Here is a 72,089-nt window from a genome sequence, read left to right as displayed (position 1 = left end):
GGCTACATTTCCAGAGGAATAAAGTTATATTCCTAGTACCTGTGTGGCAGTACATGACCAATACCACAGAACTGAACAGTCTCTTCTTATTTCTTGAAAGCACCAGGCATGCCCATGGTACATAAACAGATATTCGGGTAAAACATCTATAGGCATAAATTAAAAAAAGAAAGAGAGAGAAAGAGAGAGAGAAAAACAGAAAGAAAGAATGAAAGAGAGAGAGAAAGAGAGAAAAAGAAAAGAGAGAAACAGAAAGAAAGGAAGGAAGGAAGAAAAGAAGGAAGGAAAGAAAGAAAGAAAAAAGGAAGAAAAACAGAAAGGAAGGAAGAAAAAGGAAGGAAGGAAGAAAGGAAGAAAAGAAGGAAGGAAGGAAAGAAGGAAGGAAGAAAGAAACGGTGAAAGGAAAATAAAGAGAAAGAAAGAAACAGAAAGAAAAAGAGAGAGAAAGAAAGAGAGAAAGAAAAAAGAAAGACTTGGCAGCAAGTATCTTTACTCTTTGAACCATCCTGCTGGCTTCTTTTTTTTTTTTTTTTTTCATCTTAAAACTGATAATTGTCTATTTTAGTGCTTTTCTTTTTAAAAAAATTTCACTGATGTATGTGCATTGTACAGTGGGCCTGTGTTTCCTAAGGACATCTTCCTACAAGTATACGCTGTACTTCCACCAGATGCTAGAAGGTTTCACCTGAGCTGGGGACCCTGCCACAGGAGTGCACATGCACCCCACAGGAAGGAGGGGTAATTACCGGCCTCTGTTGGATCAATCTTCTTAAAGCAAATGTCAAAGAAACGTCCTAGGATGTCAAAACTTCCACCAATCCCGACTCATCTCCCCTCTTCAGAGCCTGAGTCATTCACCAGCCAGAGCAAGACCCTCAAAGATGAACTACATTTACATAAAATAGAGCAGAAAACAACCATTTTTCTTCAGGAGAAAGATGACAGTTCCATCAAAGGATGCTCCCCCTTTCTGCTGGGTGTCACTCACAAACTGCTTTTAAGATTGCATGTCTGAGAGAAACTGCTCAGGAAGGCGATGGTACAGCGTTATAAAGAACCACTCACAAATACCTTCATCCTCCCCACCACACACACACACTTAACCCCCCCTATCTCCTCTCACCCCCCTCCTTTCACCACATGTATTATCCACCCCCACAAAGGGATCGCGTGGAACACTTTCTACTTCAGATTTCACAGAACATTTCCATCTGAGACTCACAAGTGAGCTATTTTGCAGTGGGTGGCTTTTATGAAAAGACCCCAAGTGATGGTGATCTTCTGCCTGTAACACTTACCGGCACAGAATCTCAGGGACTACTTGGGGAACTACTTATCAAAAGCAGTGATTGGTCAGTATCGTTGTCCAGAGGCAGAAACAGAGCTGGACCAGCCATCTGGAAATCCATTATCACTGGGCTAATGCCTGCACCTTTCACCTCTGCAGATCTGGTTTCAGCTTCATGGGGTAAAAGTGAGTTGGGAGGCCTTGCTTTACCCATATCCCGGACCCATTATGCAGTGTAGCCTAACAAAACACCTCTGCTTAGAGACCTCCACTTATCAGAAGCCTGCCTGCACAAAAAGGTCTGTCTGCTCAATCTTTGTCTTCTCTGATTGTTTCCCACTCCACTTCCCACCCTAAGCCTGGGCAAAGAAATCATAAAGTAGGCAGGTAATTCAGGACCCCTCTGTTTGTTATTCATGAGTGTAGAACAGAAGATGCAGTGGAGACGGCCAGCCAGAACCATAGTCCCACACAGAAGGCAACCCCTTAGAGTCTCACTTGTAATTTGGCGTTAACAGCCACCTGGACATCCTGAGGAGTTTTGAATGGAAAAAATACAGTCAATTACTTGCCAATAACAGGATTAATAGTATCCTGCTGTTGAGCTTATCTTTCCTTCTGGAATTTTCCATCTGCTTTTGTCGATCTACCAAAGCCCAGAACCCTCCTAGGACTCTTTCCCCATCCTAACCAGGTCTTTTACAGAGGCCTGGCTGGCTGATCCTCTGTCAGGAATATTTCTTCTTTCCCTCACTATTCCACACTGGTATAATGTCTGCTAAGTGTGCCCTGGTCCAGCCGAGAGCTGCCACTAGGGAGGTGAAGGGCTGTTGAGCATCCCTGAGACACAGTGTTCTCCAGAACAGTTTCAGTACCAGCACTACATGATGAGGAACTCAAAGGATAAAGGTCTGACGTTTTCAAAGTTCACAGCTCAGCAAGGAGGCCTCAGTGCCACTCCAGACCAGGACTAATCCAGGGCCAGCCCTGTCCTCAAGAAACATAAAGATGACTGCCACCTCTTGTCTGGATTTCAAACTCTCATGACTTCTCTACATCCTCAACCAATGGATCTTAGCAATATTCATTTCCTAGGAGTCTGACCTCACCTGAACTCCCTGACAGTAGTAAATATAGTATGTGTCCTTTTAATTCCTGACATTACCTCCAGCACGTCAGTTTCCTAAGTGGGAACCAGACTATTTTAGGCCAACTCAAAATGATTCCCTTGAGGATTGTTGCTAGTTTTTTGGGTTTTTTTTTTTTTTTTTTAAGAATTCCATGCATGCTCCTCCAAATATCCACCAAAGTTTCTGGATTATTGTATCAGCAACTTTTCTACTGCTTCAACAAAGCACAGTTTCAAAAGCATCCTGTAATAAAGTATTTAATTGGTTTCCAATTTTAGAGGGTTTGAGTCTGTGATGGTGGAGAGATGGTGCAGTGGCGGGAACAGACGAGATCTCACATCTCAAACTTAGAACAGGAAGCAGAGATTACACTGGGAACAGCGTAAGTCTTTTGAAACCTCAAAGCCCTCCCCCCAGATGATGAACCACTTCAAACATGGCTACTACCTAATCCTTCCCAAAGAGTTCCACAAACTAAGAACCTAGTGCACAAACATATAAGCCCATGAGAGGCGCTCTCATTAAAGCCACAACAGCCACTTTAAGCACAATTTAGTTTATTCCCAAGAAAAAACATCCAAGATTTGTATGGGTCAAACTAAACTATCAGAGATAACCATGCAGCCCTGAGGTTGTGCCACAGTGAACATTCAGCTCACTAAATGGAAATGTTTATACACAAAGGCTTGGCTACTGTACTCTTGCTTCCCTTCCTACTCTAGGAGGACCCAAGGTCATGTAGCCAAGGCTATCCCATCCAACATAGCTCTTGAGCACAAAGCACAAAACACTACATATTCTTGGCACACACAAACCCATTCTGAAACAATGTTGCACAAATAGTCTCATATGTTTCTGCAAGACTTTGGTATGGTGGGATGGAGTGGGTGGTGGGGGTGGGTGGGTGAGGGTTAAAAGAAATAATTTACCATGTCTATTGAGGTCTGACTAGGAGGACCATGAATAGCTGGGTACTACAGAGGGATTCCATTAAGAAAAAAACAAAAACAAATAAAAGAAGGAACAGGTATTACTCCCTGTGTGAAGTGGGGACCTGAAGGCTTCCCCAGCACCAGGGACAGCAACCCTCTCAACTTTACTTCAAGGCCAGGCTTCTTCTAAGTGTGTGTGTGTGTGTGTGTGTGTGTGTGTGTGTGTGTGTGTGTGTGTGTGTGTGTGTTTATGTGTGTGTGTGTGTATGTGTGTGTTTATTTATATGTGCATGTGTATGGATGCCTGAAAGTGAAAAAACATCTGCAGGAGTCAGTTTTCTCTCTCTACCATGAGTTCTTGAGGTAGAACTCAGGTCATCAGCCTTAATGGCAAGCACTCATATCCACCAAGCATTCCATTGACCCCTAGGGTAGGCTTCCCAAAAGGCAGTGAGCATGGGCTGGTGGTGGAGCACGCATTTAATGCCCAGCATTTGGAAATCAGAGGCAGAAAGGTGAATCTCTGTGAGGTCAGCTTTTCCTGGCTGCCTTCTAATCAAGATGTAGAACTCTCAGCTCCTTCTCCAGCACCATGTCTGCCTATGTGCTGCTGTGCTTCCTGTTAGGGTGATAATGAACCTCTGAAGCTGTCTACATAGTAAATTTCAGGCCAGCAAGGACTACGTAGTAAGACAGGGTCTTAAATAAATAAATAGATCTAAAAGGCAGGGATCATCAGGAATAACAGTATTAACAAAAGACTCTATTGAAAACTCAAGTTGTCATATTTTGCCCCCAGAAATGAATCTGGGGGCTTTGCACTTTTACCTGGGCTGCTCTTACAGAGGAGTCCGGAGAACTCTTTGAGATCCGTGGGTCATTGAGCTTTATTAAACACAGCAGAAACAGGAGTGCCACTGGAGTGATAGTCTGGACTTTATGAATAGAATTTCCATGTCAGGGTGTAACACCTGAGGAGGACAACCTGAAGATCCTCATGGAAGGGTGTTACTAACATAGCTTAGGGGAGGGGTGCATGGCAAAACGTAGAGTTTCCTGCTCCCCCCTCCCTAAATTCTGGCCTCACAGGAATTAGCTACTCTGTATCCATGTGGTGTTTAACTGTCTCTCTGTGGTCTACTTCACGGGGTCTCACACCTACCTGGGACTGTTTTCCAGAGAACCTGACATTCTGGCTACTGCAGGCACCAGGCACACGCATGGTACACAGATGCATATGTAGGCAAAATGTCCGTACACATAACAAAATCATAACAATTTTTAAAGAACTTGCTTTTGAAAATACATAAAGGTAGGAACTATATATTTAAAAAACTTTTTTTCTAGTGTCTCAGAAAGGATAGCATATTTCTCAGTTAAGACCATCTATTAAACGTACCAAGTATCTAAGTATGTTATAATATTTTAACAATACATAAGTCAAAACAGTAACAGAAGCCCTCAAAAATATATATTTGCATGTGTATATAAAATATATATGTATACACATGCACACACAAACATATATATACACACATGTATATGTATACACACACATATATATACATATATGCATACATACACATATATATACTTTTCATTCCAAAGAGACATCTCATTTCTCAGTCACATCCTGACAACTATCACTTACTAGATCTAGCATCAAATTTGTTTTTCAGTTCAGCCTATGCAAGCATTCGGCACCTATCTCCGGCAGCACAAGCTCCTACATCTGTCACTGAGTCACATGCAACATCAGGCAGGACTTTTCTTTTTTTTTTTAATGATTTTATTTTGGTCTTGGGGGAAGAATGCAGGCAAGAAAGACAGCACATGATAAAAAAAAAAAAAAAAAAAAATCTGTCAGGAAAATAGTCACACTCCAAAAGCAAAATAAGCTGCTTCCTCCAAACGGCGTCACATTCGTCGTTGTTTATCTCATGCTGAAGTAATCTATCTGCACAGTGTGAGGGAAGGTGGGACTTTCTAAGAACCAATGGCTACCCCTCTCTCCTCCCACTGCTGCCTTGTTGTTATGGAAACAAAGATGTACAGCACATCAGGGAATGACGTCATAAGATTTAAATACAGACACCAACAAAGGGGTCTTCTGCCATGTACACAGAAACTGCTTTCCTTTGGCAAAATATTTTGAAATATATATATTTATAATATGGATAAAGGTAAAAATATATGTATTTATTTACATTTGTAATTTACCCTATAAGAATAACACCCAGTATTATAGATACTTTAGCCACCTTTGTTCAATTTTTTTCTATCTTGCATCTTGAAATTTACTAGCTTGGCAAAATGCACTGATATACATGTGTGAAACTAATATAAAGATATCCATTATTTTACTAAAGCTAGGTTTAAAAGTTCAAATAACAATTTAGAAAAAGAAATGTATTGATATTTGTAGTAGAAGCTGTGGCCTATTTAAGCGAATAATGTAATTGTCTTTAAAATAAATTTTAAAATTATTTTTTAAAGGGTGTGAAATTGAGAGGCAGGGGCAACGGGAGAGTTGTAAAAGCTTTGTTAGGGCAGCCAGATTTTTTTGGATGGGAATAAAATGAATAACAATTATAAATTACATGTCAAACTGAATTAGAACTATTTCTTGTCCTTTCAAATATCACATGGTAGTCAGCTTTTCTAATACTGGTTCAACACTTGCCAATCCAACCTGGAAAAAAAAAATCACTTCAGCTTCGTCTCAGCCTAGGAAAGCTTCTAAGACCCAAATGCTATGGTCAGCCTGGACGACATCTCACTGCGGACTGACGTGTGATCTTGGCTCTCTAATCTGGATGACAGAGGACGTCACTTCCAGCATCATTTTTGCATGAGGACTTGACTTAATAAAAAGTCATCCACGTGTTAGGGCATTCCCGAAACGCTAGCTTGCTGGCACTGTCGCTAGTGTGGAGGTGTGGCTGCACAAAGGGAAAATCCAGCTTGGTGTTAAGTTTGCTATGGATGAGCTGTGAAGTGGGCTATCCACACAGCGGATAAGCAAGCCTTGGCTGCTCTTGGAAAAGGACACCCCGCCCCCAACCATCCACAGTAAGGTATGAGGGGCGTGGCAATTCCAGACAGGGATCGACCGCGAGCATTTGTCCATGTTGGAACACCCCACAAGCTCAATTACTGTGAGCACAAAAATATCACATTCTAGTATCTGCCCTGTGGCAGAGGCACTCTGGGAGCAGTTCAGACACCTCCCTCTGCCGTCTGCCTGGGTCCAGACTGCTAAATATTTGGTGCCAGTGGTTACGCTTGATTCCATATCCAGAAATGCAAGGCAGCTGGAAAACATTTTTTTCTCATAGTGGAAAAAGTCTGCACTGTTACATATCTTTTCAGCAAACACAGGAAAACGTTATGATACATATAGAAATTAACTCTAATGCAAGGTAAAGCATACAATTTACCAAACCCCAAACGGGAAATCAAGGCCATGTTAGCACGGTCATGATTTTACCCGTATTTCATGTTACCGTTTATGACTACTGGCTACGGGAAACCGATCATTTTGTTGGTGCTGTTCTGCAAATTTAGCTGAGTGAAGTCCGAAATGATTTGAAGTCAGGACCAGTGAAATGGTCCAGAGAGTTCAAAAGGACTTGCTGCTTAAGCCTGGTGATCTGAGTTCAATGCCAAGATCCCACGGTGGAATGTGAGAACTGAGCCCCCAAACTTATGCCCTGACCTCTGCATACAATATGTTGAGAACACCTGGACCTGCTGGGAGAGAGCTGGTCCCCCAAAAGAAACACCGGGAGAGCACAGGGTAGACCACTGCCCCTGCTAAAATTCCTGGTCCAAGAGGAACCTGCGGGGAGAACTCAGGACACAAGAATCAAAAACTAGTTTGGATCAGGATCTTTCGGGTTTCTGTCTGTGCCCTGTGCTGACCCTGTGCCACAGCTCTCTCTACCCAGACTCTACTGGGAGAGAGGAATCTGAGAAAGGGGAAAACATTTGAAATGTAAATAAAATAAATCCAATAAAATCAGAAAAAAAAGAACACCCGAACTCAGACACACCAGCACACATCTGAATTTATAAAATTAAATATTACTGTTTATTCAATATTTTAAATTATGTTGTGTGTGCGGGGGTAGAAAATAAGTGGAAACTTGATTCTTACCCTTTTGTTACTTCTACCTACATGGGTCCTAAGTACCCAGGGCCGCAAACAGCAGTTAATTCATGCAAAAACATCACAACAAGCCAGTCTTGGCCCAATTGTTTTTCTTCCTGGCTCAGAGTAAATAATATTTGGAGCAAAATCTCTGCTACAGTGTTTTATGAAATTAGGTTGTATCCCATTCCACCCTCCTAGAGCAGCCTCCTGAAGCAAGTCTGAACGATTTTACATTAGAAGACACCAAGACCAAGAGAGGATGAAAAATGCTGAAACCCAGAGAACCAAGCATTGTAAAAACCCATAAATTCTCTGAGGCCAACCCAAGCCGTTTTTCTTCAATCACTGGGACACAGAGACTGTTCCTAAAAAGTCGGAAGTCAAATCTCCCTAAAACTGTAGCTGGCGTCATACTTGTTTGCCTTTGGTTTCTATACATTACTTTTGTTGCAGTAAATATTAAAAATTGAATGGCTTATGTCTTTATCAGCCCCGCAGTCTCACTCCGCGGACGCCGCTTCTAGAATGGAGCCCGGCACATGGACTCTGTCACTCGGTCCCCAAGCCGTACTCTCTGCACGGTTCCCTTCTCTGGCGGTTCATTCCACCTGCCCTACTGCCTCCGTCCCGGGTGGAATTACCACCGCCGCGTGTTTCTTTACCTCACCTCCCAACACAAACATGACTCTAAGGACCTGTATGATAGCTTTTCATACAGGTTTAGATATTCAATTCTCAATCCACAAACCCTCTATACAATAAAATTACATCGAATAGACAAAGATACAAACTGCCCTTCCATATGAGATAAAAGACCTATAAAATCCTTAAAATATTCATAGCTACCTAATGCCAATTAAGTCCACTTGGATCCAGCTCATCCTTCCTGAGCTCCATCTTGATCCTTTCTCTGTCCCCTTCTCTCTCCCTTCTCCTCCAACCCTCTCTCTCCATTTTCCCTTCCCCTGCCCAATCACTCGCTCTTGATTTTATTTTACTAATTAAAATGGGAAGAATGCTCTAACGAAGTCACCTGAGTATGTGACTAGGCAGCCCTTCTTGGGGAAGTAGAATTAACATCAAAATACAAACAGCTGCAGGACAATCTACAACAATTTTCCCTTTCATTAAAGGGTACAGAGACAGTGACATTTTCTAGGTTTATTTGTTTTTGTTTGTTTGTTTTTCAATGTAAATATGTTATCTTCCACCCAACAAGTTAGTAGAGCCTTTAGTGTAGGGCTAGGGCTCTGATTTCTCAAGTGTCATGGGTAATCTTAGTGTCCATCAGGATGGATAATCACTAAATTAAAACTATCAGAAGCCACTGACTGTGACATTATACATCCATGTAATCTCCACACTCCCTAAATTACAGCATGCACCAAAACCGCATAGAAGTCCTAGTTCAATATTTTCATTGAGTAGAGTCATATTCCAATAAGACATTACTGTGAGTGGAAGCATTTGTATTTGTGTTTCGTATCATTCATTTTCATGCACAAAATATCATGTGTACGGGTGCATTTCCTCCATGTGTGTATGTGCACTGTGGGTATACGGTATCCACAAAGTCAGAAGAAGGCATCAGAGCCCCCAGAACTGAGAGTTACACGTATTTGTGAGCTGCCAAGTAGTTCCTGGAAATTAAACCCTGGAGCTCTGGAAGAGCACCCAGTATTCTTACCCACCAAGCCACCTCTCCAGCTCCTGCATGTAATTTTTACAAGATAGAAAACATTACTTATTTGTCTTTGACATTTTCGAACATGATTAAAGGCACAAAGTAGGGATGGGGGCATATCTTCAGGCCCACAGAAGTAAAAGCTGTAAAATTAAAACTGCAAAAATCGGGAGCTGGAGGGATGCTGGAGGACCAAGTGCAGTTCTCAGCACCCACATAAGCAAACAACTACTTATTACCCCAGAGCTCTGGGGAGTGAGTTCTGACAGCCTCTTCTGGTCCTTAACCACTGAACTCGCATGCATGGACCCACACACCAAACCCACATATACACGTAATTAAAAACAAAAGGTAAAATGAGTTTTCTAAACCCTGTAAGAGTCTATCAATGGAGATGTAACAGCTCTTATCAACCAGTGTTGGGCATTTCTACCGCTCTGTCTTTACAGAGGGTAAAGAGAATCTTTTGTCTGCAAACAAGGATGGTCTAGAGGTGAGGTAAGTAGGTAGAAAGGAGCAGCACCATCACTTTGACACAGCCCCTCATGCTGCAGTGACCATCAACCGCAACGTTATCTACTTGTGACTCAGAACCGCAATTTTGCTACCGTTGTGAATCGTCATGTAAATATTTGGTATACAGAGTATCTGATATTTGACTCCCGCGGAAGGGTTGTTTGACCCTCAAAGGAGTCACAGTCCACAGGTTGAGAATCGCTGGTCTAGGGTTTCTATTTCCTGGATGATGGGGAGCACTTGGCATCTGCAGGCTTCTGATAGTCATATGTATAAACATTTCCCTTTGTTCTACATTTCTTATGTGACTTCCTTAAGGAATCTCTTCCTGTCTCAAGGTCTTAAAATTTTGTTCTCTAAGCTTTGGTCAATGAAGTAACATTTTTGCAGTGAGCAAAAGGTACTAAAATGGAGACAATAAAATAAAATAATAAAATACATATAAAAACATCTCTTACTTTTTTGCCCTAAAAGTTTCTTAGTTATGATTTATATATTGAGATTTTAGTCCATTTACATACCATGTTCTGTCTCACACAACTCTCTCCCTCTCCTCTGACTCTGTACGAACATGGTTAGACAGTGGTTTACACTGAGTTGTAATTTTACTTCTGTTACATAAAAAATCTGACGCAAATATGGAACTTCTAAAATAGCGAAAATGGGGGGGGGAGGCGTACCTTAAGTTTATCCCAAAAGCACAGATGTGGCAGCCAGATTGACAGGCGACAGGATAAAGTAACAAATAATATGAGCTGATGTGGTGAGATGTACGAGAAACATGTCTGCAGCCTGGAAAACATCTGTTGGAAAGCAAAACACTCAGTCTTGCTACTTTCTTTTTAGGTGTAACTTTTTAATGATCCTGAGATAAAAACATAAACAAACACTTTGAATAACACACACACACACACACACACACACACACACACACACACACATACACACACACAGAGAGAGCAGGGTCATCTCTTCAAATACAGGAGTCTAGTGAGTGCAAAATTCTCCATGTAAATGAGAGTAGACATGTTGTGAAGACCCACTGGGAACCAAGGCTGGCTGCCCCAACAGAGGACTGAGTGAGGCAGACCACGGGCATGGCAGCCATCACACGCTGGCCAAGCTAAGACAGCAGCGATTAGAGCCTGAAGTCCACGTGACGCCAGGAGTGAGCATTGAGTGTTATCACCACCCCTCCCACTTACAATCCATCACTGCAGCTGATAGAACTGTAGGGATACAATCACTAGTCATTCCTCTAGTTCAAGAGAAAAGACGGACTGTCTTCACTTTCAAACAACCAACACAGTATTAAAAAAAAAAAGCCAGGCCCCATTAATCCTCCAGGAACCTCCTCTTCAGATGATAGAATGAAACAGGCTGATATAATGGAATTTATTATTCAGTTCCAAAGAAAGGGTGAGCTGTTCCGGTAAGTTCTAAACAAGTCCCTGCTGAAGGAACAATGGCTTTCTTCTTCCGTTGATCAGGATTATGGTCTCAAGAACCTGGGCCACCAGCTGAGTATAGTGGCACCCACTGTATGCATGGCACGTGGGAGGCTAAGGCTAGACTAACACACAGTTCAAGGCCAACCTGGGCTGCACAGGGAGTCTCAGGTCTTCCAGCGCTGCTTAGTAAGACCTTATGTTAGAATAAAGTGGCAATGGTTACCTTGGCAACAGTGGAGAGCTTAGCTGCAGGAACTAAGTTGCTGAAAGGAAAGCTGGTAGAGAGTTTGGGTTATAACTCTTTATCTCCAAAGTATCAAACCAGAGGGTGGGGAGACAGCTCAGTGGGTAAAGATGCTTGCCACCAAGCTGACCATTGGGAGTCAATCCTCAGAACCCACATAGCAGAAGGAGAGACCCAACTCACACAAGCTATCCTCTGTCCCCCACATTCGTGCTAAGGCACACACATGTACACATACACGAGCAAGACAAATAAGCCCACCAAATGCACACATATGTATGTACATCCATACACAGATGCTTGTGTACTTCAAGAGCAGCCAAGAGATAAAAACAGAACAAAGTAAAGCAAAACCATGGTTCTAAGCTCTAAGCTTCTCCTTCTAGAAATCTTATCTCTCCAACGACATGAATAATGCTTTACTCATGAGTGACATCCTGTTCTGCTTGCTCATATTCAGCTGTTGGATCACTCAGGAAATGAGATAAGACAACCAAAATCAATTAAAAGCATCTGTTATATTAAACAAATAAAGCATCACGGGTCTTTCCGAGAGAATCAATTAGAGCAGTTTTTCCTTTCATGACTTCCAGTGAGGTCATCATAAGAAACTGTCTGTCTGCCTGGCTCTTCCAACTATACCACTCGGATGTCACTGCCCAGGTTCCCTCTATTCATCTTCGCAGCCGTGGTGGGGAGCATACCTCCATCTCTGCAGATCTGCGTGTGTTTATGAACCTATGTGCATTCTCTACTGTGAATCCAGGAAGTCCGGTTATATTTGGGTACAAGAAAATAACCCAGGGCGAAGAGGAACGTTTCTGTCACCCATTCGCTTCATCTGCACCGGCCCACTTCATGGGTCTCTCTGCCCACTCTTGAAGCATCCTCAGTATGAAGTGGCGGACACAGCCATGGTGCACCACAGTAGCTGACCCCGAGCTCCAGTAGAAAAGTGTCTTGAAGATCAGTCCTGACGGTCACGAGCTCCAACTTACCCCAAAGTTTATGGGTATGATATAAATATGACAGGACAATGCAGTCATTTTTCCATTCCCATCTTCTTTTTCTCTTTCTTTTTTGGTCCCCTTTACTTTTGACAGTATCTCCTGCTGAGCCCTTGGAGGTCCTGGCTAATTAAATAAGAATATCCTAAATGAAGGAAATTAAATTGAGGGGCTTTTAAAATTCTCTTCTCATCATCTAATTATGGGAACAGTATTTATGGGCAGGGCAGCCTAACTCCAAGCTAATTCCTTCTCTGAATCCTCACTATCATGCAGCTTGGAAGACCAAGCCCGGAAGCCACAGTGTGGGTATTTTTCACTGCTTCGACACCCTTTTCTAGTTACTCTTAGGCACATTTTTGCCAGAAAACTGCTTTAGGGCCACCCGTGGTGGCCAGAAAAGTCTTTAGAAACCACATTCAAGCAATTACTGCTGTCCCAGCTACTTACTAAAATGTTCCTCAAATCAAAGAGACCGAGAAGGGAAAGCTGAGAAGGCACTTACAGACCTTTTCTTTTTTTCAATCTTCCAAAATTCTAGATAATTAGCATCCTCCTCTGCTCTCCCCAACACAACAGACCCCAAGTCCCCTTCCCAGCTACGGCACAGCTGAGAAACAGGGATGTGAACCCCATCCTTCAGTCAGCTCACCCGGGCAGCCTCCAGACTCTCCTACCTTTCCATCTGCAGTATCTTGTAGTCGCCCTTCCCCCATCTGTGGACTCTCACCAGGAGTCTGGTTAGCTCTCCAGACTATGCTTTCAGCATGCAGAAGGCTCAGAAGAACCACTACCAAAGTAGCCATTGCAGATCACTGGTACCGCTTAGCATCTCTGGTAGCACACGGCCTGATGCTTCGTGTCTGTAATCCCAGATCTCAAGTGGCAGAGAAATGAACATCATTCCAAGTTCAAGATCACCCTGGTCTGGACTGGAGAGATGGCTCAGCGGTTAAGAGCACTGACTGCTCTTTCAGAGGTTCTGAGTTCAATTCCCAGCAACCACATGGTGGCTCACAACCATCTGTAATGGGATCTGATGCCCTCTTCTGGTGTGTCTGAAGGCAGCGACAGTGCACTCATATAAATAAACTGAATAAATAAGTCTTTAAAAAAAAAAAAAAGATCACCCTGGTCTAACAATCGATTTCACACAAGCTAGAGCTACAAAATAAAATCCCTGCTAACATATTACAACTCAAACTGTTAAGTCAGTCATTAGTAGACTTGGAAGACACTCTAGACCCCTTCCTCAATATCAGACGTTTGCAAAACCAGGAGCCAAAACGTAGGACTTTCGGTTACTTAGAAACTAAACTGCCATAAGATCCCAGACTAGTATCTAGCCACAGTATCTGGTAAAGAACAAAGTTATACCATTATCCCATCTCTTAAGAGTTAATCCACATGGGTTTTTCAATCATCTGAACAGAAAACAGTCCCTCAGGAAAGTCATCTTTTCTAGAGACTTAAAGAGATACTATCAAGCCTACTCTAAGCTGTAGGTTGGTCCAGTGGTCTCTTTGGTTATTGCCCACTCTGAGGTTTTGAGTGTGTTTCCTTTGCAATGTTTGTTTGCAATGGTTGTTCCTCTGCAGTGGGCTCTTTGGTCACTGACCACACTTAACCTTGTGAGTACCATCCTTGGTAAATCAACTCCAACTATCTTCTGCACCATGAACTTTGCATATTGCCTAAAGTTTCTTATTTGTTTCTTTATCATGTTTTTTTTGGGACAGGGTTTCTCTGTGTAGCCCTGGCTGTCTCAGAAGTTACCCAGTATACCAAGCTGGCCTCGAACTCAGAACTCTGCCTACCTCTGCTCCCCGAGTGCTGGGATTAAAGGCAAGTACCACCACTGCCCAGCTCATCTGAATTATTTCCAAAGAACCTACCAGACTAGAGAGCCTAGGGGAGGTCAGAGAGAGATCCTGCTAACAAGACTCAGTGATGCAGATTTCAGGGTAGACCTAGCTTCAGGTACAGCTATATCCAGAAGCTAGACAATGTCTCAACTCTCTACTGAGGTGAGTGGGCTTATTTCTACCTTTATTCTTAGTCACCCTATAGAGTCAGGTCTATATTGCAGTCATAGAACATCGACCAGGAGCAACTTGAAGAGAAGAGGGTTGATTTCACCTCACAACTTATAGTTAGTGCATCATGGAGGGAAGTCACAAGAACTCAGGACCAGAACCTAGAGACAGGAACTAAGCCAGAGACCACTGAAAAACACTGGTTCCTGGTTTGTTCCTCATGGCTTCCTCAGCCTGCTTTCTTACACAACCCAAGATTACCTGCCCAGGGAGGCTGGGCACTCCCACACTATCCATTGATCAAGAAAATTACAGATATACCTTCAGGTCTTTTGGAGACATTTTCTCACTTGGATTTCCTCTTCCCAGAAGACTGTAGCTTGTGTCCTTTTGACAATAGAACTAACCAAGACAGCTGCTGCAAGCCTGTTCTAGGCAGCTTAGTTTATCTGAAAGTGTCTTTCCACTTATATATAGGCTTGAAGGGGGGGGACCTAGAGAATCTGACCAATTTCAGATGCTTCCTGAAGCCACTGAGTTTATGGAGTTTTGGTGCAGGAAGGAGTACTCCTCTGCCCTAGAGCATTGTGGTGTCTCCCGACTTTGGAGCATCCTGTGTCTTGTTGTTATACCTTTTCCTCAACATTGTATAGTGATGGCTTCCCTCTCCCCTATCTTGATGCCCTGTTATTTTACTTTCTCTTTGTCATCCCGTGTCTTCCTCCCAAATGGGCGATTTTATCTTGCTGGAAATCAATGCACTCCAGGGCCTTAGTTTCCTGACTCCTAGAGTGTCATTGCTACTGTGAGGTTTTTCCCAGGTGCAGACCTTTCCTGCATAGAACTCTTCGACAATGCACTTGCAAACCAGACACCAGATTGACAGCTCCTGGAAAACAGGCTCTGGCTTACTCCTCCTTATAATCCTGAGCCAAGACAAACGAAAGCTGAATATTCCATCTACCAGTAGAGCCAAGAGATTCCTGTGGCTCCTTCAGTGTTGAAAATCAGATGGTTTATCTGAACCCCACCAGCCAGGATTTATTTTTGACTGAAGCTACCCACTCTGAGCCCTTCCCTTCTCTGAAACGGCTCCCAAATCCAGTCATTACCTCTGAGACTTTCCAGTGCCATCTTCATACCCCCTTGACTTCATCACAACCTAAACTTGCCAGCACATCAGTCAACCTCACTGACAACTCCCAGACCATTGTTTTTTAAGCTTGGATGGTAGCAAATAGCAAAAACCATGATCCATACAGACCAAGGGCTTTCAACTTTCCTAATGCTGCGACTCCTTAGTAATGCTCCTCATGTTGTGGTGACCCCGACCATTAAATTATTTTAGTTGCTGTTTAAGAACTGTAATTTTGCTACTGTTAGGAATTGTGTTTTCTAATAGCCTTAGGTGAGCACTGTGAGTTGTTAACCCCCTACCCCAAAAGGAGGTGCAGACCCCCAAATTGAGAACTGCTGATCTGGGTAAAGCCCCATGTGTGAAACAGGCTCATAAGTAAATGGTGACTTAGGTGAGCACTGTGAGTTGTTAACCCCCTACCCCAAAAGGAGGTGCAGACCCCCAAATTGAGAACTGCTGATCTGGGTAAAGCCCCATGTGTGAAACAGGCTCATAAGTAAATGGTGACTTAGGTGAGCACTGTGAGTTGTTAACCCCCTACCCCAAAAGGAGGTGCAGACCCCCAAATTGAGAACTGCTGATCTGGGTAAAGCCCCGTGTGTAGAACAGGCTCATAAGTAAATGGTGACAGTATTGGTACAGTATTGGACTGCAATGAGATATTCTCACTCCAACTCCAAATGAAGGGATCGCCCACAAACACATGACAAGGAGCAGGGATGATGACATACTTAAAAGAACACAGAAGCATTTGTTTCCAACTATTACTATTTTTAATTAATTAATTTATTATATAGAAGTACACTGTAGCTGTCTTCAGACACACCAAGAGAGGGCATCAGAACCCATTACAGATAGTTGTGAGCCACCATGTGGTTGCTGGGATTTGAGCTCAGGACCTCTGGAAGAGTAGTCAGTGCTCTTAACCACTGAGCCATCTCTCCAGCCCTCTGCTATTACTATTTTTAACTATAATATTTCTTAACTACTAAACTACGAAACTACTTTTAACTGTTGAATTTTAACTGTTACGTAACTACAATTACTTAAAGCACATACACAGAGGCAAGGTAAGATTTGAATTCAAACCACGAATACTTTATTTCTCAGTTAGAAAGCTACCAAAGGCAATAGGCCTGGGCCTCAGCTGGTTTTGTGCCTCTGAGTTTGCTCTAATAAGGGAAGGGCTCGTTTCCAATCTTTGAGATGAGAAGAAACCTTAGCACCAGCTGGTGAGTTGAACGAAGTTTCCTCTTCAATAGCAAAATAAGTGGAAGAAATTTGTTAGTCACCCTAGATCTCTGGGCTCATCTCCTTCTTTGCTGATGAACTTCCCAGGTTCTTCTCTGAGGGACAGAATGATGGTGTGGCCCCCTATCTGACCACGTCTCAGTAGCTCTGAACATCTCCCAGGCCCATGAGAAGCCACTAGAAAGTGAAGAAATACCTCCTGTGTGCCAGGCCAGCGAGATCCAGGCTAGAGTTGTTTGCTATTCAGTTTTCTCTGTAGTAGAATTATTCCACGGCGGAAAACAGCATCCAGGGGCTTGAAATGTGACCCCATAACAGGTTATTTGACCCCAGCAGCAATCTAGTAATCGTTGTTTTGTCTGAGTCAACAAAATTTCATCTTCCCGACCCTGGCACTGTGTCTCCGATTTACAGCTCTCAGTTCCTGTCTCGCATCACCTTACATTTTGTATAATGACTTTTGAAAAGTGTCTTACATCATCCGCTCCTCGAAGTTGGGAATTACTTTCAAGAAAAGCGATTTGGGGTGAGATCTCACACTTGGCAAATCTAAGCACTACCGTGGAGACATAGAAAGCAGATTCGAAAATAGTTTTGAGGGCAAATTAGGTCATACGTTTTGGTCGGAGTCAGAACAATTTCTAAAAAAAGAGAAGAGCTGGCTAAGAAGGACTAGGCACCTACTTGGGGTGACTTTGAAACCTGCTGTGTCCTAGATAAGGTATTTTTTTCAGGTTACTTGGTTCTGAGGTCGGCAGATGGGCTTTCTGAGACATCTGCTGACTGGCTTTTGTTCTCAGTGAATTCCTGTTCCTGGTGCCATGTTTATCTTCCGTCTTTGTCATTCTTCACTGGGCCTTTTTGCTTTAAACTCTGAGGCTTACGGCTGAGGCGAGGGCAAAACTCCGTGAGAGCTTATAAAATAACCATGTTTCCAAGTGACACTGTTTGAAGCTCATGGTACAGGTCAAGATCTTAAACCTAGACTCTGGGGCTGCAAAAACCAGGGCTTTCATCTCATTCAGGTTCCTGTAGACCAGAAGCCTGGCTGGAAATGTCAACAGCCAAGACATGAAGGAGTCTATACATAAAACTGTCTAAACTTACCATGGCAAAGTATGTCCATGAGAATTTGATCTCAGGACTTGAAGTCCAGAGAATCCAAGGACACGTGCACTTTGGCAGCACAGAAAGACTCAGGATCAAAAGATAAAGTGTTGGTTACTTTTCTGTTGCTGTAATAAATACCTCAATGAAGGCGACTTATAGAAAGAGAAGTTTATTTGGACTTAACAGTGCACGGTGGATGAGAGACTGTCGTGGTCGGGAAGACAGCATAGGAACCAGCAAAAATGGCACCTCACTGCCATTACAAAGCAGAGAGCGGAGGGCCTGAACTAGAAACAGGATAAGGCAACATGCGCTTAGAGCCCCCGCTTCTGGTGACGAGAAAGACGGTGACTCTTAAACCTCCCAAAAGAGTGCCACCAACTCGAGGCCAAAGTGTTCCAATCCCTGAGGTTATGGGCCACACAACTCGTTCCAGCCACTTCAAAAAAACTATCTGAAAACAATAAAGAGGGGTGTTATTTCGTTTTGTTTGATTTTTTTATGTTTCTGTCGGAAAATATATATTGTCTTCTTAAAGGGGAAATTATTAGACTGACTTAAAGGATGTGGTCTGCACAGTGCGACGCTGCTTGCGTCACACTGTGAGGTCGAGAATCTGATAGTTGTTTAGTCTATAAGAATGGCTGCGTCAGCAGTCCCAATCTGGTACCAGAGTCCTAGAGGATTCCCGGAGAGCTGCTAGTCTTCAGTCTCCATTAGAATCCTAAAGACGCTGGTTCTGATACCAGTGAAGAACCAAAACAACAGGATGGAGGAACTTGCCAGCAAGACTGAAGGTGGGAGGCAAAAGCAAATTTTCATCGTCTGTATCTTGATCTGGGCTGTAACCAGAAGGTGCTGATGCTTAAGGTGAGTCTTCTCTGCTCAAGATAATATGATCAAGAACATTCCTCACTGGAGCTGCAGAGATGGCCCAGTGGTTGAAAGCGCTGACTGTTCCTACTCAGGTTCTGAGTTCAATTCCTAGTAACCATATGGTGACTCACAACCATCCGTCTGTAATAGGATCTGATGCCCCTCTTCTGGTGTGTCTGAAGACAGCTACAGTGTACTCACATACATAAAATAAATAATTCTTTTTTTTAAGAAAAAATTTTTTTTTCTCAGAAGTACCTAGTAACTTGTGTTTCTGTTGGTTCCAAATGCAATCAGGATCTTCAATCAAGTTGATATTCAAGTTAACCATCATAAGTGGTGGGTAATGGAGGTAGGGGTAGGGTAGAGATGGGAGGGCTTAAAAAACTTTTTTGAGAGGAAATGGTGTTAAGAAATTAGGCGAGTGTAAAGAGCAATATGTCTCTACTGATATCTCTTTTTTCCACCTAAGCACGTTAGCTCAGACCCAGAGCAGAGTATGACGTCCCAATGGTAATGTCCAAGAGGCTACTCTGTCACAGGATAAGACAGAAGGAGCCAGTCTGAGAAGAGTACTGCCCACACAAGGTTGTGAAAGGCCCACAGATCCTCAGGTTCTCCTGACTGGACCAAGGAGTTTTCAGAGTGGGTGGGACTGTTTAGGGAAGGCCTTACTAGAGTCTGAAAGTGCTTCCCTCCCTACAAGATAGTGGCGATAGGAGAAGCTGTCTTTGGGGGTTACGTCACAAGGATGGAAGAGTTCTTATCACAGGAGCCCAGGAGAGAAACCCTCACAGCCTCCCTACCATGCAAGGACACTGCAGACAAAATCAAGAAGAAAACTTTCAATAGACACCACATCCCCATGGTGCCTTTCATCCTGGGCAACCCAGGCTCCAGAACCTTCTTTATTTAGCACAAGCCACTTAGTTGGTTGCATTTTGTTATAGCTGTCCCAGCTAGAAAGGGATGCAGCACCAGAATTCAGTGGGACCAAGGCCAAGCAGCCTTAAAGACATCTCTGAAAGCATCAACCCTGGCCAGCAGGCTGAAGATCGCCAAACTCGAATGACTAACATTGCCACCATCTTCCCACGTGTGAGTTTAGATGTCACCTCCAGAAGAGATGGGTAGGACTCTGTAATGACTCCATCATTAACCAGATCATAGTCCTTAAGGCAATGGGACTGAACTTTGAGCCACCAAAGAGACTGAGGTCTCAGAGCAGGGAAGATGGCTGACTGGTTGAGGGTCTGTTTCTATTTCATAATTATGAAGCCAGCAAAAACACAATAATAGTAACAGTAATTATTTATACGTTGCAGTTTATGCCCCCTAGAATCTCATGGAGCTGAAATAGAGAACCTTTGCAGGAATTTAATGTCTCTGTCCCATTAGCAGCCAGTTAACATGGCTGGCACATTAGCATATTCCTGTTAATTGAGCTCATCTACTGTTCTTGACCCCTGAACCTAATTTTACTCAGACAAAAGTTATTTTAAAATCTAAACATTCTCATCTCTGGAGGAGGATCAAGTACAAATTCTTTCATGTTGTAGTTAACATTTAAATTAATATAAAGAGAGCTGGTCATTGGGTATTCCTTTAGAAAAAATACATGCAAATACAGCTGTATTAAACCAGAGTAATGCTGTTTTTTTTCTTCCAGAAAAAAAATCTATAGAATTAATCTATATCCATGATAAAACATTTTTCTGGGGGAAAAAATAGCAATAGCATAGGCTTTGAATTTTTATCAACTTGGCAGTTTGTTGAACTCCACACGTTTTGTCGTCCACATAAATGCTGCTCTAGACTGAAGACTATCTGTAAAGACTTATATCCCAGAAGTGCTTTGCTTTCAACAATTGTGTGAACTGAAAACTCTCTTCCCAGATTTCCATAAAACATGAAACCCCCTCCACGCACACAAATGCTCGTTCCCCATCCACCAAAACTTCTCACATGGTAATTAAAGTCTTTATCAGTGTCCCCACGTGCTCCAAAGCAATCTAGTCTTCCTAAAAATAAATGCACACGGGAAATTCCTCGCTGCCATCAGCAAACAGCAATTATTATTCCCTGTTATTAAAATGCTCCTGGCTAATTGCACAGAGAGCAGCAGAGAGACTACCTTAAAAGGCTTAGTACCAAAGGGGAGGCTGTCGGAGTGTCGAGCAGACAGTTTAGAAACGTTTGGTAAATATTTATAAAGAACCATTAACAATAGGTAAACAGTGTGGTGCCTAAGAAGGAAAACGCACTCGAAGAATTGAGGAAGAGTGTTCCTCAACAGACACTGAAAACGGATCCTAAGTAGATACTGAAAACAGCCCTTAAGGAAGCCACCAGGCTCACTGGCTAAGCACTCTTTGTTCTAGACACCTTATTGGGCTGTAATTAAGAGATGTATTTTTCTTTAACGTGTATTGTTTCACTCCAGGGATTATTTTGTGTGGCACTCAGAGACCTCAGAGTCTCAACACAAATGGAGTTTTATCCTTTGCCACAAGTACTCATCACACACACACACACACACACACACACACACACACACACACACATAGAGGCACGTACTCGAGCACCATGCTGACACACATGCTGGTCACACAGGTACCCGTGCATACATGAGATGTCCCCAAGTGTGCCAATGATTGCTACTTACTTTATGGATGGTAGGGGATGAGCAAACAGGTGAGAGAGTTCTGAGATGCCTAACGTCCGGAAGACAAAGAAAAGGCTAGTCAGAGAAGATGAAGTATCCAGGAAGGAACCCTGGCTCAATTAAAATCCAACTTTGATGAGATATTTTCTTTAAAGAGAAAAACGGTATCTCGCCAGTGAGAACTTTTCCTGACAGCTGCTCTGGGGGAAGCAGGTGGTGGAGTCTACCCTGGGGGTTTCAGAAATATTAATATTTAAACCTCTCACGTTTCACTCAAGTTCATGGCAGTTTCCTAAATGCCTGAAGGAAGACAGAGCAGGAAAATCACAAGCCACAAAGTAGGGAAGACCTTCTAATTTAGCCAGAGTGGTTATGTTTAGCTGAATCCGGGTCTCAGACTTTCTTATTTGCCGCTAGCTCACAAAGGCAGCATATTAGAATATCAAAGCTGGTTCCTTTCTTTCTGCTCTGCAAAGACATAACATATCATCATCAGAAGGCAGCCTTTGCCAGGACCCTGATTTGTTTGTCTAGACTCTGGTCATTGAACTCTGTTTATTACTAAACATCGAGCTGAATGGCAGCAAATCAAAGGGGGTTCTGAGCGCCTGTGAGACCCTTCTTCCCTGAGGGCTGTCGGGGTCACTATAGACATTCAAACTTCTCAGTTCCTGCAGCTTTTAGAGTTCCACTTTTCCCAGGGCCCAGGGGCTGACCACTAGACTAACCTTTCAGCTTTTCCTGACCCAGGACTCGACCCTGAGCCATTTGTAGCCTTAAGAGCCCCTCCCCCACTATTGTTCCAGGGGGCTGCACTTAATAGCTATGCTCCAGACGATGCATGGAGAGGCCATGGGGATGACCAGTGTTAGCATATGAAAATGGAGCATCATAGGAAAGTGCTGTCAATCACAGCATGAGAGTCAGACAGACACACCCACTCACACTCACAGAGGCACACAGACATAGACTCGTACACATGCACAGACACAGACATGCATTCACACATGTACACACACAAAGCCACACAGGCATACACAGGCACACAGAAACATACTTTCATACTTGCGTCTACACACATACACACACACACACACATTCAAGCAGTACCTTCTCTTCAAGATTGCTATCTTTTAAAAAGGAACTGGTCAGGCTTGTTCTAAGAGAGATATAATTAACAGATCGACAGCTGTCATCCTTATGCATAATTGTTAGCCTAATTTTCAATATTTAAATTCCTGACTTCTGAAAAGACTGGATCTAGAAGATAAAATGAACTCATGCAATTTTCCTTAGAAAACGGAGCACAGCTTGAGAACTGCCTTCAAGGAAAACCAGCTCTCCTGAGGAATACTTCAGAGAAAAATATCGATTGTGTGAGAGATCGATGAGTTCCACCCCCAGCACTGTACTAAAAAAAAAAAAAAAAAAAAAAAAAAAAAAAAAAAAAAAAAAAAAAAAAACGTAGAGGAGACCTACATTTTCTGCACCGGGTGGAAGGTAGGGATGGGAAAGCTTTATTCACCAAACCCGAAGAGCCTTGCACATTGTCTACATGGAATAGTATAAAATCTGCATTTCACATCTCCTGAACTGTAAGCCATTAGCCCAAAGGACTCCTACACACCACAGAACCAAATACTTCTGCAGGAAGTTCAGCTTCTGTCTGGTGGCAATTTAGCGATCATCCATCACGTAAGAAGCCAGTGGGCTCAAAACCACTCAGATCCCGAAGTGATAGCCTGGATCTCCTGGATCTTCCTTTGTGGAAGTCTTAAGATGATCAACAGAAGTTACAGCCCGAGGCAGCCGGCTGCAATCTTTCTGTCTGCGTGCATAGGCTTAGACTGCTGACCCATGGAATCTCAGAAGGATCAGCCAATACTCAGACTAGTTCCAGAAGGTTCCAGGGAAACAGAGTAGAGCAGGAAAGCAGTCTAGATGAGACCTTTCTATCTGCCCATCATGGGAGCACTGGAGACCTTCATGACAAAAGTATTTGGGATACCATCCAAACCCCAGGATGATAAGGTGGTCTGTATTAAATTATAATGAATACATTTCAAAATACCAACGCAAAAAAAAGCCAATGGTCATTTTGCATTCACATTCGCAAAGCTGTTTTATTTAAAGACTAGTGAATAAACGTAAGTTAAAGCAGGTAGAAAAAAAAAAAAAAAAAAGCAGCCAGGCATTGCGGCTCCCATCTGGAATCTCAACTTTCAAGAGGCCGAGGCAGGAGGATTGCCTCCAGGTCAACCTAGGTTGTAAAGTGAACTCTAGCTAGCTTGGGCTACCGCAAGAGACTCTGAAAAATGCAGGCAGAACAGAAAGGTCTCCACACTCTGACCTCAGGAACTGACTTGTTTTCCTCCCTCTTTTAACTGTTAAAGGAGTCTTTGTTCAAAAGCTGCAAGTTATAATTTAACTCAAGTTAACTACAGGCCCCCTTGTCTTTCAAGTCATACTAACAATAAAGTCTTCAATTATTTTTTTAACTAAACAAAGGGGGAAATCTTGGTATATAAAAGATCAAAACGAATTGTATGCATGTATAAAATACCAAAGAATTAAAAAAAAAACAAAAATTCCTCTTTTCCCTAACACCAATATACTGGGCACGGAAATAAATCCGTGAGATCTTTATCCACAGGGTCCATTAGCTTGGGCATTGCCGGAAAATACAAAAGAGGGATGGAGGCTTGACGAACACAGGAAGGCCACAAGCCTAAAAGGTTCTAGTGATTCAGTTAAAACCTCATTTGAGTACTTGGGTTATCATTTCCCTCCTGGAAAAGGATCCTGGGGCTTAAATCAAACTTAATGCACAAGCATTATCTTCCACCTCAGTGAAGAGAAGGGAGGAGTGTGGTTGCCACAAACCCTGTAACAATCCAATGTGGAGAGAGCTTTAAGCCAGGAACCGCAGAGGACATTCCTCTCTTAAGCACAGTTTGGGTACATAGGAGGACCACTTACCTTAGAGTAAAAAGACTCCTTTTGGTCAGGAGAAAAGACACCCTAGCCTGGGTGGAGACCCAACATTCCAGTTGGGTGTGTCAATCACTGGACCTCAGGGCCAGCCCTAAGAAGGCAAAGTCACCTTAAGCTAAGTAAAAGAGAGGACTGGAATTAGACTCCATGAGGCCCTGTGCTATATATCGTTCCCATTAAACTAAACACCATGTCAATTTCAATAGTATGGCTTTAATTCCTTCTCTCTTCCTCTGCAGATGCTGAGATTTACAGCTTGCCCTCCTTAGACTGTGGGGGAAAATAGAGGTATGGGGGGCAGGGGGGACAGGTGTTGGCTTTTTGGGGTTTTTTGATTGTTTGTTGGTTTATTTTGTGTTTTTTTTTAATTAATAAAATTGTTTTTGATCTTCTATTTGAGTACATTCTTAAATAATTTTACCAATAAGACTAAGAAGCAGAAGCGGGGACCCATACTTCCCCTGGATCACTTCTACACCCTCATGTGCACGTTAGCTGTCCTCAACCCTCAGCAACGCAGAAGCTACCGATCCTCTTGGCTGTGTATACACGATGATGTCCAATGTTAAAGGCACACAGGAGACCCTCTGCCGAGATATTATCATGTGTTTCCTGAGCCTGTTGTACTAGACCATTCTTTCTGGTTAAATCCACGAAAGAAAACTCTTTCTTAAAAAAGGAATTAATAAGACATCAATTAACTCCACTGGATGGGGCAGTGGACCATGCCAGGAAGCTTGGTAAGGTTGGAAATCCTTGAACCCAAAGGAGATGGTAGGAGATTCACCTGCTTCTTACCAGGCCCCTGTCACGTGACCTATGGTCACATAGATTAGAACAGAGTTCTCCATGCTAATGAGTTACCCAGAGGCTCTGTATGCTGCCCTACCCAGACATTCCTTCCCACAAAAGATGTCTAATCTCTGGTCCACTCTGAGAAGATGGTATGCACCCATTTCCCACGACGAACAATCAATAAACAGTTTGGAACCAAGGACTGTCTCTCTCATTAAGAGCCATCATGGGAATCATAAAAAGATTTTCATCTACAGAGCCGCACTATCTAAGTCTCCTGCAGAAGGCTCCTCTCCACTCCCCTAAGCTAAGGATAATGGCTGAGGAGATAAGCCGGAGTTACCCTCCCCCTGGTACAGCAGGCCTATTCTGTTCTCAGCTCCCTTGTGACTTCCAAGGGTGTCTGGGTGTCTAGGAGTCAGGGAATCCCCGCTTTGACCTCTCACATCTTAGCCTGTATCTTCCTGCCGACTGAGTGGTATACTGACTCTTCCCTCAAGCCCAGCATCCAACAACAGGTAAATACAGTCCAGTGTCTTCATGTTTTGCCTGCCCTGCAGCATTCCCACATCCCATGAGCTGGGAGGAGCAACATGAAACCACAATGGATAATGTTTTTATTCTTTTTCATTTTTCCCAAATTTTTAGGGGTCAAATTTTGCCTTTAAAATCGGAATACATTATTCTTTTGGTTTCGTTTGTCAGATAAAGGCTTATCTAGTTCAGGCTGCTTTACTTCCCAATTCCCAAGAATTACAGTCATCTGCCACTATATTGCTTATATGAACTTTTTAAAAAGATTATGTGTGTATGTATATGAGAGAATCATGAACACATGAGTGCAGTTGCCCACGGGAGTTCAGAAGGGGGTGCCCGATCCCCTGGAACAGGACTCACAAGCAGTTGTGAGTTGCTCAAGGTGAGCACTAGGAACCAAACTGAGGTTCTTTGCGAGAGCAGTACCTGTTCTTAACAACTGAATTATCTCTCTAGTGCATTAGAGATAGTGGTAGTGGTGGTGGTGGTGATGGTGGTGGTGGTGGTGGTGGTGGTGGTGGTGGTGGTGGTGATGGTGGTGGTGGTGGTGGTGGTGGTGGTGATGGTGGTGGTGGTGGTGGTGGTGATGGTGGTAGTAGTGGTGATGATGGTGGGGATGGTGGTGGTGGTGCTGGTAGTGGTGGCGGTAGTGGTGGTGATGGTGGTGCAGGTGGTGGTGTTGATGGTGGGGGTGGTAGTGATGATGGTGGTGGTGGTGGTGATGATGATGATGATGGTGGTGGTGCTGGTGGTGGTGTTGATGGTGGTGGTGGTGGTGATGATGGTGGTGGTGGTGGTGGTGGTGATGATGGTGGGGATGGTGGTGGTGGTGCTGGTAGTGGTGTTGATGGTGGTGCTGGTGGTGGTGTTGATGGTGGTGGTGGTGGTGGTGATGATGGTGGGGATGGTGGTGGTGGTGCTGGTAGTGGTGATGATGATGGTGATGGTGGTGGTGGTGTTGGTGGTGGTGATGATGATGGTGGTGATGGTGGTGGTGGTGTTGGTGGTGGTGATGATGATGGTGGTGATGGTGGTGGTGGTGGTGGGGGTGGTTGGTGGTGGTGGTGATTATCAACCTAGAATGAAAATTCAAGTTGAAGAATTACTCAGCTCCAGTCCACAGCTTTATATTTTTGGTTGTGAGCCTAGCCTTTAATGACTGAGCTATCTCTGTAACCTTTGTGTAAATTTTACAAGAAACACCTCTGGTCTAACAGTCTCCAAGCAGGCAAGCTGTATTTTGTCCATTTACCTCCTCTGACCAACGCCACAAACTCCAGACTCCAGAAACTGGGTCCCAAATATTCTTTTGTGATGCAGATCCTTGCTACTGTCAAAGTGGTCGGTTGCTCATTTGTGCCTTGTGTTAGCTGTAGGACCGGCCTGTTTCCTCTTCATTCATATGTTGATCAGGAGTGAATCTCTAGTCACTGTGAGATCTAATTTAGAACTAAGGTTTTACTCAAAGGTCCAGCACTGGGAAGGCAGAGAGAGACAGCTGGGTCTCTGAGTTCAAGGCCATTCTGGTCGACTCAGTGAGTTGCAGGCTAGCCAAAGCTTCAAGGTGAGACTTTATCCCCCAAAATTCATGGATGGATAGATGGATGGAAGGATGAACGAACAATAGTTATTTTGGAGCAACAATTTTATCTGTGTGTCAGTTGAAAGCACTCATGAGAAGAAATTTACTAAAGAAATCCAGGGAATGTCAGAAGAAACAAAGATGGTTAGTTTCATGTCTGTGTCCACACTTCGTGAAGACCGACCATTAATCCTTGTAGCTTGCTCCTCATCAACCCTCAAATCCAGTACTATCTCATTTTACATTCAAGATATTGTTCTCTGATCTCTCATATCCACCCTCCCCTGCTCCCCCACAATACACACACACACACACACACACACACACACACACAAACACACACAAACACCCACGCACCACATACACACACATATACATACCACACACACGTATACACACACACACACCACACCACATACGGTACACATATACATACCATACACACATACCACACTGATCTAGGTGTCCATGCAAACCCTCCTGCTAAGGAAGACAGTCACTTCTGGCATTTTCTCTCTGTTCCAGTGTTTAGTGTTTTCTCCCGACATATCGAATGCTCTTGGAGTCCGCATTCTAGAATATTTTACCTCTTGCTCAAATCTGAAAAGTGTGTGTGTGTGTGTGTGTGTGTGTGTGTGTCTGTGTGTGTTCACACACCTTTCCCAAGTTGGTCAGTTTTCAAGACGTCAGTCAGAGGGTACGAGACGTAAAATATCTACGCACATCACTGGATGGAAACAGGAACATACGGAGCCCAGAGGCAGGGAGAGAGGGAGGCAGGGAGGCAGAGGGACAGGGGGGCAGGGGGACAAGGAGGCAGAGGGGCAGGGGGCAGGGGGGCAGGGGGGCAGGGAGGAAGAAAGGCAGGGAGGCAGAGGGGCAGGGGGCAGGGGGAGGGAGGCAGGGGGCAGGGAGGCAGGGAGGCAGGGGGCAGGGGGATGGGGGGAGGCAGTGAGGCAGGGGGCAGGGAGGCAGGGAGGCAGGGAGGCAGGGGGGCAGGGAGGGAGGGAGGCAGGGAATCTGGGGGGCAGGGAGGGAGGCAGGGGGACAGGGGGCAGGGAGGGAGGGAGGGAGGCAGGGAGGGAGGCAGGGGGGCAGGGAGGCAGGGAGGCAGGGAGGCAGGGGGCAGGGGGGAGGGAGGCAGGGGGGCAGGGAGGCAGGGAGGCAGGGGGGTAGGGAGGCAGGGGGGTAGGGAGGCAGGGGGCAGGGGGACAGGGGGGTAGGGAGGCAGGGGGGCAGGGAGGCAGGGGGGTAGGGGGGCAGGGAGGGAGGGAGGAAGGGAGGGAGGCAAGGGGGCAGGGGGGCAGGGAGGGAGGGAGGGAGGCAGAGAGGGAGGGGGGCAGGGAGGCAGAGGGGCAGGGGGCAGGGGGGCAGGGAGGGAGGGAGGGAGAAAGGCATGGGGGCAGGGGGGCAGGGGGGCAGAGGGACAGGGGGACAGGGAGGGAGGCAGGGGGGCAGAGAGGCAGGGAGGCAGGGAGGCAGGGGGCAGGGAGGCAGGGAGGCAGGGAGGCAGGGAGGGAGGGAGGGAGAGAGGCAGGGAGGCAGAGGAGCAGGGGGGCAGTGGGGCAGAGGGACAGGGGGACAGGGAGGGAGGGAGGCAGGGAGGGAGGGGGGCAGGGAGGCAGGGGGGCAGGGAGGGAGGGAGGGAGGCAGGGAGTTAGCATGGATAGGTAGCCGACAAATGAACAAAGTGAAGTCTGCTGACCAAAACTAAGTATACCATTTTTAAATGAAAACATGGGTCCTTTCTCCTCCAGATGTTGGGAATTCCCGGACTACCACCTGGAATGCTGGTTGCTTACAACAACGAAATCCTGTGTGTCTGAACTCCCAGTAGCTGGCCTTACTGGCCAGTGTTTGGTCACTGCTTTGATGTCTAGATAAACTGCAGGCAGGAGGGCTGGGGAGGGAAGAGAGTGAAGAAATAAATAAAAGAAAAGCTCGAGTGGTCAACGGAGCTAAACCCCATGTCCGCCTCTTCTATGTGACAACCACAGGCAATTTCCAAATAGTCTCTATTTTTATATAGAAACTGAGACATTAATGTCACATTACTGTAATGCTAGTCACTATTGTTTACAAAATATTGTGATGGCTATTCTTAGTTGTCAACTTGACAACATCTGGAATTAAGGAAAACTCCAAATCAGCTGGACACACCTGCCCCTGAGGATATTTTGCTTAACTGAATCATTTGAAATGGGAAAAGGCACTTCTAATCCAGATCCATGTGGGGAGAAGACACACCTCTCGTCCACATCCTTTGGGGTAGGAAGACATACCTCTAATCTGGCCCACACCTTCTGCTGGATGCTACATAAAGAACAGGAAAGAGGAACGCTCCCTTTCTTTGCCAGCATTCCCCAACCCTTGATAGCAAGTCCACTTCTTCATGGCATTAGAGCCGACCTCTTCAAGATTCTGTCATATACCCAAGACCTGTGAGACATTCAGCCTCGTGCACTGAACAATTGCTCTATTCTTGGACTTTCTGTTGGCAGAGAGTCATTGTTGGACTAGCTGGACCCAGGCAGGCAAGCAGGCAGGTGGGCAGACAGACTGATGACTGACAGACAGACAGACAGACTGGCAGGCAGGCAGGTAAGTAGGTAGAAAGGTAGATAGAGGTCATAGAGATTTATTCTTCATGGTCTGTTACTCTAGAAAACCTCAACTAATACAAAAATAATTTGTCAGCTCCTGCTTCTCAGATGATGCAAATGTTGAAAATATCCTTAGTCCAATCCAGGAGGGCAGTTTCTTTGTAACAGAGCTGAAGAGAACACACATTCTTTTGGGGAAACAAAAGCTATAACGCCATTATTTTCTCCCCACTGTCTTCAGGTTCAGATAGAAGTTAGTTGTGAATGAATTTTCAGTGTACTGAACTGTCAAACACAGCAGAGAGGGTTCTCTTCCTGGAAACGCATGCACCATGCCAGGCCCACACTCCCAACAGGACCAGCTCTCCCACCAGAGCCCAGGCACCCCTCAAGACAGCCTCATGGGATTCTCCAGTTTCTTCCCTTCCCACAATTCCTTTTTCCCAGATTTTAGCAGAAATCCCCACAGGTAAATTTATGTACACATTTTTAAACCAATTATTTTCCTTTTATGTTCAAAAAGTGGTTGAAGCTGAGTTCTTCCTCTTTTTTTTTTAACAGAATTCATAGGCTCCAAAAATCTCTCCAAGCTAGATTCCCCATCCTTCATAAACAGTTAAAGAAACAAAAATGTCCAGGCACCAACTCTTTTGCTTGCCAAGGCCAGAAATTGCTCTGCAATGTAAATCGCTCTTTAAGGAGAAAAGAGAAAACATCAAAATTCTAAAACTGGCCCTCAAAAAGTCATGCTGTGGTGGATGAATGGTTTGTGGAGCTATAAAAACATACCCTGGCCTTGTATGAACATATCCTTGGATTTCAAACATATGAGCCACATCATTATTAATGGCTCGATGTATACAGTGCTCCGTTCTCCATACTCACTAATCAAGCCCACATATACCACAGTACCTCCTCTGGGGGGCCTAAGCAAACATGAAATTCCAGAGCCCTGCAGCTGAAATAGGCAACTTCTTCATTCTGAGTAGCTATATTTTATACAGGAGAGGCCTGGAGAGAGCTAAGATTGATTGGCAGCCTGCTGTAGGCTTAGTCCCGTGTTAAGTGCATCTGTAAGTGATAGCTCATTGTTTCTTCGGGGGGAAGTTGTAGATTTATGTTAAATTGATACACGATTGGACAGTGGAGTGGTAGGCGGGGGAAAAGTGGGAAAATGGAAGAGGAACAGAGATTGGGAAGAAATCAAGATGGAGCCAGAGAAAGCAGACCTGGATCCTGGTGGCCATAATTTGCAATAGGTGGATAGAAATATTTTAAGGGATTCTATAGGTCTTTTTTCTCATATGGAAGGGCAGTTTGTATCTTTGTCTGTTGGATGTAATCTTATTGTGTAGAGCATTTATTGGGAATCTATTATATAAACCCATTTGAAAAGTTACCAGGCTTTGAAGTGATGTTTGTAACAGACGGTGAAGGAAAGAAGATGTCGGGGCAGTAATTCCACTCAGGACAGAGGCAGCAGGGCAGGCGGAGTGAACTACATGGGAAGAGAATCAGGTGGAGAGGGCGGCTTGCGGACCAAGTGACAGAGTCTGTGTGTCCAGCTCCAAACTACAGTGGCACCCTCAGAGTGAGACCGTGGGGGCCGATAAAGAGATAAACCATTATTTTTTAAATATTTACTGCAACGGGAAGCTCCGATTTAAATTCAAGTGACATTTTCAGGCTCACATGGCTGATGTGCAGGACAGATGAGATTCAAACTCATATCACCAGGCCCCCAGACCTTCTTTCTACTTCCCCACCACTGTAGCTGGTGCAGTAGCTGAGCGGACGACACAGAGGAACAGCAAACTCCGAACTTCAGGAGAGGACCCAGAGCTTCTAACTTGACCTCCATAAACAGGGTAGCTTTGAGCAAGTTACTGAACTGTGAGAATCCAATGCGTCTGTGAGTTAAAGACTGACTGAATTAACACACGAAGCCCTTAGAACAGCATGTAGTACACAGAAAATGGGTAAGTGTTCAATTCCGGGAGATGCCCAGAAGCATGTATGAAGCAAGCCTGGAACTCTGTGTAATGTTCTTTTAATTTTGAAGAGGTGGGATCCAACTTGGGAAGTGTCAAAAATTAACAGCCCCATATCCAGTACCCTGACCCTCAGGCAGCAGGGTAGAACCAGCCCATTACAACCCACGTGGCCTGCAGCAGGACTTCCAGTCCCTTCCCCAGAGTATCACAGAAAGAGTCAACTCTACTGCTACTGGGTCCCTTTTCCTCATCTGGTTCTTTAGAGAGAAGCCATCAAATTGGTGAAGCTGAAACCATTTGCAAATTCTAGGGGAGTGTTTCAAAGAGCGCCCCATTCATTCCCCTTTCTAATTATAATAAAATGGTTGGGTGCCGCCAGAGGTCCTAGCATCTCCCAAACCAATCCTTAGAGCTCCCCTAGGGAAGGCCACCCGGGAACCAGAAGAACTTTCCCAGCATGGAGTCTGTGACATTTTCATCAGCCACAGAACTGGTTTGCTGTTAAGCTGCAACACAGAGATTAATGGTTCAATTTGCAGCTGCTTAATGGTGATCTGGGGAACCCTCCCTCCTGCCATTTGGCCCGGCTTGGCCAGGGAATTTGTGGTTAATGGGGCAAGTAGAGACGCTGCTTCTTTCCCCTCGGCTGGGTGTGTTCCCTCTGCTCTGTTCCTCTATCAGTTGCTGTGTCTTAATCTCAGCCTGGCTCAGGTGGAAATGTCCCTCCACACGTCTCTATCAATACCAGCCATTGAATGTCTAGAAACTGATAACTTCAGCAAATGCCCAGCTGGCTGCCTCTGAGGAACACCTCCCCAAGGAGGTTGATAGCAACAAAAGGCTTAAAGCAAGAACAAAAAAAAAAAAAAAAAAAACAATTCTCAGGCTTCCTGGTGTAGCCCCTATCTTGTACAGCATCTATGGCCCCATTTGTGGCTTTGCTGGGGACACAAGAATCCCTGAGATCCGACAAGAAAGGGCTCCGTTTTTCTGGTTAGTGCCTCTGAAGGCTCCTTTTTCTGTTCACTCTCTACACAGTGTATTTCCCCTTTCAGGGCCGTGTGTCCCTCGGACAAGCCCTTCTTCAGCGACAATGACGTGACCCTACCTGCGTATTTTACCAGATTCCGGAATATTTGGCACAGAAAGCCCGGGAGTGTATTCCTTAGGACACAGCTTGGTCAGCGATGCAGCCCACGGGCGTTGCTTAAAGTTAGCCCTGGAGCCATTGGCTGCCTTGTAAGGGGCTTCCCACACTGGGTAGCAGGGAACCAGGGATCGCTGGCTATTTCTAGGACTTGTCAGCTGACTTTACTTGGGGACCAAGCAGGACTGGATCTTCCTACAGTTCTCTGTTATGAGGGTTGCTGGTTCTGGAGAGATTTGGGAACCCTCTCCCATACTCCGATTCCTGGGGATTCTGTCAGGAAATAGTTATCCGCAACAGACCTGGAACGGTTTTGTAGCTCATTCTTGCAGTGAAGTGAAATCCTGCTTCTCTTATGCCGACAAACACCTTTCGTGACCGGTCCAACCGAGTCATTTGCAGGAAGTTTCAGCTAGTGCTCTGTTTGGACTGGGTGACAAACTTTCATATCAAATGGGGCCGTAGACTGGGTTGGACCTTCGACAAGGAGGTCACCTCTCCAAAGGTACCAGCGTTGGGAGCTCAACCTGAGCCTTATGCTTTCTTTGTGCAAGAATATATTCATATCCAAGGGGCGTCAGTGAACTATCAGCCATTTTACCCAATGAAAGATATTGGAGAATTTCTAACATACATAATTAAGTAATCAGCCAGGACAAGTTGTCGCTAGTTGAATTAGGACTATAGTAATGCCTCGGTACATAAACCCAGTTAGGATGTTTAAAAGTCTCTTACGTCTGGAGTCTCAATCCCCGTATTAACACCAACAAACTAGAATAGGGTAGCCGCCCAGAGGTAAAGCACATTACTTGCACGTGCAAAGTCCTGGGCTTGGCTCCACGGCTTAATGTGGGGTGAAGTAGGCAGGAATTCTTTAATAGAGTCATTTAGTGTTTTTTAAGACATAACTCTAAGGACACACAACTTTCCTGGCTCTTCCTCCTTCTCTTGGGCATTCCTCACTTGCAAAAGAGCAAACTCTTGGGCAGCTCTTTCTGGTTTGCAGAGCCAGGGGTCTTTGGCCAATGACTTACAGATGAGTTCCAGGAACAGTCTCATGTTACTTTCTTAGCTTACACACTGTAAATACAGTTTTAAATCCCAATAACTTCCTTTTTCTCCACCCTTCGAGTGGCCTAGCTCCTTTGCTAGCCCCAACTCTTGGCCCACATTCATTTATTCAGCAAATATTTACTTAAGCACCTGTAGACAATGTGCTGACTCAAGACCCAATCTTGTAGCTCAATCTGCTTCTGTCTTTGGCTCACATAAATCCCTCCTACACAGAAGTGGAGACACAGTGGTCTTTTGTTGTGGTGGTGGTTGTTTTGTTTAGTTTTTCTTTAACTGATAAGTTAAAAAAAAAAAACAACAAAAAAAAAACCTTCAAGATCTTGTCCTATGGTAACCTCCAAGACCAGAGACAGACAAGTTATCCTAGGATCCTGGGCAGAAATATTCCCAAACCAGATTAAGATGCTCACATTGCATAGTGAATTAAATTCTCTCAAATTCCCAAAGGGGTCAAAGGGGAACTATCTTAAGCTAGGCTAACACATTTGGGACAGTCTGAAAGCAGAGAGAAAGGTCCGTTCTTGTGCCCTGTTGTGCCTTCTCTGACCCATGAGCTTTCTCTGCCAGTTACTGAGGATCTGAGCTGAGATTACAGGCAGAAGGACCAACAGGGTATCTCTGGAGCCAAAGATGCATGCTTCCTCTACCACAGAACAAGAAACCTAGTAGCTATAGCTTGCCAAGTGGGTTTTATGGACGAAACACATGTAGATTCACAGAGCAACCATAACACATCATATAAGTAGGCACTTTCAACCCAACAGGATAAGTACGTGTGTTCATTTTTCCATTCCATCTTTATCTAAAGCAGCTGTTCCCAACCTTACTAAGGATATGACCCTTTAATACAGTTCCTCGTGTTGTGCTAACCCCAACCATAAACCTATTTTGTTGCTACTTAATAACTGTAATTTTGCTACTGTTATGAATTATAATGTAAATTATATGATATTCAAGATATCTAATATGTGACCCCTGTGAAAGGGTCAGTCAGCCCCCAAATGTGTTACAACCCACAGGTTAAAAACCACTAATCTAGAAGTAAGAACCCTGTTTGTTTCCATTATCTATTAGGTTCGAATGTTAATAGGCATGTCAGGTTCTTCACTTAGCACCTACGCTTAGCATTTCTTATCTGTGCCTCTCAGAAGTGGCTGCCTTCTTCCTCGTTATCCAAATGCCTAGCATATCCAGTGGGTTTTACTAGGATTGAATACATTGTGCACAATAATGTATGTGTCTGATGTTCTAAGTTCAAATCCTGGATGGAAGGAAACAACTGTTTCCAACAAACTGCCCTCGCCTTTCCAAACGCACAATCCAGAATGTGCATGCACACATTCACATGAGCAGAGTTTTCTTAAATGTATACTAAATTCTTTAATATACCTTATGAAACTGATATGTCCTGTCTTTCTTTGAAAAGTATAAACAAAGCAGAAAACTAGTAGAGATGTAGATGTAGGTAATAAAACCATATATAGAATGATTATAAGTACATGAGAATATGGAGGTGCATGGGTAATAATTGAACAGTAGTGTGAAAAATGGAAAAATGTCCTTAGATACAACAGTTATTACTGGTAACTTGTGCTTCTAAACTTTCCTTGATAGTATATGTAAAAAACTTCCAAGAACTAGTTCTAAGAATTCCAGGACAGAGTAATCAATGGCAAATCCTATCCTAACATATGGGTTGCAGAAACATATGAGTCCTAAACCATTAATACCTCTAAGAAAGAATCTGACAGGCCTGGAGAGGTAACTGGGTGGATAAGATTACAGAATGCAGACTGTTCTCAGGATTCCATCTCAGCTCCCAGCACCTAAGTCCTGAGGCTCAAAACTGCCTGTAACTCCAACTCCAGGGGATCAGGCACCCTCTTCTAGTCTCCTGTGGCACAACACCCACATGCACAAAGCCATACGCAAATACACACATATCCATATTATTTAAAAAATCATTTACAGAATAAAGAGCATTAGCAACTTAATAGCACACAGTCTGTATAAAATTCATAGCCAACATTTTAGGCAATACATTTGGCTATGTTCTTCTGCTCTATTTACAATGACCAAATGTTTATTATAAACCCACTCAGTGTTCTAACAGAATCCAGAGAAAACTGAAAGAATTTCTTTGTATTCTGCTGGACTTCTCTCACCTTCCCTCTCTCACTGAAACACAAACTGCTACCTTGCTATTACTTATTCTCTCCGGAGTAATTGTCCCAGAATTCCAATAGGCCCTCACTTCACTGTGCCATAGTTTACTATCTTAGGGTCATCTTTATTCTATGTATCAGACTCTCAAAAGAGACAGAGATGGAAAGCTGCTTAAGAACTTGCAAATGCTGAGAATTTTTGAAATTGCAACTAGATTGCAAATTGAAGAAAGGAATGTCTAGGCATGTTTCAAGAAATCAGAGCCCCTCCATGGCTTTCCCACTCAAGATCTGCCAAACCCACTCTCCCTCTAGTGAGAGCCAAGCTTAGCTTTCATCAAATGGCCCCACAGTTCAGCTTCTGAACCTGATGACACGAATAGATAGATGTTGTTACATTTTATCTCTTGGACTTAACTGAACTGCCCAAGCAGAAGAGGCTGTGACTTGAGCAAGGACAGACTGCACGAAATTTTCAAATGCCAAGGAAAATATTTAAATGGTTCCCGAAGTAGATAAGGGTTATCTTTTTAAGCCACTTAAATGCTTAAGCAACTAAAAAGTCCGCCAAATGCAGAATATTGTTTGAATGAAACCTAAACCAATTCAAACAGTGCCCTTCTCACGTTCATTACTAATAACGCCGTTGTCCCAGCCAATGTCGCACACACTTGTCTTTAAACCTTCCTACTGAATTTGCTACTGGGAAGAGTTATCATCTCATCAGACTTGTGCAAACAAAAGGGTTGATCCTGATAAAATCATAATGCATTTTTGTTTGTTCAAAGCCAATCTTTTTGATCACCCTGTGTGTATGTGTGTGTGATGAATATTATTATAGGCTCCAACAAGATGGCTAAGCAGATTAAGGCACTTGCCCCAAGCTTGATGACCTAAATTGGATCCTCAGGTCCCACGTGGTAGAAAGAGAAAAGCCATTCTCACGAAGTTCTCCTCTGACTGTATCGCATGGGCATCACAGCAAGCAGGAATCCTCACGCATGCAAAATAAATAAACAGAAAAAGAGCTTTGTTTCAGATATGGTTCTCACCGAGAATTATGAAATCCATATTGAATTCAATATGAGTTAATAAACACTGGAAAGTATAGGAATAGTATTTATAAAAAAAAAAAAAAAAAAAAAAAAAAAAAAAGGTAGCAATGGAACATCAGTTTAAATTGGCTGGAGCTTGTATATGGCCACAGGATCTTTCACGATGAAAGAGGTGACTATTTCTTAAACCTATTTTAACTCTTTGTTTCAGTTGATTTTAAGGCCATATTTTAAATATTTAGATTACATATATAAGATCAGAGGTATCAATGTCCCTGGACTTGTAGTTACAGGAGATCATAAGCAACTCAAAATGGGTGCTAGGAATTGAACCCAGGTCCTCTGGAAGAGCAGTACATGCTCTTAACCACTGAGCATCTCCGGGCCTCTAGGCCAGTACTTAATGAAGAAAAAACTATTTGGATGTTGATGGTTTGTGAGAATTAATCCATCTCCCAAGTACAAAGATTTAATTAAAAAGAAATATACTGAATACATTCAGAGAAAATACCAGAGGGCAAAAGGATTTTTTTCTTAAATCTCAGCACTATTGATTGAAAACAGTCTGGTGTATGTTAGGGAAATGTTCTACTGAGCAATACCCCCAGCTACCTCTTAGACGCTTTTTAACCTTCTTTGAGGCTGCTTTGAAGTGTCTCCCTTTCTTGGGTTAGTATGTGCTAACATGGTTTCCCCTCTCTATGCTGAGAATAAAGGATGTGGTACGTTGGTACCTGCCACGGGATACCATTCCACAGCACCACAAACAGGACTGTTGCCAGGTTTAAGAGTTTGGCATAGGAATGTTACCGCTGTGGAGCTCTTGGGGCCCCACTCTGCGTCAGAACACCTTTGTTGGGTGCTGCCTGCAAATGGGTCTTGCTGACAGTCCTCAGCTTCTTTACTCTCACACCAGTTGGACCCCTCTTCACCCAACAGACTCAGCATCACTTGCTGGGAACCCAGGACCACTAAGAAGATAAAGTTATTCCCTGTCTAGTGGGTAGATCAAGAGTTACTATGCATTTTGAAGAATATGCCTTTCTAACTTTAATTAGCACCAACAGTAATAACAACAACAACAAAACCTGTATAAAACCTCCCCGTGTGCCCTATGCTAACATGTCAAGGTAAGGGTCAGGAAACTAGCAGGACAGATTTTTTTTTTTTTAAATCTTAGGAGCACAGCATTTACCATTATCCCTAGAAAGTAGGTTCACTCACAGCAGCACAAGCCACACCTCCAGGAAATCTGCCCCCTCGTCCAGGATAAAGCAATTTCCAATCCATGAACCTATCAGGTTCTCACCATTGTCTTCTTGACCCTCCCTCTTATGGAAATTTAGGAAATAAGGATGGAATGGATACAGAAAGTGTATCCATTTACACAATGGAGTACTACTCAGCTATTAAAAACAATGACTTCATGAAATTCCTAAGCAAATGGATGGAACTTGAAGCTATCATTCTGAGTGAGGTAACCCAGTCACAAAAGAACACTCATGGTATATACTCACTGATAAGTGGATACTAGCCCAAAAAGTTCCGAATACCCAAGAAACAATTCACAGAAATTATGAAAGCTCAAAGAGAAGGAAGGCCAGAAGGTGAATGCCTCAGTCCTTCTTAGAAGGGGGAAATAATGGGAAAAAAATAGAGGAACAGGGATTAGAGAAAAGGCCCTGAGGTGGGAGAGGGTGGTTGGGAGAGGGAGCACCTTCATGGGGCAATAGGAGGGGGAGGGGGAGGGGATTGGGAGAAAGGGGACAACACCTGAAATGTAAATACAGAGAATATCCAATTTTTAAAAAGAGAGAGGGAGACAGACAGACAGAGAGAGAGAGAGAGAGAGAGAGAGAGAGAGAGAGTGAGAGAGAGAGAGGACTTCCCCCAGAGAATTCAAGCTCAGTCTAACACTTGCCCACTCACTCTAAGGCTTGACTTTCCCATCTCTGCACTAGTCACTGAAAGTACACCCTCTGTTGTCGTTTGCTTCGTTGGTTTGTGGTGGGTGGTGCTGGGGAAGAGTAGTTCAGAGTTCAAGGTCATTAAACTAATGAATGCTGCTCCTTCCAATCCAGTTACCTGGACCCAGTCTTTAAATTGAATCCATTTCCTGTTCTAGTCCATCTCGCCTCAACCATCACTCCCCCAAAAAAACCCTAGCCCACCCTTACCCCCATCACGGCCATGTTCCTTACAGCATGCACATGTGCTTTCACTATAAATTCAACTTGAGTGCTTTCTGGGCCTTTTTGGTCACAAAAACCAAGGGTCTTCATGCTGGGCCACAGGCCAGTGCCTAGGCTGAGGCTCCTGCTCAGCCTCTTGACCCCAGGCTGGGACAATATTCTCCACAAAAAACTCTGCAGAGAAGAATTGTCAGGGATTAAAACTACTACTGAGCTGCCTCCCACCCTCACGCATTCAGCTCTTTCCACCCACCCTCTCTATATATACTGTCCAATAGTTGAGGCTTCTCCCCACCCCCCAGAGTAAATTGTTAGCATCCCATCCAGGGGCAACTGGAGCCAACTAGAGGTCACTACCCACTGTATTCAGTAGATATCCAGTCTCCCCACCCCCACGCAGACAGGCACCTGTGTAAATCACACCTACTCTAAGGTCTGTTTTAGTTCCCCAAATGTCCACTGATAAATATTTGTGGAAAGGCAAATCCCTGGATTTCCCTCCTGGCCTGACCACATACTAAGGAGCATTAGAACTAAGCCCTAAGTATGGGCACATCAGTAACTCAACGAGGCACCTCATAAACATTGGGATCATATTCTCTTGCTCCTCTGGTTGCCACAGAGGCCCCTTGCTGCCCATTCTGATCCTTCCACTTTATATACTTACCCCAGATGTCTCGTGGTGGGGATCTTGGGCTGCACACACCTTTATTCCCTAAGCCCCCCCCCCCCCCACTTCTAGAGACAGCTCCCCCTAGTTGGACAGAAATGAAGCCTCCATAGCCAGGCTTGTAGCCTGTAGACTGACGAATTTCAACTCTCAGTGTATAGCAGAAATACCTCCAATGCAGACTTTGGGGTCTTTTATTGTGGGATCCTGAAAAAAAAAAACTTTAATTAGCAACTTATAATTTTGAGAACTGCGCCTTGAGAAACTGCAACCCTCTGGCATTGAGTACACACAGGCTTTCAGTAGATTGATAGGCAGAATAAAACACCATCACAGTGATGTTTAGCATGGGACTATTTTTACACAGCATGTGTTACATCGTAGTGGCAACCAAGAAAGGCAAGCAATTGTCTAAGAGAGGGGGAAAGAAAATCCTGATGTGTAGGGAGGGTCTGGTTGTGCCGTGATGATAAATTAATTTCTGTCACTTGCCACGAAGTCTTCTAAGTAAAGCTGTGTGGTGCAGCCCTGTCATTAGCTTCTCTGCTGGAGCAAGTGAATTGTTAACTTGTAGATAGCCTTTCCTTGTGGGGCGGCACATCGCTTACCTACTTTCCCACTGTTTAATCTCTGTCCCCAGTGATGAACTCCTCACATTCTTTTAAAATGACCAGGCTCTTTGAAGCACAACCATCCATTGCCCAGCGCAGCTGTCCAGCTGAGGGATTTCTAAGGACCACCCTAGCACTCTCAAAGAGGGAAGGAGCTGGCCTAGGGGTGGAACTGAGTGGCAGAGCCCTCGCCTAGTGTGCACGAGGTGCTATGTTCAATCCCAGCACTCTACTAATAATGAAGACAATAACAACAACAACAATAATAATAACAACAACAACAACAACAACCAAGGATTGAAGGAGGCAATATGGAATAGCTCCAGAGCATCCTGACTACTTCTGATCCCTGACCACAGAATGGTAAACACAAGTAGACCTCCCAGGAACGCTACTGTCACTCCAGGCCTCACAGACAGGCTCTGGGCAGATAAATAATCCTACCCCAGAGGCATGACTCACACCTAGAAAAATGTCTACATTCGAGTATCTGGTTCTCGTTTAATCTTCCCTATCACAGACGGACATTGTGAGAGAAACAACGTCTCTTATTGGCCTGGATCTCATCCGTTAGGCTTGGCTGGCTGGCCAGTGAGGCCCAGGGCTCTGTCTTTCTCTGCTTCTCCAGGGTTGGGATTATAATCACATGCCACACACTGGCAGGTTTTTTACACTGGTTCCAAAATTCAAACACAGGTCCTTGTGCTTGTAAGGCGAACATTTTCCCAGCTGAGCTATCTCTTTGGGCTCTATAGTGGAACATTCTATAATGCTCTCACTACTTCTAAATAATGCATCACATTGTACTTAGAATGAATCTTAACATTGGGTAAATTGTGTGAGACACCCTTGTGGGCACTCTACATGCATGGGCTCAATAAAATAGTGCAAGATTCCTATAAGGTAGTGACCAATTATTCCCATTCTGCAAATAAAGAAAGCAGAGCTTAGAGAAAGGGGTCACACTGTGCAGAATACATTTACACAGGGTGGGACTTCTGGGTGAGCTTTGCCATCATGTCTCAGAGTAACAGGACTCTCCACCCAAAAGCCTTTCTCAAGAGTCAAATCACGGCCAAAATTTTTAAGACAAACATTGTCAAAGTCTTTTCGAAGGCAGGTTCATTTTACATGAGTACCATGTTCTACATAGATAATGTGGTTAGGTTTAAGTAGGACATAGAATGGACCATGCTATTAAGTGATATTCAGCATCCTTAGTCCCAGAACATCTATTACCACATGGGACTATTACACAGCCCCAAACACTGACAACTGTCTCCTGGGGGCAGACATGCATGGACTCAATCCTTTGGAGGGATGAGAAGAGAGTTTCCCTCGAGTCACATGTAAGCCACATAATTTGATTAATGTGGCTTCTGATGATAGGAAAGAACCGGATGTAGATCAGTCATAGTTTGATAGGAGCACAGGAAAGGCAAAGATCCACAGCAGTTACATTCGCCATTCATGGGAGTAACAGAAGTGCTGGGCGTTTGTAGTTTAAGGTCCAGAGGAAAGGCCAGGAGATCAAGGGATATGGCTTCGAATCCAGAGAAGGCTGCAATTCATCGACATACTGGTTACCCTCTCCAAATTTCCATCTGTGAAGTGTGGCTGAAATTCCTCCCTCACACAAAAATGAAAAGAAATAGCTGAGTCAAGAAGCCAGAGCACACTGCTTGCTGAGCACTGGGCAGATGGCTGTCGGAGTCGCCCTTGTCCCCAGTATTGAACCGCGAGTCAAAGATGTGAGTTTTGGTCCTGCCTTGCTATGTGAGCCTGATCTTGTCTCATCTCATCGTTTCTTGCTTGTAAGAACAAACATAACCAGGATGACTTTTAGGAAGCTTGCCATCATACTGTGAGTTAGATGTTGGGAGCAGACAGTGAGGACCAGGAACCGGTGCAGGAAGGCAGAAACATGGGAAAGCAAGAGGCCAGTCATCACGGGCAGGAATCCCAAAGAACACTCTCCTGAAGTAACTGCAGGCAATTGTCACCCCAGTGAAGACTTGTTGGGAGATGTCTTAACAAATCAAGAAAGCTCAGGGCCACAGGGCTCAGGAATGTGTCTCTTTGTTCTAGTCTGGTCCCCAATTTCAGTCAATTCATTAATGCTGAACTAGACAGTAACTGATACATTTCTCTCAGCAACATTCTCCACAGCTGTGGTGGCTGCTCCAGGCTGAAGGCAGACCTCATTGCAGGAGAACACCTCAGTCCCTCTGGCATTGTGCCCTCTGTGACTAAAGTCATCCAGGGCCGCTGTGTCTGGCCACTCAATATCTTCTAGTTTGTCCATAAGAGGAAGAACCTGAGATGTCGAGGTACGGAGAACAGAGAAGACCAAAGTTCCACTCGCTGCAGATTGTTGAGGGTAAATAGCATAGTCCCGGGCCAGGCAGGGCTTTTGCTGCAGGAAAGGACCAACCCCTGGAGCCTCAGACTCTGTGCTGGTCAGGAGCTATCTCACCACGCAGGCGCAGTTGTCTCTCTTGTTGGAGGGGAAGGCAGTGCATACTGGGCAGGTGAGGTGGCTTATCCAGCCATACCCAGAGCTGGTGAGAAAGATCTCCAGACCTGAGCCAAGCACCTGCACTCAGAGCGCCTCCTCCAGTGCTAGCCCGGTGTGTGGTAAAAACAGTGAACATGTTTGAAGACTCAGATCGTCAGGTTCCTGACATGTGAGGAAAAGCAGGCTGGGAGCAGGCACTTTACTGCGAACGGGTGTCTACTTCCTTTCTAAAGAGGAGCACTACCTGTGAGCGCGCTCCTTTGGATTCCTTAGGTTACTCCATTTCCAGAGAAATTTCCCACCTCCCTCATAGGAGATGCTAACAAGCCTATCTGAGGGTGGCAGATCATCGTCCACTGTGGTCTGCTGACAAGAATTGCCTGGCGTGAGGAAGAGGTGGGGGCGGGCAACAAGGAAGGAGATGCGCTAGCAGCACCTCCCATGTCCCACATGCTGTACAGCCGAATCTTCGTTCCATCCGAGCACCTCTATGAAGAAGGTGTTAATAACCTCCACTGTACGGAGGCCGGTCCGGGGACACAGGCAGGGACACTTAGCCGGGTGCACCTGACTGTAAGTGAAGGTTTAGTAGGCGACGGAACACTCCCGCTGACATTACTTAACCTCACCCGCTTCAGAGCGCTTACTGCGTTCATCCTCGGCAAAAGAAACCAACTACACTGTTTTTAATCTCGAAGAGCAAATCATTGATGCCAAATTCGCCACCCACTCTCAGGTTGCCCGGGGACTGCCCCACAAGCGGCTACAGGAGCAAACCTTGTCCTCCATGGCTACTGCTCCAAAGGCACGAGCCCTTCCCACTCTGAACAAGGCTAACAGGAAACTTCGCTCATATGCCACTATCTTAGGAAGGCAAAGTCCCCTTCTGAGCCTCTGAGGTTATTTAGTGGTTCATGAATTTCTTCTTAAACATTTGAAGAGGGTGCTAAGTATAAGATTTTTAAGAAGAAAGTCCAGAAAGCCCATAGGGGAAAATGTTTCTTTGCTGGCTTTCTTTAAATGGACCATCTATAAGTAGGTGTTGGGTACCAGGTCTCTTTAAAAAAAAAAAAAAAAAAACTACTGAATTTACTGCTCAAACACCAAGGCCACAGGGAGGACCTTCAACTTTTACCCTGAAACACAAAAAAAGTGCAGAGCTATAAGAACCTGCTGCTCACTTGAAATTCTGATTTGGACCCTAGCAGTGTTTTCAGATTATCTAGAAACAGAATCAACCTCTCCTAGTCCTGGAGCCTTTGCCCCTCATCAGCAACACACACAGCCATGCCTCAGCTCCTCCATCAGAGGAAACCTGCAGAGTTAGACTCATTTCTGATAAGAAAGCTTGTCACTGACAAAGAAAAGAGAATGTGGTTTGATGAGGTTACCCCTCCCTTTATGAGCAAGACACAAAAGATCATAAATTCTAAGCCTTCTTCCATCACCACACACACACACACGCACACACACATACACACACACAAACACAGCTGCATATGCAAACCACCATATTCCGAGCCTTTGCAAAGCCCAGCCTTGGTGTTTTCTGGTGTGGGAAGGGCACGGCTGCACCAGAAGACAGCGCCAGCATTCATCTTCACGGCAGGAGCTGCAGAGGCTCCTAAGCCCAGGATTCGAGAAAAGCTAACAGTAGAATTGGCGCCATCTTGGTTCTCACCCCTTAAAAACAAATGTCAACCTAAAAGACAGGAGGCAGCATGCACATGAATGGTGACATTCCCGCCTTGTGGACCTCCGTGTTCTGCTAGGGACGTAATGTTTGTGGATGTGGACCACTGACAATCAAAAGGACGTGTTTTATTCCCCATACCTGCTCTCCTGGGAAATGTGTATTCACTTGTCAAGGTAAAACAGCTCAGGAAGCTGTGCTTCACAAAGGCTTAGCTCACATCCTCTCCTCCTGTCTTCTTAATTGATTGTTTTAACAGAGCCACCTGGGCAGACTTGTCCCTCCTGTGTAAGCCATGTCCTACGAGGTTGGAGAATGCTTAGGGAAAGGGACAGGGTGGGTGGGAGGCATCTTAAAAAAAAAAAAAGAATGAAGACTTCTGCACATTGGTTTGCTTTTAATGCCACACTTAATGTCCTTTAACTTTTAAGCATTTTATAGCATGCACTGTGATGACCAACAGCATAGGGATGCTATTTCTTCCCTGCCACCGTTGATGGCCCTCATTAGGCGATGCATGTTCTCTGTCCTGCATAGCCAGGCATGCTCGCCTTCCATGCTGAGGTGCTACAGGACTTTTCCTGCTGCAGTCTGGGATTAATGACAGGAAGCCCAAGACTCACCTCGGGTGCACATTTCCCTGTTCCTTAATGAGAAGTGAGGACCAGCAGAGTCAGAAACCTTCTCTTCTTGAACCATTGCCTCTCGGGAGTCTTGATGTGAATGCACCCAGTCGGGCTCCATCTTAGCGTTGGCAGAACAGTTATTCGAACATTGGGTATTGAACAGCAGACAGATCTGATGAGGCCATAGAGCAGAGCCTAGTATACAGCGGGTGCCAAATTTACAGCTATGAAAAAAAAACCACACACAACTTTGTACCTAATGACTCCCTGTATTTACTTTTAGGATGGATGGGAAAGGATTGACAGACGTTCAGACAGGAGCTGGTCTTCCTGGGACTATGACAGCCATGGTAACGGATGCGGAGGTCCATGTATGACAGCCATGGTAACGGATGCGGAGGTCCATGACTGCACCCATCTTGGGAAAGAAAAACAACAACAGAAAAGACAACTTCATATTTCGTATAACTGAGGTGTTTAAGGGAAGTTCATCCGTAAATACAACAGCACATGAAAAACTATGGAGAGTCTAACGCAGAATGTGGATTAGTCGTCTCTGCAGGACAAATCTCTGAAGCCTCACAAGGTTTCTTGAGTTCTAGGTTGTGACGGGGTTAGGTGAGATCATGTGCTAATGAATACTGAATAAATATGAGCTCTCCATCTTCAGGATACTGATGGAAGGGAATGGCCCTAGCAGCAAAAGAAGCGTGAACTCACAGAAGAACTGGTTCAGGTTGGAAGGGATGAAGACCCCAACTTACAAGGGCCCGCCCTCATTTGTAGCTTTCCCTTTCTGCTAAGCAAGGGTTTGTGACCCAGGATCTCTGGAGCCTTCCCACTCCCTGAAGCTGAACACATGCTTGTTAGCTGGTCACTCCCCTAGGAAAGTTCTCCCTTAGTGTCCCAGAGCCCCTTGGGAGTATGAAAACTGCTGAATTAGAAATCCTTGCACTAGAATGCGCCAGACTCTTAGTCCAAATTTTGTTTTGAAAGATAAATGTGCACAAAACCTCCTCTGTCTTCCTCCGCAGACTGGCCTTTTGTAAAAGTTTTCAAGACAGATTAGAAAGGAAAATAAAGTACATACCACAAAAGGAACATCAAAGCTAAGCACACTCTCCTGACTCGAAGATAAAGACAGCAAATTCGGGTGTGTGTGATAGATCCCTTCCTCACTTTAGACTCGGGAAGCCATCGCTCTCTTTGAAAGATAAATACGTGTCCAGAACTTACCATCTGCCTATTTACTCATATAAATGCACAGCATCACGTCTCTCCTAATAACCCCTGAAGTAGACATTACTAACAACCAAATCGGGGCTTTGCTCAGGCACTTGCTAACTGGATGTCTAGGAAGAGAAGCAGCAAACAGGTAGACAGAAATGCTAGAGAGTGAGAAAAGGAGAACACACACAATACACATATACACTATACTTAATACACACAGAGAACACACACAATACACATGCACATATCACAGAACACAGACACAAAACACACATACACTACACATACAAAACACACACATACATATATGTAATATATATTATATATATATGATACACACATGCACACACACACACACATAATACACACAGAGAGAGAGAGAGAGAGACAGCGAGAGACAGAGAGAGACAGAGAGAGACAGAGAGACAGAGAAAGAGGAGAAGAAAAGATGAAAATCCAGAACTCTATTCTACCAGTAAAAGGGCTTATGTTAATAGCAAGTATGCTTACCAGTGATCACACACATCCTTAATGCTAATGAATTTCACAGGGGTTTCTGGGCCAAAGGCAGCTGAGAATAGGTTTATTAGCTCTCCACTCTAGTAGGCTCTCTTCCCTACCAATCAATAGGCAATGGCCTTCCTGAAACAAGAAGGAAGAATGAACAAGGCATGAACTTCTGGGGATGCAGTTCAGTTTGTAGGAAGCTTGCCTAGCATGTAGGAAGCCCCGGCTTTGGTCCCTGGCACCACATTAACCAGGTGTGATGGTATACACCTGTAATCCCAGCACTCAGGAGTCACAGGCACAAGGTTCAAATGCTCAGGGTAATCCTCAGCTACAAACAGAGTTCAGGGCAAACCCGGGCTACATGAGACCCTGTCTCAAAACAAAATGAAAGTAAAGAACAGAAGCATTTAGGGAAACCATTCACATTTAATTCACAGACAATGAATTTCCATTGGCTATCAGACTCTAGGCTCAACCTAGAAAGCTAGAATCAAATAAAATTGAGGTCGTGCCTGTAAGAAATTTTTACAGGGAATGATACAAATGACAAGAAGACAGTCTTCAATGTATTTGGCATGTTCTTATGTGGTGGAAAGCCCAAAGAGAAATTTATTTGAAGGAAACACGTGCCCCTGGTAGAGCAGGTTGTCCCACTTAACACACCTCTGCCATCTGTCCTGTCTTATCAACAACCACTCTGAGCTCCTCCTAAATATTTGGCTTCGTACAATTTGTGTTACTATAACAAAATCTCTGAGACTGAAAATTTTATTTAAAAAACAGACATTTACTTCTCATCATTCTAGGGTCTGGAAATTTTAAACTGGCACATCTTGTGAGGGCTTTTTCACTGGGTTGTGACATGTAACGGTTCATGTGATGAGATCATGCACAGGCAGCAAGAGAATAGAAACAAGAAGAAACTCTTTTCCAATGAACAGTAACAACAGTGACACATTTACCTTCTACTCTCCTAACTTGATTATCTCCTCTGAGACCTGAATCCCAATACTGTCACAGTATGGGACAATAAGAGAAATCAGACACCATTAAAACCATGACAACATATAAGCCAAATCATATAAACAAGAAGAAGAAGAAGAAGAAGAAGAAGAAGAAGAAGAAGAAGAAGAAGAAGAAGAAGAAGAAGAAGAAGAAGAAGAAGAAGAAGAAGAAGAAGAAGAAGAAGAAGAAGAAGAAGAAGAAGAAGAAGAAGAAGAAGAAGAAGAAGAAGAAGAAGAAGAAGAAGAAGAAGAAGAAGAAGAAGCCCAGCTCCTTGGATCAAAGCATCTCATGGTAGAACTCTACAACAATTTCTTGGTATTTTGGTCACAGAGATGTGACAGCTATCCTTTGTTGTCAATTTGACTTCATCTGAAGTTAACTAAAACCCAAATGACTGGGCACACCTGTTAGGGATTTTTTTTTTCTTAAATAAATTGTTTGTAGTGGGAAGACCCACACCAATCTAGATTTGTGAGGTGGAAAGGTACACCTTTAATCCAGATCCTTTGAGCCACTAAAGCACACCTTTAATCTGGGCCACACCTTCAGCTGGTAGGCTATATTAAAGTAACTGGAAGAAAGAGGCTATCTCTCTCTCTCTCTCCCTTCCTCCCTCTCCCTTTTCCCCTCTCCCTCCCTCTTCCTCTCTCCCTCTCCCTCCCCTTCCCTCACTCTCCCTCTCTCCCTCCCTTACTCCCTCCCTCCCTGCTAGCTCTTGCTGTTAAGTCCATTCCTTCACTGGCATTACCACAGTCCACAGTGGTTCTCGGCCTTCCTGATGCTGCGACCCTTCAGCCTAGTTCATCATGTGTGGCGACCTCCAATCATAAAGTCATTTCCATTGCTACTTCATAACTGTAATTCTGCTACTGTTGTGAAGCATAATGTAGATAATTTTCAAGATAAAATTTTGTCAAAGGGGTTGTGACCCACAGGTTAAGAACTACTGTATTAGTGCCTTCTTCTTTAGGATTCTAGTATACACCAAAGACCAACTGAGACATTCAGCCTTGTAGACTGAACAACTACTGGATTCTTGAACCTTCTATTCATAGGTGCTATTGTTAGGGTAGCTGGACCACAGGTGAGAAAGCCTGGACACTCAGTCTGGGCCTTCAGACCATCTTGGCACCAACCCATTTGTTCATCAAGCTCCAACAAGAAGCTCCTCTACAGTTTTCTTTCCCAGCCCTATTTCTGTCACCAAGAAAGCCCCACCCTTTTGTGTGGGCCCAAGTCCAATCCCAATTCAAAACCACTCTTAGCATTGTCGTGGGAAAATTTCCAGAAGTCGCTGGAAGAAATCTTGGTGTGGCAATGGGCATGACAAGTCAAACTTCTTGTCTCCCACTAAATGTAGTGGCTTAGTCAATGCAAAATGGCAATCACTGAAAGGATGTAGTATTTGAGACAGAGAGACAGGAAGCATGGGTGTGAGGGAAGCAAGTGGAAGTAAAGGAAGACAGTGATAGCAGGTGTGTCCCCACTGTGGTGAACTTCCTCCACAGCTGCTGTCCACTCTCCGGTTCAGAGAAAACACTTCAATGGTGAACCCCAGCTTGGGGCATGATTAGACCGACTTCAGGTCGAACATGACTCATTCAACTCCCTACTAGGAGGAAAAGCAATGGATAGTCTTTCCTGCCATTTATACAGTGGAGGAGCTGGCAGGTACAAAGAGAATTGTCCCCCAAAGAAGTCAACATCACATTAGGAAGAAGGTCAGAAAGGGTCACGTGAAAGCTAAGGCTGTTAACCAACGTCTTTCTTCCTACTTGAAGAACTGTACCGCATACACACACTCACCCATCCCTACAGCCCTTCCTGCTGTATCCTGACTTTTCCAGGTGAGCTTGGCTGTGATGTTACCTCCTCTGATGAACCGTCTTTGACTACCCTAGGAAGTGTTTAGACCCTTTGTTTGCATCTCTTCATTAATGTTCACATGAAACTAAATTTATTTATTTTTTCTCATCCACAATTGTGTGTTAAATGGCCACTTGGGAACCCACAAAGGAAATAGCTTACCATGGGTGAATCTGGTAGAAAATGTAAAGGAAAGACTGAAAGGTTTTCTTTTTTTTTTAATAGTCACCGGCTAAAAATGATTTGGGGGACTGCTGTATGATCCATTTTCAATCATGGAAATGGATGTTTCTCTGGCAATGTCTGATGTATTCTGCCTGATCCATCTGTCTCTATACCATATTTAATCTGCATACTGCCCTGCAGAACCAAATTGCCACCCCTGTGCCTACCTTACCCCTGCTGTAACTCAGCACCCAGTCATATCTGCTCTTCTAGAATCAGAACAAATAAATCTCTGAAAGTCTTGACTTGCATGACGTGACTACTATTTACCTCATTGCAATGAATTTCAATTTCATCTGTAGCCACATAGGAACATAATCTATTTCTGCAGCCACCTAGTGCGCTCTTGAGAACTAGTCCCTTATTTTAAGCATCTTCTTTCCTAGGTTGGCCTGGCTCCTGCTCAGATCCATTTCTTCAGAGGAAATTACGAATTTATTATAAAAGCACTTATTAAGTGGAACATTTGATAGTCTTAAAGACGTCATTTAGGGGAGGACTAATCAATAAAATGAGTGGGTTTTGTTAGGCATGGAGCCATCTTAAGAGAACAACATGTAGCAATGAAAACTCGGGAGAAATCGTTTAGCAGAAGCAGTAATGGGTGATGTCTCCGAGAAAGCATCCGGGATCTATTGCTGTTTTTATCCCCAAAACTAGAGCCTGGAGATCATGGTGTCATTGTTAGCTCATGTTTTGATGTCCTTCTCTGCAGTCTGGACACTGGGATCACAAAAAAATATTTTAAGAGTAAATTTAAAACATAATATTTCTTAAATGAGCCATATGCATATGATATAAAAAGGAGAAACAAATATCTATGCATCAGAAGCTGAGTAGAGAGAAAGCACATCAAGTTAATAAGGCTTAGTAGATGCTGGAGGCAGCCAGAGATGGGGAATCAAGGTGCCCTAAATAGAGCACACCCAAATGTAGACTTATTGCATGAATGTAGTTTTATTCTTACCTGGATATGGTAGGAATTCCTGCCTTCAAAGATCTGCAGCTGTAACAGAGATTGGGGCTCATATGAAAATGAACCTCCAAAGTCAGGAACGAAACTATGACAAGGAATTGGGTTAACTATGCAACCTGCTCAGTGACTAAGTCTGGAGTATTAGATAGGCAGCCAGACCCACCAGCATAAAGCCAGGCTGTGACCTGAAACCCTGAGATCTAAATGGGAAAAGACAGGTAACCTTCCAAGGAGACAAGTACCTTGCACCTTCAGTGAATGAAAAGACAACAGAGTGGTCTTTTTATCACACTGAAGTAAAACAGCTTTCAACCAGGACTTCTATACCCAGATAAACTATCATTTATGGTATAACATAATTTTTAGGCAAAAAGCTAACTTTGTTACTACTTACATAGCCAAAAGAAAAAGATTACCAATATTTCTTCTTTGTTACTGAGAAGAATTTTAAGCCGAGAGGAAAAAAGTCATAAATCTGATTTTTTTTTCTTGTTGAGCAAGTATAGGATTTGAAAGAGAAACTTCAAATGTCCCAAATTCTTAGTTGTGAGATATACCATTTATTTATAACACTCTTTTCATATTAATATTTAATTATATGGCCCCCCCACCTGGCCTAAAACAGAAACATGAAGTTGGGCCAATTGGAGTGATTCTCAGGGCACACATTATTTCTCTGGGGAATATTATTAAAAAATCAGATCTTGAGTAGCTACTTTTGAAGGTTAAAAAAGGTTAGGGGACCGTATTTCCTATAATTCTGATGAAGGATGAATTGCAGATGTCTGCCATGCTGGTCAGGAAGAAAGAAGAACAAAGGTAGAGTGAGCCAGGTAATCCTAGGGGATCTGACCATCAGACCTAGAGCCACAGGTTCTGGGAAAGTTCTGGAAATAATGGCAGATCTCATTAATGAGTAAATGTTTGTTGACTATGAGACTCACAGTGCAAACAAAGCATTGTGGGCTAGTTCTGCTGGACTTGGGGGAGACTAGAGATTATTTTCCTTTCCTAGCTCAGTTTCCTCAAGTACAAAGCAAGGCTGCATCAATCCCATTAGACTCTAAGGCCTGTTGTCCTTCTGAGTTAAGTAATGGAGTGTGAACGTGTAATTAATTTCATCATTATGCTTGATTGAAAAAAAGAACTATCCTTATCCCTCTTGGAGGGTCAGAGGGACACTGCCAGGGAATACTGCCAGGGAGACACAGAGTTGGGCTTTTGTTTGGGGCGGTCCTTGATGTATCAAGGCTGCACTCAACAGACCTAAGTATTATAACAAATTATCACTCTGTAACCAGCTTTCACCTCCCTGGCTCAGCACTTGTGAGGAACTTAGCAAAAACAGCAAAGGGCAAGTCAAGGTAGAGTTCCTCCCATTGCAAAATGACCTTTTACGATTGCACCCATGATGTCAAAACAATTTGAGACCACGGAGGAGAGGAAAACTTTGACTCCCAAGCTGAGAAACAAAACTCTTGGACTCAGCCCCAAATTACAAATCCGAGAAAATGCGGGACCCTGTGAAGACGACAAGAAGAACATGTAGCAAAACAACTCTCAGAGAGCAACCGGACCCAGTGCTCAAAAGCTGACGATTTCCCACAAGCGTGGGTGCCTCCTGCAGACAATGCAGCTGAGCTGTCAGCCCAGGCGCTGGAGCTCACTGCATTTGCTGCATTTCTCTAGGAGTCTTTATTTGTTCTGACATTCCTTTTATCAGCACTTGGGTTACCTCTGCTCTGCAGACTCCAAGCTGTCTTGTTTAAAAAGCTGTCTGCAGGTACCCAAATGACCAGCCTCCAAAATGGGTGTTAATTGGGCCTTTGTTGATACTGAACCCAAACACGATGAACTATAGTATTTCTTCTTCTTTTTGTTCAACTACTGACATTTTATCCACATTGCCAGGCCAAGGTCCAGGGACCTTCTTGCTTAGCTTGGGGTTTTGTTGTTGGTTTTCCTTTCCTGTCTCTTTCCAGCCTGTGTTTGGGGCAAGGAGAATGCACAGAGCCAGAAGTACTCTGGGTCCGTCTCTCACTTCGGCAGACAGTAATTACAGGGTGTTACACCCAGGGCAAGCCAGGCTGCACGGTGTCTTTAGGAAGAGAAGACTTAAGGAGGAAGCTTCTCTGTCACTCCTGAACTCTTCCTCCTCAGCATGAAATTGTTTCCATTAGCTAATAAATGCTCCTACTGCCTCTGGCCCAAAACCTAGTTAACTGTGGCCCAGTTTCCCTGGGTGTTGGCTGAGTGCTTACCTAGGGCTGAGAGCCAAGCAACAAATGACTGACACTAATTCTTTTCATTATCTTCCTTCTCATCTGCCGTTTCTGTCCTACAACCACATCACATCTCCTGTCCAGGTTCCACAAGGTTCCCTGGCACTGAGCAAGACCATTTTGGTTGTAAGTGGACCAGCCTGGCTTCAGAATAAGAATGCATGGAGCTACCCCAGACCCCACCACGCAGGGGACACACTGCCCCTGGATTCCACTCCTGATCCTTAGACCAGACACCTCTACCACCATTTGTCCAAATGGCTTTTGGTTTGGAAGCAAAGGATTGTATTTATGGGCAAGATTTAGCTGATGGACTCAGACCCTGGAACCTGCCTGTCTGCAGAGTTGCCCCTGATAGGACTGTGGCTTGTCGCCTATAGAGCAAGAATCAGAAGACAGGAAGTAAGGTTTGCGTCCCTGTCTGAACTGGAAGCAGGGACATCTGCCTTATACTGAGAACCAAAAGCTCAGACGTTCCTACATCACAGCAGAGTGACGCAGGGGCCCTTGCTGTGACTCCTGCCAAACAACTTGACATTTGTTTCCCAGCCTTCAGTGAGATTCTTGTCACTGGGCCAAAGGCCTCATCAAAAGAATAAAGCAAAGATTCTACCCTGGCCATTTTGTTGTTGTTGTTATTATTAATAGTAATAATTATGGGCTTCCTATAACCAGCCATTGAGCCAAAACCATAAAACAAGCAGAAATTGGCCCAACCTTTCTAATGGCTCATCTCCTTAAAGATCATTTTAAGTATTCAGCATTAATCACTCGATAAATTCTCATGGAACCGTTTCTACGGGTGTGGAAATAAGCAGTGTGTTGAGGATGACGAATTAAACACATCCCTGCCCTCAAGGAATTTTCCAGGATAGATACAGGCTATAACCCCCTTCCCTATCTGCAGTACACCCTCATCACACATCCAAGGACTACAAATGTTTCTTAGCATCTTCTCTGACTGCTCCATTCAGGACAGACCTTCCCGCCCCTCCCTTGCTGCAGACAGCAGTCCACCTCGTTCATGGAATACATCATATTTTTATCGTTGGTCTCCCAAGCCAGACCCGGAGCTTCTTTAGGGCATGGGTTTATATGTACCTGGTTCACAGTGACATCCCTGACACTCAATGTCCTGCCTGTAGGAGGTGGAGAAACAGGATGAAAATGGACAACAGAAGACTGCACTTTTATCCCACTCGAAAATAAGCATGAATACTTAGGTCCAGGGAGTGTGGGTGGAGAAGCCAGGATCTAAAGGAAGACCGACCCTTCCTTGTATACAAGTGGGGTGACTGGCCAGGGTGGGCAGTCAGGGGTTCTGGAGTTAGCCCTTTAACCAGAGGACAGTAACAAAGAAGAAGATTAGTGGGGCTGGAGATGTAGCTTCGTTGGCAGTGTGCTTGCCTAACATTCACAAAGCCCTGAGTTCAATCCCCATCGCTAAACAATCGGTGGTGTCTATTTGTAATCCCGGCACTCAGAATGAAAAAAAAATAGTAGGAGCAGAAGCTCAAAATCATTTTTGGATACATAGCAGAAAGGAGGGCAGGGGAGAGAAGGAACAGAGAGAGAGAGAGGGAGAGACAGAGACACAGAGAGAAAGAGAACAGGAGGAGAGACAAAACACTGTGTGATAGAACCTGGAGGCCTCCGTGTCTACCTAAACTCAGCACAGCCCCTGTGCCACCCCACAGCCCCTGAAGATGCTAGCCTAAGCCTCTAAGCAATGGCAGTCTTAGACCAGCCCCCCATTAGTCTAAAATGCACAGAAAACAGCAGGGTTGGCTGGCTCGGGCTCAGGCTCGGGGAGACTGAGAAATACAGTGGCTTTTTTTTTTTTTTTTTTTTTTTTTTTTTTTTTTTGTTAATCAGCAGGAAACACACGCTCCTGTTTGGGGCAAGAGGGGAAAAAGGCACTGACTGTAATTTATATCTGAAACTGTTTAGCTGCCCGTGGGAAACGTACCATGGCGTCATTCTAATTCACAGCAGACCCCGATGGTTTGTTTTGTTTTGTTTTTTTTAATCAGTCTCATTCTGTTTCCTGTTAGCAAAAAAACATTTTTTTTCAATCCATTAGATTGTCCCAAGGGTTGATAAAGCTTGGAATCCCACATATCTTATGAGAAGGAATCAAAACTCCTAATTAAAGTTTAGTTCTCACAGTCGAGCTTTGAACCTGTGCCCCTTGGCTCCGTGGCTGATTCAGTTTGATCTCCAGCCAAAGGATGAATGGATGTGTGTGGGAGGAGCTAGCATCAGAATTTATTAACCATCACTTCTGCTTTGGAAGGGGAAATATTCTTGCTGGAACAGAACAGATCAGAGTCTGTTGTGCAAACCTGGGTTCCTGACACCCAGCTCAGAGTCACCTTGCATATGGTCATCGGTGTAAGGTGACTGAAGGCTTACTGGAGCCATCACCAGTGGCCCGTCGGTCTCTCCAGCTTGCCAAACAGGTCACCGATCCCAGCGATGGGAAACTGGATGTAGGCCTGACACAGACAGCTTGGTCATTTTCCTAATTTTAAGCAGATAATCCATATTCTGAGGTTTGGAGGGCCGCCTGGGATCTGCTCTCCACAAAAGCAAACTGGATAGCGCAAATGAAGGCAGAGATGAGCCACCTGCTCATTCCCCAAGGCAGACTTCATCTTCTCCCCGAGTCAAAATACTTTTGTATTTTCCAACCACAGGTCTAAATATTTTCAATTGGAGGCAAGGCTGGATGGAGAATTCGGTCAGGCCTAGATATACATGGTGTCTGTCACTTCACGCTCAACTCTGGGACACTTGAGAGCCACCATCTCATCCCACATAACGGGGAAAGACAAACGTTTTCTAAGACTTTTCTCTTTGTTTTTCATTTTATTTTGTATTATTTTACTGTACTGCAATGAGGTCTCTAACTCCTAGGTTCAAGTCACCTCCTGTCTTGGTCTTCTCTATAGCTGAGCTCCAGGCCGGCAGGAGAATTTATTTCATAGACGTTCAGGACCGGGAAGAATCACTAGAAACAGTAAGTGGGGGTGGTATCTGAAGGCTGGCCTAATTGTAACTTAGAGGAAGAGATGCACCAAATTCAAACTTCAATGCAGCATTTGTCCTGGCCCTTTTCTTTTTTTTAGCAATAATGAAAGCACCACTCTGGAGACCTTCGGAGACCACTTGGAAATTTCCGGAACGTACCTGACATGTAAATGTTTCCTTTCTGCAACCAAGTTCTGGTCTTTGTGCAAAATTAGTTTTGCTTGCTAAACTTCTTTTGTGTTCGTAATGAGTTCTTGTGGGAAGGGGGGGCAAATAGATAGATGAAAGGAAACTCTGGGGTAGGAGCAGCAGCAGCAGCCATTGAGAGATTGAGAAGAGCCTGCCCAAAGGGTGATCTCATACCATTCTCTGGGGCTTCTAAAAGGTCTCTTGGGACTAGTGGTTTCCTGGAATAAAGAGAAAGCTGGTGTTGCATGGCTATCCTGATTAATCAAGACAAAGCACACCTGTGGGTCATATCTCTCTCCATCACCCACTAGTTGCTTCTTCCAGCACTTGGAGTGTTCTTTAATGTTAATGTGCTCGATAACCCTAACGGAAAACAGACTGTGAGGAGATAGAGGAATGAAACTTGAAAAGGCCAGGTGGCCAGTTCATTGGTCTTCATATTCTGTTCTGTGATGTGCCAACAACTTCTCTTGAAGACAGAATCTTAAGTCTCCAGGTTGGCCTGGAACTCACCATGTAGCTAAGGATGACGTCAAACATTTGATCCTCCTGTTTCCACCTCACAAATGCTATTATTACAGCTCTGGTGGTTTGAATATGCCTGGCCCATGGGTTGTGACAATTTTAGCGGTGTGGCCTTGTTACAGGAAATGTGTCACTGTGGAGGCAGGGCTCGGAGGTCTCATATATATGCTCAAGCTTCACCCAGTGTCTTTCGGGCTGCCTTCAGATCAAGATATAGAACTCAGTTCCCCCAGTTTCATGTCTGTCCAAGATGTTAGAGATTTCAGAGCTGTGGGACACCTGCCAAGGAAGGCTGCTCACAGGGAGTGGAACCCTACCCCAAGAGAAAGAAGTGTGTTGTAGTCACCAAAGCTGAAAGGGGTGGGAGAGCTGAAGAGTGCTTTGACATCAGGCATGGAGACACAGAGTTTGGAGCTTGACCAGCTTGTTTTCTGTCTTGCTTTGGTCCAGTATTTCCTAACTGTGCTCCTTTCTTTATTTTTTTGAAGTGATAATGTATATCCTGTGATGTTGGAAGTATTCAAACCGCTTTATTATTTTGATTTTATAGGAAACTACAGTTGAGTGATTTTTATGAATCTCAGAAGAGACTTTGGACTTTGAACACTGTTGAGACTGTTACAAACCATGGGGACATTGGTATGACTAGGTATGGCCCCCATAGACTTGTGTGCTTAAAAAAACCTATGGAGGCCAGGGAGTGGAATGTGGTGGGAGTGCCCATTCGTAGTGGCTCTATTAGAAGGTGTGGCCATGTTAAAGGAAGTATGTCACTGTGGAGGTGGGGCTTTAAAGTCTTATATGTTCAAGCCCTACCAAGTATGAGAATTAGTCTTTTCATGGATGCCTTTGGATCTAGATGTAGAACTCTTAGCTCACCCAGCACCATGTCTACCTGTGTGCTGCCATGCTTCCTGCCATGATGATAATGGACTAAACCTCTGGAACTGTGAGCCACAATTAAACATTTGATTTTACAAAACTCCCTTGGTCACGGTATCTCCTCACAGCAATACAACCCTAAGATAATAGCCACAAACGCCCATGCCTGGAATATAATATAGTCCTGGGAATCTCATCAAGGCTTCATGTAAGCTAGACAAGCACCATCCCAACTGAACAGCACCTCCAGTCCCACTTATACATTCTAAATGCCTACTCTGAACATAAGTAGAATGATTTTGCCAAAGAGTAGCATTGTTTTAGAGCTATTCCCCAACAATCCAAGTCATATGGCCAGGGTTTTTTTCCACCCAAGTTGCAAGCATGACTAGATAGCTCTCCAGTTGATGCTCTAATGAAGAGGGCACCCTGATAAGACAGAAAAGTGCAGGGGTTCAGATTTTCCTGAGTGATAAAAGCACCACCCTCCATCAAACCAACAGCCTCCTCTTCCTCCTTCACCTCCTTTCTTCCTCCTTCCCTTCTTCCTCTTCCTCCCCTTCTTCCTCATCCCCTTCATCCTCTCCCTTCTCTTCCTCCTCCCCTTCCTTCTCTCCTTCTTCCTGTAGCTAGAGATACTAAGCTTACTGATGCCTATGGACTTAGAACTGAACCCAGCCTTCTCCCAGGGATGCCACACACATTTTAGGCATCCTTCCTGCCTCTATGGTTCTATGAACAAGGATATCCATTATTTCACGATCTGGAGACTCATCATCAGCTTTCTAGGGTTTCTCTATTCTCTAGCTCTCGGTGAAGACAGAAGGCAGGTTCTTGTCCTCCTCTGGTCCACTTATCTCCTCTTGGCACCCGTACCCCAAGGTCTCTGGCACCTGTGTTGAAAGAAATAGATGAAGAAGAAATAATTGTAGGATTAGTGTCATAAAGCTCTCGTTGGATTCTCTGGAAATTGTCCACCTTTGAGTCAATGATCCATGAGAGAGTTTTAGAAAACCTTCCCTGGGCCAGAGAGATGGCTCAGCAGGTAAAGGCATTTACTCTGCAGATAGATGATCTGAGTTATATCCCCAGAATAACATAGTAAAGAATTTACTCTTGTAACTTTTTCTCTGACCCCCATGGATGTGTTTACACATGCATCTACACACACACCTCATAATCACTGAGTCAATTAATAACATTTTTAAAAAAAGGTGTGCACACCTTTAATCCCAGTACTCAGGGAACTAGAACATGACAGTCAATATTCCAGCCCTGTTTCCGTCTGCCTCCCAAACATTGGCCCATTGCCACCAGGGCAGGAATCAAGGAGTCCTGCATCTGTTCCCCTTAGCATCTGTATTCCAAGATGCTACAGACACCTACCCGCCCCTCTCTGGAGATGATGATGACTATGACATGGTATTTTCTGCAAAACGTCATAATACACAGGAGAAATTCGGGATGCTCAAAAGGGTTGAGACCAGGACTGGTTTATCTCCCTGACACAGAGCGGGGCGTTAGGTAGAACTGGTTAAAGGTGCTTGATGATGAGAGAGTTCAGATACAGAATCAGGTCAGTGATGAGTGTCACGAAAGCACCCCAGAGAGCTGGCAGAGGTACCCAGGAGAGGCAAGGAGCCGGCAGGCAAACGCAGCACAACTCTGTATAGGAAAGGCCATTATCTAACTGTGTAAGAGGTGGAAGAGGATCAGAGAGGCGAAAAGAATCCCTTCACTATGGACTCTGGTCCCTTGTCATTTCTCAGGTCCCTTCTCCAACATGGGCCAAGTGATACCAGAGCCTAATGAAGGAGCTTAACAAATCATTGCAGCTAATTAGGAAACTCTTGCTTTCTGTCTCTTGGTTTCTCTGCCCTTAGATCTCCTGCCAATCAAATATATTTCTTTATCTCAGTATGTACACGTGGCTTTGTTCTAGCACTGTGAGAGATACAAGACTTATCAGTTATGGCCCCTGAAGTTGTGACCCCTGACCTGTTCTTTCTTTGCCAGTCTGGAGAGCAAGAAATGTGCAGAACAAAATATATAAGTGCAGATACTTCCGACCATGCCCACATGGGAATCTCACAGACACTGTAAACTTGAATATGTCTACAGTGGTTCCTCCATTTCCTCAAGCATTTGACGCGCTCATTTATCTCCTCTCCTAATCCTTCCTCGCAGCACCTCCAACAAGCCAACCTGCTTTGCTTTCTCATCACCTAAAAAAAAAAAAAAAAAAAAAAAATGTTTACCCAAGAGCTTCTCATGGTTGACATTTCTTATGACAGATCTCAGTTTAAATGTCACCTCTTAAGAAAACCCGTTAGTAAGCTGCCAATTCAAAACCGCCCATCAACCTCTCTCGGATCCATTGCCGTTGAGTTTTTCATCTTTATTTTGTGTGTGCTTTGCTTGTGTGTATGTATGTGCAACACATGCTCCTCCTGTGAGAGTGTCAGATCCCCTGGAACTGGAATTATAAATGATTGTGAGCCGCCTGTAGGTGCAAGGGGAACCCATGTCCCCACAAGAACAAGTGCCCCTAAGTGCTGAAGATCTCTCCAGCACCAGCACTCCAGTCCCACTCCTTTCCCTGTTCCTTCTTATCTTCCTGCTGCCCTTGCAGCTTCCCCTGCAAAAGAAAAATCAAAAGTAACAGATAAAAAAACAACAAAATAAACAAGACACATTGCATAGCATGTCACAATATGTCACACAGTGTCACACCATATACTCTTTTGTCCACTCTTCTTTACTTGCAAGTGTTCATTACGATGAGCCATTGGTCTGGTTCAAGGCCTTTGGATTCTACTATAACATCAATACTGGATCCTCAGTGGCACTCTTCTCAAATGTCCTGTGGTTGCCCTGTGTCGTGGAGATCCTAGAGTGTGGAATCTGCAAGACTGGCCCCTTCACGTGCTCCAGAAGTTCACTGATGGGGCAGATGTCACAGTGGGCCAATCAAAGCCCTGTATCTGGGCCTGGTTAGTAGCTGAATTTGTCAGCCCACCAGCTCTTTGGCATCCACATCACCAAGATAAGCTCTCCAGTGCTGCCCCAGCAATGTCACAGCTGGAAGGGAGCAAGGACAGCTCTTCTGTTCTGTCCTGGAGATGGTGACTCACCCACCCCATGCCACCAGGGCCAGCTCTACTGAAAGCTGCATCTGATGAGGAGCAGGGACAGCTCTCCTGTTCTCATGACCTGGGAGTCAGCTCTTCCACCTGCCACAAGTGGCAAGGATCTCCCCCTCGCCCGTGCCACAACAGACACGGAGCAGGGCCAGCTATCCTGAGCCCACACCACCAGAGCCAGCTCTCCAGTGCTACCCAGGTGAGGGGTGTGGCATCTGGAAAGGGGTGGGACAAGCTCAACACAACGCTTGGCCCCAGGTGCCAGCCCAGCCCAGGAATATCTTTGATGATAACACAGGCCTTGGACATCCACACAGACCCCATCTGCAGCAGGGGCAAAGACCCAGATGTGGCCTTCAGTAGCAGCCTGGACCACTCAGATAAGTTTGGCCCCTGGCATCAGTATGGCCTCCAGACATGGTCTCAGGCAGTAATAGAGACATCCAAATGGCATTAGTTGGTAACTTAAGCCACGGATATCAGCACAGACCTCTGCTGTGGTACAGCCATGGACTGAGATGTGGCCTTTGGTGGCAGCCTGGGCCAGACATCAACATGGCCTCAAGTGGTTGTAGAGGTTGTCATGTCTGCCTGTTCCTCACCGAAGTCAATATTTAATTCCACCGTTCTCTTCAGTGTACAAACTCCTCGGCTTCACTTTCTCTCCCAACTCTTCATTATGTAGTCCATCTTTCCCATCTCTCCATCACAGATCGCTCATGGGAGCCGGATGCTTGCGGGTCTTTCTTTTGGCAGCCCCAGGCTAGCCTGGCCAGGGCAGGAGCTTGCTACCACTGAGTTTTCATTGGGGCATTTGTCACTAGCTATCCTCTGCATTGCTGAGATGTGATTGCTTTCTGCTCACACCACACAGCAATTTGTGTAGCACACACACACACATGCACACACATATGCACACACATGCACACACACAGAGAGTATAGAATGTAATTCTCATTCCATTCCTTATTCTACTCTATTTTCTCCTCCCTAGGAAGGAGCTTAGTAAATATTTTCTGTATCAATGTATCCAATATAATGTAACGTTCAGAACTAGCAAATGGTACATGCTAAAGTGTTTCGAAGGAGAAAGAAAACTCTAGTGAACCAGCTGAGCCAGAGAGGCTTCATGCAGATCATGGCACAATGAGTCAAAGGGGAATTAGAACCCGAGCAAAAAAAGGGGGGAAGACCCCACCCTCTGACCATGAATCAGTACAAAGACAAGTCTTGTGAGCTACAGATAAAAGCAAAAACCTCAACATTAACCAGACAGCCCTGCTCCAAATGTAGACAAAACCCCCGAGCTTTTCTGGGGGACTTCAGGATGCTGTATTCACTAACTTGAAAATGGTTACACTCATTAGAACAGAAATGGGGTGGGGGGTGGGAAGCATGGGCCTCGTGAGGAACGTGATGGAGAAGAGATCAAGCAAGCATGGCAGTGTAACTAAAGGGAGGCAGCAGAAAGGACACAGGAAGGGTAGAAGATGGATTTTCCAAAAAAAAAAAAAAAAAAAAAAAGAGGGGAGAGGATCAGATAAACTCATGGTGTAACTCAACCGTTCTCAACCTCCCTAATTGTAGTGACCCCAACCACAAAATTATCTTTGTTCCTATTTCATAACTGTAATCTTGCTACTGTTCTGAATCATAAAGTAAATATTTGTTTTCTGATGGTCTTTTGGGCTCTCAACCCAGAGGTTGAAAACTACTCCTTGTAACTAATTGTGAGAAAGGCAGTCGGGTTCTATGCAAAAGTGGATCAGACTTCCAGAGAGGGGGATGGGGAAAGGACCTGTGCCTGGAGCCTCCAGCGTGGGAGAGCCACACAGGCTAAAGATATAGAAAGAGCCCACGTACTAAGAACACAGACAGCAATCTGGTTGCTGGTACCCAAAACATGACAGATGTGTTGCAGAAGGTCGACCCCCCCCCCCCCGTAAGGACTAACTTAGGAGAAGTGGGGCTTTGACCCACTGGTACGGATAAACAGAGGAAGAAAGGAAGTCTGTGAGGGTGTTTGGCCATATGTGGTTGGAAGAACATGAGGCAACCTGGGGCGATCAGAATTAAGCTACCAAAGGATGAAACTTCAGGGGAGCAGAGCTGACCAGGAGGCCTTCTATGGCAAACACATGAAGAAGAATACAGTTTTTAAGAGGTCCTCCGGATTTCCAGCCAGTGATTCACAGCAGAGTTTGGAAATTACTTCAGTATTGGGGCAGAAGCCAGGAGGCCTGGGCTTAAAGGTATTTTACAGACACTAAAGAGAAGGTTAAAGAGGGATAACGGTGGTGACTAACTGTGTTTCCTGTGTTCTCTGAGGCACTGTGCACAGGAGACAGAAGTAGAGGCTAGAGAGGCTGAAGGGTGTTAGTGGAGCTGCTATGGAGACCAGGCTAGAGAAGAAACTCTACAGATACCCAAGCATGTGCTCACTCAGCAAATCCTTGCTGAGCATTTTCTTTGCTCTACGCTCTGTCCTAGGAAGCGAGTTATGGCCTTGAACATAAGCCAGCTGGTGGCCTTGTATGGCTTCCAGAGGTGGCCAGGATGTATGGCTACCACCTGCCCTTTCCTTGCCAGGATCCTTTCTTATGGACAATGCTCTTTCACGATGATCATTCCACTCCCACAACAATGGCAGGAGGGCGAAAAACTCACCAAAGCTGTACTCAAGCCGAGAGATTTATAAGATGTGTCCTAGATTCAACAGCCAGTCACCATGAGGGCGACAACTAAAATCCTCACGTCTAAGCTCAGGTGTAGACATCACCCACTGCAAAGTCTCTATTTTGGGCACCTATTCACTTGTTCTTGGCTCAACCCTATGACTGAAATAGCAGTAGAAGTCAAAGACTTCACTCAGCTGTGGGTTTCAGCTTAGCCAAAGATGGCAGCCACAGATAAACAACTACAAAGTAATCGAAGTTGTCCACGGTTTAGATGCATTGGCTCTAATCCTAATGAACTTGGCAGTCAGGTAGATGTCCAGGTCCCTTGAGCTCTAAGAAACCTGACTTAATCTTTCTAACCTCACAAAGGAGAGAAGATTGGGAAGGGAGGGGGAGGGAGGAGAGAGAAGAGTACCAGAAAGGAGGGAAGAGAGGGGAGGACATGAGGCAAGGAGAGAGAAGGAAAATGAAGGAGAGAAGAGAGGGGGGAGGGAAAGAGAGAATAAGAACAGAGAAGGAGGAGAGGAATGGTCCAGTGAAGGCTCATTTTTCCAGTGTAGGAGAATGCTAAGGCGCTGAGGTGGGAGGGGATACTTGGGAGTAGGAACATCTTCATGGAAGCAAAGGGAGGGGAAGGAGGGGATGAGATGGGGCGGGGGGAAAGGATAACATTTGAATTTAAATACAGAGAATATCCAATAAAAAATGATTTTTAAAAAAAGGAACAGAAAGAGAGAGAGGAGTAAAAAGGGAAGAGAACAGTCAGGAACATGTGGGGAGAAGAGGTGAAAGGAGAGAAAGGGAGGAGGAGAGAGAGAACAGAAAAAGTGAAAGGGGTAAGAGACAGAGAAAGAAACCAAACAGTCCTTTTATAGCAAGCCAGGCTCCTACCTGGCTGTTGCTAGGTAACTCTTGGGTAGAGCCTAGGTGAAATGGTAACAATGAGAACCCTCTGAAGTAGATCACTGTGTTATGTTTTATAAAAATAAGTATCTCCACTTTACAGACAAAGACCCTGGAGTGTAACATTATACAGTTAAGTGGCCAGCCCAGATTTTAATGGGGACCTGACTGAATCCAAAATTCATGATTTTAGCAAAACACCTTGGTCTTCAGGCTGTCTCAGGAATTCATTAGATGAAAGTTCAAGGTGGAGGAGGGGAAAACTGGAAAAAGTTCCCATTCTTCTATAGTGAAAAGAAATAGCCATGCAGTTTTTAAAAAGGTAATTCCTGTCGTATAGCTATGATGATTTGGATGAGAATGGTCCTATACACTCATATGATTGAATGCTTGGGCTCCAGTTGATGGAACTGTTTGGGGAGCATTGGGGGTGTGGCCTAGTTGGAAGAGTTGTGTCAGTGGCCGTGGGCTTTGCCCATGATATTACCAGTGTCTCTATCTGCCTCTAAGCTCTCAGATACTGCTCCAGTGCCATGCCTGCCTGCTTGCTACCATGTTCTCCAACAATGGTCACGCATTTTAACCCTCTGAAACTATATGCCCCAATAAACTCTCCTATGAGTTACTTTAGCCATTCTGTCCCTTCACGGCAGTAGAAAAGTAACTAAAGACAACAGCCTAATGAGAGAAATGCCCGAGATAACAAAATTGGCGGTAGTTTAATGTAGTCTGTCTATAATTTCTAAGTACACAGAGAACCCCTTGGTGTGACTGTTATCATACCGAGGGTTCTTAGACCTTAATGACACAACTTTTAGACACTCTATGCTTCAGAAAGTTTCTGCACAGTTTGACAAGTAGGGGGTTGCATCCCTATTCAGAATAAGTAAGCCCCAGGAAATAGGATTTCAGCCTTTATCTTTAAATGAGGTGACTGAGTCTCAGAGGCACAATGAGAAAAGATAGATAGGGAAGGAAGATGAAGGGAGCATGGGAAAGGAGAGGAGCCCCACACCCCTACGACTTGAGAAAGAAGATGATTTCATAAATTATAAAGTCTGTTTACAGTTAAAACACACATCTTAACTTCCTTGTGACATGTATTAGAAGGGCTCCTTTGATTTATTTTTTTGACTTATGCCTTTTTTTCCTTTGGAGCCATTAACCCATAAAATGCACTATAAACCACCTGTGATCTCATCTACTAAAGAAAAATTCTTTAAATAAAAATAAATAAACTGCAGCATTTTTACTTAATCTTTTAAACCCTCTGAACAATATAGCCTTGGAAGTCACCAGAATCACATAAATTCTTATTGTTAAGACACATTAATGCATCTCTCTCTCTCTCTCTTTCTCTCTCTCTCTCTCTCTCTCTCTCTCTCTCTGTCCATATCCACACTTGGGTGTATACTTTAAGTACTTCCTCCTTTTTCTTAATACCTATGATTAATTCCATATTAGTTGTTCCTGTATAAATTCCAACATTATTCTTAAAACCAAAATTAAAAATAAAACACTTTAGAGACAGGCCCCCAAGGAAAATGAAATCATTACAAAGGAAGCATCGGTTTCAAGATCTGGGGACTAGCTAAAATGATAATGGATGGGTGGATTCACCTTGGAAAATAAACCAACAAGCCCCAGGGCTCTCTTCCCTCTGATGCTGTAAACCTAAAAGTACATGAGACTCTGTCTCACGTAATTCACACAGTGGCAGCCTATAAGGCAGCATGGAGCCTAGAAATAAAACCTACACCAATAGGGCAAGCTACGGCTTCTGACTTCTGGATATTTGTATACACACACACACACACACACACACACACACACACACACACACACATCTAGAAGCAACTCCTAAAAAGATGGCTCTTATTACCCAATAGGTTTTTATAAGAAAGCATCATTCGTATGGTTTGCCAGGCTCCATGGCTAGGCATGGTGCTCTAGAAGAACAGAAGCAGAGCTGTTGTCTTCATAGAACCTTCTAGTCTAGTAGGGAAGGAGGTTGCTTTTAAAGTCACAGACACATATGTAATTCATTCACAGATTCTAAATTCTTAACTAGGACTGGCTTCTCGTGGTACGAAAAGGTAAGGACAATAAACTGGGACTCCAAGAGTTAAGTGACAAAGGTTCCAGGAGACTGGATTCTGACCCAGGTCAGGGTCAGTTCAATGCCCCACCTCTGTAGTGCTGCACAGCTGGAGAGAAGGACCTCCACTGAGCATCCTGACAAGGGTGAGATGACATGTAAAGTCATGCTTCTGTGTTAAGGGGATGATGCCGGACAGGAAGGTGATTATATGTTCTATCCATGGAGCTTCTTGGACCACTGGCGTCTCCGATGTCACATTCGACCCTGTAATGAACATGAAGCCCTTCTCATTGAGTATCTTCTCCTGAGCTTCCCTTTAGCCCCGCCCTGATACCCAGCAGAAAATGGCCAAGAGTCTCAATATGACCCCCTCACACAAGCATTAAACTGTCTGAATGTGAACCAGAATAAACCCTCTATCAGGATGCTTTTTGTCAGGTTTTCCGTCCTAGGATGCTTTATATCTTTTGGTCTTGTATTTACTGTGGTTCAAAGTGCCAATAAAATTTTTCATTTTCTCTATTTTTAGATGTAGACTTCAATGAGGGTACCACTTGCCTCCAGAACTTTCTCACCCTTACCAACTGAAACCCTGTAACTATTAAACATCAACTCCCACTCCTCTCTCCCCCTCTCCCCCTGCCAACCACAGCTCTACCTTCTGTCACCGGTAACCCAGCACCAGGAAGCAGAGGTAAGAGATCAGGAGTGCAAGCAGCTCACTGAATACCTTTAGCTCTGGTTTCAAGTCATGTACGGAGATAACACGGTAGAAGATGAGCCTCGGAAATAGTGACAAGACACAGATTCTGTGCTGTAAATCAAACCCAGGACTGATGCCTTCCAAGACACACTATCAAGAGGAGGTCACTAAGGAAGCCTTGAATACAGTTCCTGGTGTTGTTGTGACCCTGACCATAACATTATTTTGTTGCTGTGTCATAACTGTAATCTTCCAACCATTATAAATTGCAATGTCAATATCTGATCTACAGGGTATGTGACATGTGACCCCATCGGGGTTGTGACCCACAGGCTGAGAACCATTGCATTAGACTAACAGCAGACCAATTAGAAGAAAATCTAAATACCAGGAGAAAACGGAATGATATATTCTGGGTCCTAAAGAAAAATAGTTTCCAACCAAGATTGTTGTGCCCGGCAAGGTTCTCCTTCACACTGGAAGAAAATAAAAGATATCCCAGGATAAGGATAAATCAAAGGGACCTATGACCACTGAACCAGAATTACAAAAGATGCTGAAGGGACTTCAAACAGTCAAGGAAACCTAAGCAAAATCATAGGGAAACCAAAACAAGATCAACAGAAAACATTTCAGGATCCTGGCACAGGTGGGTCCCCTCGCTACGACTTAAAAGTAAAGAAAACAAGAATCACCACCTGGATTCACACCAGCAGACGGGCTTCACCCTACAGAACAATGTGCCCTGTGGTAGTTACAAGACCAGCTCCCATAGGCTCCCATAGACTCATGGGTTTGAATACTTGGTCCCCAGCTGGTGGAAATTTCAGAAGGATTAGGTGGTGTCCCCATGATAAAGAAGGAGTGTTGTCACCACTCAGAGTGAACTTGGGGTTTTAAAAGACCCATGTCATTCCCAGTGTGCGCTCTGCCTCCTGCTTACAGTTCAAGATGAGCTCTCGGCTCCTCCCACTGCCACGCCTTTGCTCATCATGGATGCTAATCCTCTGGAACCATAAGCCCAATGAAATGCCTTCTTTAGAAGAAAACAAACAAAGGGACCAGGAGTTCAAATTTATCCTTAGCTACATAGTGGGCTAAGGCTACTGTTGTCTACACAAGAGCTTATCTAAAGTGGAAGAAGTGAGCAGGGGAGTCCCACCCTGCCAGACAGCCCCAGAAGGCGGCAGATTAGGTCGGTGCCATTGAGAAACGTTCTAGCCTAGCATGAGAAAGGGAAGGTAACTCTTCGGCACCTTCCACCCGATGGCACCAGGGCAGAACCACTGCAGTAGGAATGTTTATTCACTCAGAGGATTGGGGAGAGATGATGAACCCCTAATTAAACCTGAGATGTACTTCAAAGCCATTGACACTTAAGAAGACACAAGGTTTCACCTGTAGAGACACTGACAGTCTGTGGCGGATCTCATAACAATGGTCCCCATAGGCTCATCGATTTGAATGCTTGGTCACCAGGTTCTGGTGCTATTAGATGTGGCCTTGCTGGGTGAGTGTGGCTTCACTGGAGAAAGTGTGCCACTGTGGGGGTGGGCTTCGAGCCAAGCCCAGCGGTTCTCTCTTCCTGATGCCTGAGGATCTGGATGCAGAACTCTCCGTAGCTGCTTCTGTAGCTCTATGTCTGCCTGCAGGCCTCCATGCTTCCTGCTCTGCTGACGATGGATTAAACCTCTGAAACTGAATGCTAGGTCACTTCCTGTCACAATTATTACTGACAGTTATTAGTGGTGAGGCCCAAATTTGGAGAAAATACAAATGAACCTAAACCAATGGTTAAAAGGTTTTGACTAACCAATTTAGTTCAGTATTTCATGTGACCCCAAGCATAAGACTGAGAAGCTTCTGTCTGAAAGGTTTAAAAAAAAATGTGAAGAAGCTCTTGTCTCGGGGGTCTATCTCGGCCATCTCCCCTGAACACTGTGCTAAAGTGCTTCAAGAGGGGGACAAAGGCCTCCTTGTCCTTGCTGTCCCCCCCTTCATTCTAAGCCTTAGCATCCTCCCCCAAACCTCTGTGACTAACACCACTCCATAATTACTACCCAATCTGAAATTTTCCCAGAATGCCGTGGATCCCACCCAAGTGGCGGGCCCCGGAATAAGAAAAGATCTTTGAACACAACAAATGGTGCCCACAGCTGCTGTAAGCAGGCAATGCAGGCTGGCCGATAGCATGGGGTTGTGCAGTCTTAGCCCACCCAGGGTAAGAACGGGTACGGAGCATGTCCGAGGAGATTCCCCTAAGCCAGGAAGTCTGGAATTTTCCCCTCCCTTTGGCTTTGCATTTTCATTAGTTGCTATGTGAGGGTTTGCAAAGGTCATGGCCTAATTATACCCATGGACACCAAACAGAAGCAGGGTGAACAGGGTATCCAATGACCTGCTGTGCTGCCCCTCCTACCCCCCCAGCCCGAAAGTTCCCCAACTAGTCAGTCCAAGAAGTGAATGATGCATTAACAGCATTGAGGAACAAAAGGTGGGAGTTTTCAGTGTTGCAGTGTTAGTGTAGATGTGACAGAGAGAGACACAGAGACAGACACACAAAGAGACTGAGAGAGTCACACAGAGACACAGACACACAGAGAGACAGAGAGAGAGAGAAGCCATACCTTTTGCACAGATTCACACTGACTGACCTACTTACAGATAAAAAATTATATCTGGTATGTCCAGCAAGATAATCCACTTGAGAGAAACTGGTAGAGAATATTCAGAGCACTGTCTCCTTGCGCTGATATTGAGTGGGTAATGAAAGGTTAAAGTGTATTCATATGTGTGTGTGTGTGTGCCTGTGTGTATTCATTTGTGTGTATGTGCATGTGTATGTATGCATGTGTGTTTGAAATTTTCCATGATGAAAGGTTTTCAAATTCCACAAGTATTTTCTGCTCTTCCAGACTGACACAGATATCTGTCTCTTTGATCCCAGAAATCAGTGCATGTCACTAATATTACATACATTCATCTGCCTTTTCCTTATTTGGGCTTTTGCCATTGTTGCTGTTTGGCATTTGTTTGGAGTTTCTGTTTGTAATGTTTTGGGTTTTTTTTTGTTTAGGTATGTGTACATATGTATGCCTGAATGTGAGTTTGTGAGTTTGTCTACATTGTCCTCAGAGGCCAGAGGGCTTCGCTAGAGCAAAGGCAGTTGTGGGGGCTGGAAACCAAACTGTTCTCCGTGAGAGCAGTACAGAATCTCAACTGCAGAGCCACCTCTCCAGCCTCTGGTGCTTTGTTTGGTTTAGATCTTCCTGTTGTACAGCCCTGCCTGACAGAACAGTGTATCCCAGGCTGGCTAGAGTCCAGGGCGGTCTTCCTGTCTCCGCGTTTCCGGTGGGGACCATGGTGGTATATGCCTAGAATCTCAGCACCTAGGAGGTAGAGGCAGAAAAGTCAGAAAGAAGCTCAAGGTCATTTTTAGCTACAAAGTGAATTCAAAGCCAGCCGAGGATATATGAGAAAGAGGAAAAGAGGCCATGCTGTAGAGGCAAGCTACGCCCACCACAGGCCAACTGTCTGACCTGGATCTGGCTAAATAGCTTCTGTGAGTATAAATTGTTTTGCCTTACGCAGAGCCTGACCCACCGAATGGGTTCAAGGCATTTGAGCAAATGCCATTGTTGCGTTTGTCGAGTGCGTCTGCCTTGGCTTTGCTGGTTCCATCTTAGATACCTTCTGGCTTCCTTTGAATTTCTCTCTTATGCAATGATTCCTCCATTTGAGAAGGCCAATCCCACCAATTCCCTATGAGATCAAAAGTCTCATCTACGGCAAAATAATTCAGTCATATAGAAAGGAGAGAAAGGGTGTACCCTCTGTTTTTGGAGGGGAACCTATGACACCTGCCCACAAGGCTGGTGCCAGGAGACTTGGGTATCAAACCCACAGTATAGAGCCACAGTCAACTATCCTCTGAGGTGAACTTCCATCAGCCTCTGAACTCCAAACAGGTAGAATGAAGTCTTCATAGGGTCCAAGGTCATGTCACAGGAAGAAACTCTTCATCTGGGAATTTGTGTGTTATTTGCTGTGTTTACTGTGCAGTGTCCAACACTCTCTCCCACGTTCTCCTGGGATAGG

This window comes from Micromys minutus, assembly GCF_963924665.1.
Source record: "Micromys minutus genome assembly, chromosome: 11".
NCBI lineage: Eukaryota > Metazoa > Chordata > Mammalia > Rodentia > Muridae > Micromys > Micromys minutus.
This window is presented reverse-complemented; position numbering follows the sequence as displayed.